The sequence below is a fragment of the Cupressus sempervirens genome, chromosome 3 (genome assembly GCF_028749045.1).
Source record: "Cupressus sempervirens isolate cs-2001-9-10 chromosome 3, ASM2874904v1, whole genome shotgun sequence".
NCBI lineage: Eukaryota > Viridiplantae > Streptophyta > Pinopsida > Cupressales > Cupressaceae > Cupressus > Cupressus sempervirens.
The window spans coordinates 83856329-83928417 of NC_143120.1; the positions used below are offsets into that span (position 1 = coordinate 83856329).

At 35.2% G+C, this 72089-nt stretch overlaps 1 protein-coding gene across 3 annotated transcripts; it reads left to right on the top strand.

The window, feature by feature from the left end:
• The first annotated feature begins 6765 nt into the window (after nucleotides 1–6765).
• Nucleotides 6766–53094, top strand: LOC149564892 (uncharacterized). 3 transcript variants are annotated; one of them, XM_089818436.1, is made up of 2 exons: nucleotides 6766–7512; nucleotides 52582–53094. In XM_089818436.1, the coding sequence occupies exons 1-2, from the start codon at nucleotides 6903–6905 to the stop codon at nucleotides 52608–52610; spliced, it is 639 nt and encodes a 212-aa protein (XP_089674562.1). In that variant the 5' UTR covers nucleotides 6766–6902; the 3' UTR covers nucleotides 52611–53094. The 3 variants fall into 3 exon arrangements, with proteins under 3 accessions (XP_089674562.1, XP_089674560.1, XP_089674561.1); XM_089818434.1 differs by lacking the exon at nucleotides 52582–53094 and adding an exon at nucleotides 51440–52204; XM_089818435.1 differs by lacking the exon at nucleotides 52582–53094 and adding an exon at nucleotides 45809–46156.
• Nucleotides 53095–72089: the final 18995 nt, after the last annotated feature.

A 72089-nucleotide genomic window follows, 5' to 3' on the forward strand; every position in this document is an offset into this window, starting at 1 on the left:
ATGGGAGTTTGATGTGGAGAATAGCTTTGCAAAGGATCAAAATTCTTCTTAGAGTCCTTATTCACAAAATATGACTTACTAATAGGTACCTTATGCACAACCAAGTCAGAATTAGTTAAATCCTTATAGAAATTATCAACTATTATAGGACTGTAATGAATAAAAGGAAACATTATTGGGGTTACATGGATTCATAACTATCACTATTCCCTTAAATAATAATGAACACTGTTGTATACACATAGCTGAAACTAAACAAAATTGTTGTTTCAAATGTTGTTATAGGGACACTAGCTAAATAGCCTAATATTTGCACAACAAAAAGTGGGTAAAGTAAGACAAACCTTTAATTGATGAGAAAAATAAGAAATCTAAGGAGGAGATGGCTTTAGTGCAACCAATTATATCACCAAGTACAAGATCAATCACATTACAAGACAAGAAAAAGATGAAAAAGAGTAGAAGAGATACTTAAGGTAATATTAGATGAAGCTATCATACTTTCAATCTATGAGCATACAAAATTGGATTTTGATGCTATGATAAATTATGGAGAATTGTGAAGGGGAAAGATGCAAAAGAGAAAGGTAGGAAGTGAAGTACAAACAAGTATTATAAGATGTGAAGGACATCTTATTACAAATTGTTCTAGATGCACCAGCCAATGACAAACCTCCAATGATTGATCAATTAAGTTTACTTGTAAAATAGGTAAATGCACCTGATGTTGATGTTAATGAAAATTTGATACAATTAGAAGAGAAAAGAATAGAGAAGAAGATTATGGAGAAACTAAATGAGTCCATTACTGCTCAACAAGTTGAACTTGGTGGTATTACAACCGAGCTAGAAAATATTCTTAAGGAGATAATCCACCTACTCCAATAGTTATGTGATGTACTACATTTGACACAATATATTTTAAATAAAGTTGAAAAATATTGATGAGGATTTAAAGAATAGTATTTTTAAGTTAATTGAGGTACCTTAGTTAATCTAGGTTGATTTAAGTAAAGACATGGACAAGATGAGAAGACAAAGTCTTGAATTTCAAGCACTCTTGATATGTTACTTGGAACTCATACAAAAGAATGTTAATAAGGTTAGATAACTTATTCTTACTCCTAAAATGTCTATTATTTAACATGTGATTGAACTTTGAATGGAGATACATCCACAACACTTGGCATTGGATGACCACTTGGTAAATATTAAGTCTATCTCTCTAATATTTGTAGACCACTATTTTGTTGGATAGAGTAATTTCAAACTACTAATTTCTTTAATGGAGTTCCTAATAAATCTCAAGGTTCTCATTTAGGTGACCAATTGCCAGGAGGTCCACGAATATTGCCTAATAAAGTCTATTGCCAATCAATATTGTATCAAAAATTCAAACTAATTAGTTATTGAATTAAACTTGATAAACAAATGATAGAGAAGGAAAACTTTAAACATGAACAAGATCATAAATCATATGACGATGACATATTGCAAATGCTTAACTTATGCTTAAACAATGATAAAGTTTATTGTTAATCAATATTCTATCAAATTTTTGAATAGATTAGGTATTGAATTTAATTTCATATGTACGCACATATCTAATTTAATGTCATACACGAACATATCTAATTTAATGTCATACATGAACAAACATATCATATCATATGTCGTATATGAACAAACATATCATATATTAACCAATAATGTCATGCATCAAATAAATGGCATACATCAAATATTGAATGTCATATACATCAAATGTGTATCGAATATGTCCACTGATGCCTATATATATACATGTCTAGATCAACTACATCTTTTCCTTCCCATGAGGGGAAGGAAACAAGTCTCTCGACATCCTTTGCCGTCGTGTGGAGGGAGATAGTGGAGATGATGGGGCCCTCTTGACACGCTCACTTGACCTCTTGTTGAGGTTCTTCTCCAGGTCCAACTGATACAAAGAAAGTAGATATGAATCAATATTTATTATACGTTGAAATCAAATATATGTACACACAAAATCAATTATTTTCTTTCCGCCAACAAATAGTCACTCTGTAAGTTCACCTCAAATGCTTGTGGACAGTCAGGCGTGACGAGACCCTACAACAATTCAATAAATATAATCACTTATAAATACACATATCACCAACAAAAATATTGTACCCAAGTAAATATCACCAAAGTCATCTTATACCCACCAATTCCAACCCAAGTTTTGATTGTGGGTCCAAGATATTTATAGCATGTGAAATTTGATCTAACAACTTATTTTTGGGTTTAGAGAGAAAATACATGTCATAAATGGTAAGATAAGGTCCAATAAATGAAAGGAATTATTTGATTGAAGTTGAAATAGAGAAGCACACTTATAAATAAGGGTAACCTTGAGTTTTTAAAGAAAATGAATCAATACAGGACTTAAATAATAATTTGAAGGTCCAATGAGTGTTTAAAGGAGAGTGTGAAATCAATGTAGGAACCCATAATGTATATTAAAATGGGGCTAAAAATAATACCAAATAAGTGTTCTTACTTTTTCAAATGATACATGTCCCCACTTTATTGGAAGCATGTGTCCACCTCATGCACACAATAAAGTAGAAGAAAAAAAGAGAAAGAGGTAAAGATTTTGGGAAAACTACAAGGAGATTAAATATCACCAAGCTGAAGGACAAAAGCTCCCAAACCAAGAATATTAACTATTACATTCATTTGCAAGGATACATAAAAGAACAACAAAATCCTAAAGCTTACTAAGATTCCAAGTCAACTAGTTGAAGAGACCTCACTCAAGAAAATGTCTCAATCTCAAGCATCGTGTTGTAAAAGCTATAGCAAAAGCTCAAGTGGTTAGTTGAGAAAAGAAAGAGCAAAAATAAAAGATAAGAAAATACTCAATGATTTATCCCACTAGCATAGCTATAAGAGTATGAAAAGAAGAGAGAAGGGCCATGAATCCAAAAGTCTAGTAAGTTATCTTATCCAAGTTTATTTTGTATGAGAGGAGGAGGAGGACGAGAATGAAAGAATGTAGAATTTTGTTATGCTAGTTCCATTCATCCCAAAGAAATAGTGAAGAAGAGTTGATGGTGTTGATTCCAAAAACTATAGTTTCTTTGAATCATAAGGATATGCCTAGTTCTATTATCAAGTTCAACATTTGACTTTGGCCTATGAATAATATTAATTTAAAACAAAGATTCTCCTGCACTTATGACTCTACTAGACCAAGGTGAGTATATATAATCACCAATTATATCTTCAAACTTGACTATTACTTATAGAAAACATATAACTTCCATCTTGTAGGTCCTACTCCTAGTTGCAATCAACTTGGAATACAACTAATCTTCTATTCCTATCTTTACTTTTAATTTCATTATCTCCTACTCTTAGTCCTCATACCTTTATTTGATTTTCCTACTTCTTCTCTACTTCTAACTTCAATATGTGCTCCTAGTTCTTCTTTATCTAATTCTTCTTTATCTAATTCTTTCACTACCACTTCTACCTTCACTCCTAGTTTTTGAATTAAAAGTAGCCAAAACTAGGGGGCTGACCCTTTAATAACAAACTAACCTACTATTAGCAGATAAACATTAAACAAAACTACCCCTTACCACTTAGTAAAATAAAAACAAGGTTTCGATCCATAATTAAAAGTGTATTAGTAGGCCTAACATACATACTGCTTGTGTAAAAACCATAAAAGCTACAATAATATATAAACAAATGTTAACATTAGAAAATTTGAGATTAACTATTATAAACAACAACTAAAATGAAGAAAATTCTTTCATACCTTCGTCAGTGGCTATGAGCTAGCCATAGCTGCGGCCACTCCACTATCAACAGACTGTCCTAGATGAGGAGGTGTGTCCGACATCATGAGCTGCATGTCATACAATACACGTTACATCTAACATGAAACATAAAATAAATATAATCAAATGAATTAAATTAACATGAAACAACTATACTTCTGTGAAGCTCGTATGATGCCTATGCTCCGAGTCTGTGGTAAAGGTTGAGGGTCCTGTGGAGAACTGATGCACATGCATAATTTTTTTTTGTCAATCCTTAATATGATTACATAATAAATATATGTATTAAAATAAAAATGATTAAATTGATACATACCTCAAGACTCGTGGAAGGGACAAAAAATGGGCTTGGAGGATCGTTGCTAGGCCCAGCAACACTCTGACCCTGAATTTTGAACAATGTCAATAGATGCTAATTAATTAATCATCCACTATACATATGAAATGTGATCAAATTAGTAAATTATAATTGTAATTTACCTGTGTGTCAATGCCAAACGTCTCGTTCAGGAACTGATTGGTGACAAGCCCATCATCTGCACCATCTCCAGCATGAGTGCCAAATGTGCATAGGGATCCGCATGAAGTGCACATGTGACCACGACACACAGAAGGCTCCCCCTCAACTAATGGGCTCGTGGAATGGATGAGGGTCTGTGTCAAAGCATTAATGGTCCCTAGAGTGCTAGCCTCAACATTTTCCTTCATAACTGAAGGAATAGTCACATGCTTGTGCTGTGGCTTGACCATAAGTGCCCTAACTACATTAGGGTCACGACGTGCTCTCGACCTCTCAAATGATGACCCCCCACCTCTACCCTGGGAGTCTAATATATCAAAATAATTGAGGATCTCCCCAACGACAAACTCACAATATAATTTCTTCAAAAAATACATGGGGACCTCGTGATTGTTGCAAGGAGGGGCATCAAAAACCATCTACCATCTATCCCAAAAATTATTTCTAATTGCATCGTGTATGCACCAATGGATGGGGAATCGTTTAGTACCCTCTCTAACAGAATTTTACTCACCGGGTTTTCTAAATAATGCACATATACTACCTTTTGGTATTTTGTGATGAACAAATGAGGGATTTAGGGCTTTGATATGTAAAATTTGGGGTTGGGTCGCCAAGGAAGGAAGTATGCGAAATGATATTGCAGACGTTCTGCGGAAGTATGAGCAGAAACAGAAAGCAAACAAGGAAGCTACGACTAAAAAACAGAAAAATTTTTACTTTTTTTTTTTTTTTTTTTGAACAGTCGACTTAGAAAAATTCACTCACAGACAGAATAATTGAAAAGAGTTATTGCAATAACAAGAGATATTAGAAGTGAGAGGAACCTGAAGGCCACGACAGAAAAAAAATTTGATGTAATTTCCACCCAGCGAGCCCAAGAGAGTGCTCTGATACCAGATGTGATGAACCTCCTTATAGCAATATCGTGAGAATGCTCGAAATAACAGAATACAAAGTGATAGCAGAACTCAGAATGAATCTACTGATCGCAGGCCACTTCGAGGGGGTAACCTCCTTTGAGCAAGCTCAATACAATAAATTCGTCCGTGCCCATCAAGGGCCTCAACCTATTCTTATATACTGAGTACGATCTAGAAAAGTAATACTACCTATGCATGTGGGATAATAAAATATACTCACGGGACGACTTACAAAGCATATGCGTCCAACAACACTACTCTAACAAAATAAACAGAAGGAACACACAGGTTCCTAACATATTTCTTTTTTTTTTAACATCTTCATATGACAATTTATTTGCATACAATCTTTTTTGTTCATCCCTCTTAACCCACCAAATATCTAACTGACCACTAACTGAGGCTATTTGGGTGTTAATGGATTCGAGGAATGATGCCAATTGAGCCCTCATTGGTTTGTCCGGATTCTTTCAACCGAGCAATGAGTCTTTCTAATTCAATTTTGCCTCTCACTATTTCATTTATTATATTTTCTTGTGTGCTTGGTGGAGGTCTTGCAATTGGTTCGGGTTGTGAAATTTGTTGTTCTTCTTGAGGAGGGTTTTGGTTTTGGGGTTCTTGAGGGTTTTGATGTTCTTGTGGATTTTCTGGTTGATTATGAACATTTCTTGATAAAAAATCAATTGAAATCCAAATAAATAAACAAATCTAAATAAAATTTGTAAAAACCCTACAAAAGAATATAAAAAACTTACAAAACAATATGAAAAATATATCAAACAATGCAAAGTTAGGTTTATATCACTTACGGTGTCGTCGTGGGTGCGCTTGTGGTCTTGGATTTCGTCGACGAGGAGGCATTTTGGCAAATGGTGGTGAAAATGTTAAGTCTTCAACTCGCATACGCGCTGCTCGCTATAGGAATAGAAGAAAATACTGATGAAAATGATGGGCTGCGGGTCTGCAACCCATCATATATACTTTTTATTTTTTAAATAGCGCATACGTGCTATAGCGCGTACGCGCTATTTAAAATAGGAAAAAAAGACCTACTTGTCACCTTTTTGGCACCACAACTTGGTGCATATGCTCTTATATGATGTAAGACTTGTTTATTATCTCTAATATACAATTTTTTTATTATATAAAATTGCCTTGCCCATTTTTTTCCTTCTAACCCTTGTACAAATTAGGACACTCTCAAACCTTTTGTTTTCCACCATTGTAGATTCCTCTTGTAACTTATCGCATGCTATAGAGCTAATTTTCCTAGGTAGTTAGCATAAATAATCTTCAGATAATTTGTTTGTACAAATTAAATGCCGCAACTTTGGAAGACACTATTTTTGCATTAACGGATATAAAGATTATTGTTAAATAACATTTTGGCACACGGAAAAGAAAGGATTTGGATTTGTATTTGTGGTTGAAATTAAACAGGAGTGTTGAAATGTGTAATTTCTCACTCAAATCAAATGTAAAAGCATAAAAAAGCAATAGAGGATTCTAGAAATTCGATTCCAACATAATTTACACCCGCGTGCTCGGGAGTATCAATATAGTTGGATTTCAGAGATCACCCCAGAGAATTTACGTGCCAAAAAATTTTCTGTTGAGAAAATCACAATGGGTATCTGCAGAGAGCTCGACATTGCGAACGGGACTTTGGTGATAGAGGAGCATGAAAATATGATAGACCCCCAAACAGGAAAAGGAGCGGCAGGTTGCTGGACATGGGACTGCTCTCTGGTCCTCGCCTATTATTTGACCACACCAGACTGGCCTCCTTCCTCATTCCATGCCAAATCTGTAATTGAATTAGGAGCAGGCACAGGCGTTCCAGGCCTTACGGCAGCTCTATTAGGATCCAACGTAATATTAACCGACCTTCCCGCACTCTTACCAGGCCTGCAAAACAATGTAGATAAAAACAACCTTCGAGACAAGGTTATAGTGAAAGAATTAATTTGGGGGGAAGATTACTCTTTTTCAGATTTAGGCCTATCACGACCAGCGGATTATGTTCTGATGTCTGACTTGCTGTATGATGTCAATTCTATGCTGGCGTTATGCAAAACTCTGAAGCAAATAAGTGATGGGCATACCCAGATCTTACTGGCATATGAACTTCGTTATGGAACTACCGAATGCTTTAAGGTTCTGAAGGAGAGGGGCTTCGGGTGGGCTAAGGTTGCTCAAAAGGATCTGGATCCCCAGTGGCGGAGCGAAGACATTGGTATTTTCAAAGTTTTTATACAAGATTGAACATTTTGAGTTTCTCATCTTCGTATGTGCATATGTAAATATCAGGACTGTTACTTTTACAAGGATGGATAGATCTTGGAGTTCGTTGATAATAGCAGCAGGATTAGTGAGTGGTCATCCTTAATTGTCAAAACGCGAGGACATTAAAAGCTTATGGTTTTTAACATATTTCTCAGAGTGCAAAGTGTATTGATATTTATTAGAATTATGAATTAAAGTTATACATGGTTTAGAAGATTTGATTACATGGAATTTTGGACGTGGTAATCAGCTTCTATTGTTTTCCTAAATTCATTTTGTCTGTAACGAATTTCAACTTTTTATTTGAAATTCTGATATTTTCTTATTTTGAAACATGGCTTCTTTGGCTAAATGAATGTACAGAGAGTGAAAAGGGGTTACCCCAAGTGGATTTCTCGATATTTGGACTATGGGGCCATAACGATAGTTTGTTTCTTTGTTTCTATCTCCGTTTTTATGCTTAAAAATGGATTAGTACAGACTATATTTAAAGTAATGCTTGTTTTCTGTATTTTCCTGATTAAGGTAGATATTCCCTTAATGGGCATTTGTGATTTTTGAAATGCTCGGCTGTGGTGACCTTATGGTTCTATATATATCTATCTAGAACAGATAACCTTAGATTACAAATGGGACTTCACTAATAGAGGAGCATCAAATAAAATAGATGCCGGTTGATTACATCTGTCTACTTGGTGTGGTTCCTGAGGCCTGATGACTCCCTTTCCCACATATTTGTAATAGAAGTATTATATATGAAACTTTATAAATGCAAATACCAGAGATGTTGAGATTGCAAATGAGACAGAGCTAATAGAGAAGCATGGAAACAAAACAAATACTCTTAGAAGCAAAGAAGCGGCAGGTTGGTGGAGTTGGGACCAAGCAATGGAGCAACAACAGGATGTTGTTCGCTGTAAGTATACATCGTAGCAAGCCAGCTATTGCTTACCATCAGATCACATGAAATAATGGGTTGTAATAACCCCAACCGGTTATAACCTCATCAAACACCAAATTCTTTTATAATTCAATCATTTGACATTTCCTCAAGCACTTTGCAAGCAAGCTCTGATACCACTGTAATAACCTGACTGGCTCTCAAACAATCTGTGCTGAAGAGTTGATATCTTTTTTTTGTTTTTGAGGTTTGCAATTTCGATACAACAATATAGCAGTAAACTAGAAGATTTTGCAACAATAATTTCAACTCAAATATTTAGAGTTTACATAGGGATTTTACAACAGAAAAATTTCAGATTTCAATTTCAACTTAGATATTGAGTATTTTCACAAAATACTAACAACCCAGTTGATAAAATATCCGCTATTATCTAAATAAAAAATACCCCAAAAAAATTAGAAGTTAGAATCCATGACCTTACATGTAAGACATGCCTTGAAACCCTTTGAAATGAAGTCTAGCAGCAGCAAAAGAATTCTCCAACAAACAAATGCAACTGCAAATATATAAAATGCTGCTCCCAAAGTGCAGATAGAAAATAACGCCTAGCAGCAAATATAAATAGGTGCTGAACCAACTCCAAATTAACCAACATCCAACTGCTTCTTAGGAACAGTAGTAATAGTATAAGAAGGTGCCAAATTCCAAATTCCCAACACCACAGTATCTTCCAACTACAATCTATACAGCAACGAAGATAAAGACCAATTCTCAGAAAACTAATTCACAATACATCAACTGTGAATTAAAATGAACTTCTCAAGAAAAAACCCTTAAACTTCAGCAAGGGCACATAAAAATCAGATTTCAGAAACATGACAAAGATGACAAAGCAAAATAAAATGATCAAATAATCAAATGCTTTTCTCATCAAATGTTCTCATACTTATAATCTCCAAATGGCACTAGTTTCCCAAAAGATCTCCACTTAAGAAGTTTAGTCTACACAACATTAAAATATAATAAAGTGCCATTAATGTAATTTATTAATTGCTTTTGGCTCCAGAAAATGACCTTTTCCACCATAACTTAAAATTCTGATACGCAAGGCCATTGTTTCTTATTTCCACGAGTTAATTTTTTTTATCCCGGTTCCAACGAGCTATGATATTGACGTGACCAACAAACAACACCAACAAAAATAACAACCTCAGTGTATTTCGATGAATAATGATAATAATTCACCCGTCTTGCGAAAACAACTGAAGAAGCATCAGAATCGAAATCTAACAACACCAAAGTGATTCTGACGATAAAAGACGATGAATGAACCTAACAGGGTGACTTACTCTAAATAAACGCTCCCTCCAAAATTCTTGGAGTCCAAATCGGAAGCCCAAAATAAAAACTGAGAGCATCACCCAACTCCTCTAACTCAATTGAGCCCATTGAGCCAACAGTTTGACTTACTATAATTAGTAAGTCCCTCAAATGGAGCTAAAACAATAGGCTGCTGAAAAGCCTGTAACCCCACAATTGAGGCCCTCAAATCCCATTGTCAGCTTACGAGGGTCGTGATGGTGAACTGACCAAATCAACTGCAGGAACCTAGTAAAAATGGGGACATTACATGGGTCTCACCATGCCATTTGCAAAGCCAGTTACTGGACATGACACATCTTTCTTTTTCCTTTTCCGGCTTTGACCATTGCATTTCACTAGAAAAAACAAAACAACTGAAACTGCCCATGATTTAAAATTTGAAAATTCTAACAAGAATAGATCTGATTTGCATAAAAAACAACACACTGAGATCATAAGTACATACAGAAATCCAACAGTCTTGTCTCCATGTCAAGCAGGTTCGTTGCTCAACTACCCTAGAATTTTTATTTTATTTGTCTCTCTCTGCTGCTTGTAGTTCTTTAGGCACAGTGCTTCTCTCTCCTTGGTATTCACAGCTTATAAAGGATAAACCACAGATTTTGAGATTTCAAATGGGATTGCTTCATAGGAAGAATATAGACAAAACAGTTAACAAGCAGCAGGTTGCTGGAGTGGGGATTGCTCTTGGGTTCTGTGTCCTATGTGATCTGTTACCTTTCTTCCTCAATAGAAAACTGTCATGGTACTAGGGACATGCTCAGGAGTTCCAGATTTCGTGCCTTATTAGAGCCGATGTTATGTTGACAGAGTCACATACCTTCGCTTACAATTGTCAGGCTTGCAGAACAACATAAACAAGAAACTTGCAGCTAAGATTAAAGTGATGTTGTTTCCAGCCTTTTCTGATCTGGAATTCTTGTGTCTGTCTGAGCGTATTTCAGCTTCTCGGCACACATAAATCTAGCTAGCTCTTGTTAAATGCTAGGCACCAGCGTATGAACCCATGAAGGGGCTTATTGCAATTCATAAAATAGCTAGCTCTTGTTAACCACTAGGCACCTGCATATAAACCCATGAAGGGGCTGCTTGGAACTCCCAAAGGAGCAGTGCTCCTGAGCAGCATGCAGGATTTGGGAGACCACCTATCTCTGTTTGATATCATGATAAAAAAGAATAATCCTTTTAACTTTATATTTGTTGATGAGAAACCATTAAAACATGTTCCAAAATGTACTAAAAGCACAAGACACAGCTAGAAACGCAGATACTGACCACTGGAATGGAAGCTTTATTACCACAAAGAAATACATTTTTGAAAGCCATCCTTGTCCACCTGGACAAAGCGGGCAGCTGAATCACCAATGTCATCTCCTATTTGTACTAATGAGTATGACTACTTTTTGAAATCTGCTATCAAACCCCTTTTATAGGTATATCTAAATCTCATGCAAATAGAGGGTGAATGTCTATGTAAGCATGTCAGCCACCTATTTTCATAATATTATAATAAGTTAGCCTAAGTTTGCTATCTCCTATTTTTACTTATCGATATGACTACTTTTTGAAATCTGCTATCAAACCCCTTGTATAGGTATATCTGATTCTCAAGCAAATTGAGGGTATATGTCTATATAAGCACGTCAGCCACCTATTTTCATAATATCATAATAAGTTAGCTTAAGTTTTCTTTCTCCTGTTTGTACTAATGGATATGACTACTTTCTGAAATCTGCTATTAAACCCCTTGTATAGGTATATCTGATTCTCATGCAAATAGAGGGTATATGTCCATGTAAGCACATCAGCCACCTATTTTCATAATTCTATAATGAGCTGTCCTGACTTCAATTATCTTTATGCTCAAAATATAGTTCTTTATGTGCATACTCATTTGCACATATTTCTTAAAATATATCACAACTCCCATTCTGATGTTGAGTAGCCCAAAGAATCAGAGATAATTGCAACATACATGGCTGCAACCGCATGTCAGCAGTGCGACACATTATACGATGCCAATTGTGTGCCTGCTTTGTGCAAAACTTTCTTACAAATCAGTGATGAGCATGCTCAAAATTAGCTGGCCTATGAGCTTCTGTGTAAACCGTTGAATGCTTAAATGATGTGGAGAATGGGTGCCCCAAGTGGGCTAAGGTTGGTTAGGACTATCTGGGTTTTCAAGGAAGCATGACACCGATATTTCAAAATTTGTGAACAAGAATGTGAGTTATTTGATTTTTTTTGTCTTTTTTGGTATATATTTAATAAGCTAAATTTTTATAGTTAAACATTAAAATGAATCCTTAAGTTTTTTATTACAAGACAAAAGCATGGTTGAGAAACAGTTAGAGGAGGCCTGAGCTGAGGTGACTCTGAGTCAAGCAGCATATGCAAAGTAGGAAGCTGAGGCTATGGAGGTTGCAATTATGTTGAAGGAAGCTGTAGAGATAAATTCAAAAGCACAAGCAGATTTGTAGATTCACGCTGAGCAAGTCTACTAGCTGCGAAAGATATTGGACTCTACAGGGACATCTTCTAAGCCTCCTCCTCTTCTTAGTGTTATGTAGCATTATCATCCCTATTTTGTTATGTTTAGTCCCAGACGTTTTGCATATTGTCGTTCGGAGACAATTTTCTTTTTGGGGGAGATGATGTTGTTGGGTAATTAGACAGTTTTGTGTAATCAAGGGATGTTTCGGATGCGACGGTTCGCCTCACACCCCCTCAGCTACAATATGTACTAGTTTTCGTCACAAGTAAAAGCATGTTATGTCATGTTATAGTGAGTTATGTTATTAGTATGAATCATTGGATGTAATCTGGTACTTGGTGATATATGAATATGAAGCATTCCTGAGTTCTCTATATTTTTTGTGTTCAATGCTTTACTCCTGCATTCATGCACTAAATTCCTATTAACCCCTAAGGGACAAACATAGTGCAGAGTTGCTATTTCTGGAAGCACATTGTTTTTAGTAAGTTGCTTGTTTGAACTCAAAATGTTTCGATTTCTTTTGTGAAGGTTCATTCTAAATATATCAGTCTGCTAGTAAAAGTTCATTGCAAGATCAAGTCTAGTTTTGATAGAATTTTGGTATTGGCAACAACGTACAAAAACTTTGAACTTAGTTTTGAAGGCTTTAGAGACTCCAAAAAGGGGTTAAGCCTCAACTGACTGGAGTGTTTGCAAGTCGAACACTATAGAGCAATTCATAGCCTTTTTAAAATTGGGTCATAATAACCAATCAGAGCAATTCGCAATGAGCTATGATCTCAAGTTTTCACACAACCTGAAATGGACGAAAATGAATTTCCTCCAAAATTGCTTTTGAGTTCCAAAGTTTTTTTGGGCCTACTCTAATATAATAAAATATAAATAATAATAACTTAGGTTTGGTTGACCTCAAAGTTTAGGGTCAAAATTTGTAGAACCTTCATGGGCTGTTAAAAGTTGCCTATATAAAAAAGAATTGTAGGGTTGTCTAGGACAGTTTTGGGGATGTGTATGGTGGCTCAAGCTTACAAAATATTGTAAGGAAAATGCCATAGGGCTTTGCATGTCATATTTCTGAATGTTGTAATTCCATTTTGTTGGAGATAACAAGAAGCCAATTTCTTGTTCTTGCAAATTGTTGTTATTTGTTTAATTTGTTGTGTGTGCTTATTTTAGTAAGGGGAGTACCCTTCATCACCTTTCTGGACCACAAAACACAAATCTTACCTCTGAAAAGGTCTTTATGCCTTATTGCCATATTGAGAAGACTTAGCAAAATGTCCTATTCTACCACAATTTCAGCACTTAAGAGATACCTTTGTATTCTTTGGTACCTTGCTTGAATCTTCTTTAGAGAAATGCTTCGCCTTCCTCCAACATCGTCCATGTCTTAGACTCAATATCATCAACACCTTTGAATGCAGTCTTCCTCTTTCTTTTTCAACGTCTGCAAATCCCAAATGCGGAGAGTGAACCAATGAGGTGATCAGTTGAATACTGACTTAGATTATTGCATTCCCTTATTGCATTATATTGGCATGAACTCCTTAGGTAGGGTTAATAAGATCATGAGTATGACATCTGTGTCTTCTAGATTTCTACTAACAACTTTGATTCCATCAACAACATTAGTAACTTTGTAAATGGAGCTTTCAACACTCTCATCTTCTGTCTTTCTTAGGACCTCCTACTTTTGTTTGAGATTCATCAGTCTTGCTTGTTTTGTCTTTAAATCTCCTTCATATACCAAGACCAACTAATGTCAGTTCTCTTTAACACCTTTCAAATCTTTGGTCTTCCAAAATGTTGTGCCACATAAACTACTAAAAATAATCTCTTGCTTCCACATTAGATTCCTTTTTGTCTTTCTTCTTCAGTTATTAAAGGTCTTCCTAAAGGAGGATAAAAACCGGTTTGAATAACCTCCTAAATACCATTCAGCAATGTTTTCGAATATGCTTCCATTGTGTACTTTTAATAGGGAAAATTAGGACCATCAAATACCAAAGCCTAGTAGTGTAAGTTTTGTGTCATCCTGAATCTACCTCAAGTAGTTGAGCTTCTTCAAGAGGAACCACAACTCTAATGCCAATTGTTGAACACCACTCCAGATGCTGGAGGGGGGAGGGTGTGCAGACCAGCATAACCAAAATCACACAGTAAACATCAAGCAAGTAATGAACAAAACTAGCAACATATGAAAATCCATATTTTATATGTGAAAACCCAAATTTGGAAAAAACATGGTGAGCACTTTGCCCACAAAGAACAATCACTGATGTATGTAGTCTAATTACAAAAGTTGATAGGAGTTCATTGCTCTGAACTTGTAACCCAAGGCTTGTTACCAAAGTAGCAAGATGCAACAAACTCGTTCACCAGAGACTCACTGTCTAGGGACAAGGTACAAACAACTCTTTACAAGGATAAAGAGAGATTCTCTTGATAATGCAACTACTTGCACAACACTGTCAACCTTAGCAGTATAATGTGACTACCTTTTCTTCTTTGCCATTATCACTAAACTTTGCACCTCTAATTGTACATCCTCATTGGTTCGTACACCATTCACTTGCTAGTATCAGTGGTTGAATCGCTAGCCCATCATTGTGGCCTTTGTGGGCTAATGTCTTGGTTTGAGGGTCCTCGGATTGAGTTGTTAACTGAGCAGTGGTGACATCACTTATCTTTAGTATTTTTTGGGATCAGGCCCCTGCCTTTGCTTAGTTACCACTTTTGACAGGGCACTTGAGTGTTTGGCTTTGGCAGTGAATATATATATTCAAATTTGACCTCTTGAAGAAATTAATAGGCTAATCTCATGCTTACTAGTTGTCAATTAAATTACACTTTATTAATAAAATGGCTCATTATAAAGTTTTAGTGGTACGAATTCTATTTAATGAATATTTGATGTGTTTTGAATGTGGGCGTCTGGCCTTGGAGGAAATAAAATTATAATTATGAATTCAATCTCCATTAAAATCATATACATTTTAAGGCAATGTGAAGAGGGAAGAAGAAGCTGATTGGTCGACTTGTAAGGGAGAAATATATAAGGCCAAAGATCCATACTTATGCATTTGATAATTGTCTTCGAATTGAGAAGTTTCTTGTGTGCAAGGTTTTCAAAATATGCAGCTTGAAAGAATGGAATTCTTCATGAGTTTTTGCAATCAAAGATGGTGAAAGACCCATCAATTTTTGCAATCATCTGTGGCTTCATCCAGAAGCCATGCCATGATTGTGATTAATTACATTGAAATTGGAAAAGATTGATATAGTTTTTATCAGCTATAGTGCAGGCTTTGAAGTTGAAAGCCAGTATACAATAAACAAAACTTTTAGATGAGAGTTTGTGACAATAATAAGGCAGTCATCCCTGGTTTTGCAGCCGCGTGAGCCTCTAGGCTTAATGCCAAACCTTCTACATTGAATGTTTGATAATTGAGAGTTGATCTTTAATTCCAGATATTGGGCCTTTAGAGTTTTCTTGCATTCTACAAAGATAGAGATAACCCTTGGCCAAATGATAGAGCTACATCTGCAATAAGGTTTTCATAAATTGTTGTTAATTTCATTTCTCAAATTTCAAAAGTTGCTATGTTGGCAAAATGGTTTGCACTCCCCTTGGGATTCATGACAAAGGACTAACCACCTCTTATGGATCATATAAGTCTAGTGGTTGTATCGGCATTGATAGGTTGATCTTTTGGTGCAACAAAAACCAATACTTATAACAAGTAGTAGTGGAGCTTAGGTACAAGTTCAAATCCCCTTGGGTAAGGCTAAGGGGGATTTTATTGGCAAAACCTTTAGCGCTCGCCTCGAGATTTGTGAAAAGGGACTAACCACTTCTTGTGGATTCCATAAGTCCAGTGGTTGTATCGAGCATTAACAAGGTGACCTTTTGATGCAATGGCAACCACTACTTCGAACATGCCGATGTATGCAAATACATTAGCTGTTGAATAAATTGGAGTACTTTTACATTGATTTGCAATAGATAGTTTTTTTTCATGCATAGTTTTTATATATTCAAAAAAAAAAAAATATGAAGTCTGAAAACTCAAAACAAAACTAATTTTGCAAAGGAAATTATTCAATCAATTGCCAGTAGCATAGAGGTAGAGCTGACAAGGTTCATATGATTCCTGCCATCCTGCAAGGTTGGGTATGATATGCAGCTGCAGAGATTTGCACCCCATAGGTATTATACATGTAAGTATATAAAACCACAATTTGAATAGGGACATGTACCACCATTGGACATTATGGTTGACAAGAGAGGTGGTAGTCCACCTAGGAATCCGGGTAACAATGAAGATAGGGAAGCCACGGACATTTTCAGAGGCTTGGCAGCTAGACAACAACAGATTAGTAATGTCCTACAACAGCTCACCATAACCATCCAATAGATATCACTATCCAAGAATCAGAATAATAATCAGGAGGAGCATGGTAGTGCCATTGGGTCATCTAGAGCACACAAAATGCCTACAAGGACTGATGACAGACCCACATTTTGAGACCAGATTCAGAGGAAGATAGCGTGAAGGAGGAAGAGGGGTTTGAAATGTCTACTCCTTGTAGGAAGTTTTCTCGTAAACCTTTTACTTTAGCTAGCTGCTGCTAGTGATAGTAAATCAGCTCCCAAGAAGATTGAGAATTTAGGACCAAAAAGACCATTCCTAGCCCCATTGGACTAGGAAACACTCAATGATCTCCGGGAGAAACATTGTTTTCATTGCAGGGGTCCTCATGATGAGAAACATGATTGTCCTTTAAGGCCAAAAGGGAAGAACATGCAGATGGAATGGTTTTTATGATGGAAAAAACTAGTCTGATATAGAGAAGCAGCTAGCTGCCCAATAAGATTCATGGGCTGAAAGTGAAGAAAGTGAAGGTAAGGAGGTGGGGTGAAACTAATTTCAAAAAAGTATACTTCTTTTAAATGAAGAAGTTCCTTTAGAATATGTGGCTTCTTGGTAGGTTAAAGAATGATCACCGTATTAGATATAGGTTTAACCCATAATTTTATAGATGCACGGTTGGTGGCAAAGCATGGGATCCAAACACAAGAATTTGAGGGTATAAGGGTGAAAATGGCTGATGAATATACTCTAAAGTGTGACAGGATGATTTCTGATCTTCCAATGCACTTGAACATCTGTGACTTCAAGGCAGATTTCTATGTTATTAATATGGGAGATAGAAATGTTGTCATCATTATGAGTTGGCTTCATGCCATTGGTGTACTCACACTTAACCTTTGAGACATGGGGATGAGGTTTAAGGTGGATGGTAGGATACATGTTCTAAAGGGTATCAGGGAGAGTAACTTGTGAGACATTACATTCAGACAGGTGGAGATGCTTTTTAGACAAATATGATTGAGTGGGCAACAGAGTGTACACTGATGCCTACACATGATGAGCAAGAAGAATCAGCTTATCATCCAGATTTACGAAGCTCAAAACTAAACATTCTAAAGTGTTTAGTGACATTCCACCTGGTAGGCCTTGAAATAGAGGTGTAGAGCACATCATTGAGTTGGGGGGAGGATTTAAGCCCGTCACGACCACTACTTATTGACATCCCAAGCGTCTGAAAGATGAAATTGAAAAGACTATTAGGTGATTTGTTGGCTATGGGACACATTAGGACGAGTAAGTCACCTTTTGCTTCATTAGTTGTTTTAGTCAAGTAAGATGGTATGCTCGGGATGTCTATTGACTACTAGATTTCACATAAGAGAACAATTAAGAATAGGTATCCCATCCGTTGTATTGATGAGCTTATAGATGAGCTTCATGGAGCTTTCTTTTTCTTCAAAATTGATTTGGAGACATGTTACCATTAAATTATAGTTAGAGAGTGGGATATTGAGAAGACCACTTTTAGGTGTCATTGTGGACACTTTGAATTTTTAGTTATGCCATTTGACCCAAGCAATGCACCAACTACATTTCAGTCCACTATGAACAATGTCTTCCAATCTCTGTTGAGGAGATACATCTTCGTGTTCTCTGATAACATACTGGTGTACAGTAAAACTTGGGAGACACTTGGCTTATATAAATATTGTCTTGGTAAACTTGACAGGGAGTACTTGAATGCCACGGAGTTCAAATGTGCAGTGGGCATGACTGAGTTGCTGTATTTGGGTCACATTACTAGTGCAGAGGGTGTGCGCATGGACCCTAGAATGATTTGTGCTATTATAAAGTGGCCTATTTAGAATTTGACATACCTCAAAGGAATTTTGGGATTGCATACCTTCTATCTGTTGGTTCCGAAATCCACAGATTGAAATCCTACGAGCCTTGCCAACTCAATGCTGCGATTACAACTAGTTATGGCCAACTTGCTAGGACTGGTCAATCTGATCCAAGTCTTCTGCACTTTTGGCTCTGTAGGACCAAGGCATGTAAGCTTATTCCTAAGATAACTCCTCTGGCCTTGGCTTTTATAGCAGACAATCTGATCACAAATGCCACCAAATTCTCTTCCAAATGGCAAGAAATTAAGAAGACCTTTAGTGTGCACAACTTAAATAATATGTATGAATACTTGTAATTACTTGAAAGTAGAAATGCTTGTAAATAAGAATGTTTATAAATTATGATAGTGAGTGAATCAATTCTTTACAAGGAAAGTATACAAAGTAATTGTTATTTCCAAGCTATGAATCAAGTGATTACAATATGAAGCATTCAAAAACTCAATGCCTTACTTATATGGGCAGCAGAGTCAATATCATGAAAGTTACTTATGTACAACTTTATAGGACAGTATGCTTTAATACCATCAACAATCTAATTATCAAAATGTAAACGATCAGTTGTACATGCAATTCCAAATTAATCCAAATTGAGTTTTAACTTCTGCAGAGGGAAGATCAACCAGAGCAAGATAGGGAAACAATTAAATATTTCTCTGATATCTCTGTTAATCAAACTTGAAATGCTGCAATTAATCTACTTTACAATCGAATATTTAAAATTAGTGACTAAAAAGAAAGAAACTTATCTGTGTATTGCCTCCTTGCCTCATAAAAGCACAAAACATCAGGTCTTTATTTTTCATACAAAGATTGGAACAGCAACTCAGTTGCCTGTAATTGTATTTCTGCCACTATCTTCTTTCTCAAAACTGTTCGCTGCTCCTTTTATATTAAAAATGATAATGCTGTTGTCAAAGTATGCTCCTACAAAATCATTGCTGTGTCTTCTTTTGTTTGTCATTTGCATCTTATATTTATATAGGAGTGAAAAGGTGCCTCCAAAAGCAGTGTCGCTCCACAAAAACAACTAATCCTACGCAGTTATTTACTAATACCAAATTAGTTGTATATTGTTTTGGGTATGGAATGTAGTTGCCATGCCTTCAAAAAAGCTGTTACAACTTCAATTTTAATTGATTCCCAATTTCATTATTTGCTCAATGTGTGAATGCACTGGAAATCCCATGCTCCATATCTGTACAGGCCCTTCCTCTCCCATGCATGTTCATTAAACCTGCAACAAATTTAGAACATAATTAGATATTAATTGCCGAACAAGACTTGAATTGATGATTGATAACAAATGACGTGAACTCCTTGTGGTTTTTCCCAGATGAAGATCAGACTACCATGAACTTCCGAATATTTTGCCTCCATCAGTGGACATGATAGAACACAGTTTTATCGCCATGTGCACAGGGAACCATGTAAAAATTGGGTGTTGAATATTCTTATTGCTGTGGATGTGAAAATGGTCTTCGTGCCTTGCTTTTAGACATTCAAGTTTCGAGTGTATCATAACATAACTTTTCCAGAATGTTGTTTGTCATGACTTTAGAACAATGTCTCGTTTTTGTCTTCTTTTCAATCAACTGGCACAACATCCTTTCCATCTCGTTCTTCTAGCAGTGTTCATATTTACTCATTGAATAGACAACATCAAACTATCATAACAAAAGACGCTTTCCTTTATTCTGCCTTTTGAATGCCGGATTCAATGTCGCAATCGTTTTTGCAATATATTGAATTTGCTCCAAGGTCACCTTATCACACCCCCTCCAATAGGCAATTAGTATTAAAGTGGCAGACATCTATCTGAGCAAAGCTTATCCAAAAACAACTTGGCTTCCATATGTTACTCTTTTCCTTGAGCGACTTGTTCTAAATTTGCAAGTTGAAGATCAAAGAAAATAGGAATAATAATTTTGCCTGATTGGAACATAAATGATATCTCTGTGGTAAATGGCTTCAGATTAGCATCTCTTTCAGAATGAGAAATGAGTGTATAGCAAGGCGGCTTCTTCAATGCGATGGATGATTCAAAACATAGAAGTAGATGGCAATACAACCTTATCTTTTGTGTATGCAATTTCTGTCGTACAAGGAGCCGAGGAAAGGAAATCTCTGAATTGTTTAGGATTAATATGAGGCGCCAATCCAAGTGGCTTTTTCTGATGCCTTCTAGTGTTCTAGTATTAACTTTTTAAAACTCAAATGAAATCACATATCTGGCTTAAACATCTTTTGCAAAACAGTATTCTTCATAAAGATCAAGCCATTCAAATAGTTGATCGTATGCTCCTTATTTAACTGTACATATTATTTTAGCCACAATTTATAATCATTAGACCCAAGTCCGAGTCTTTGCCTGATTCTTTTTGTACATCATTTGCATCCAATAGAAAATAAAGATCCTCACAAGACCTTCAAATTCTATTTCTTTCATCGCAGGAAATATCAGGCTTTCTTTTCTGAATACACAGCCCTTATAATAATCAGAAAAATGATATAGGAGTTTACGCCGATTTTTATCTGCGGTATAAAATAAACAAATTGAACGACTTAAATGCTGAAATAAAACAATCATAATATTTGGCTGATGCAGAATCGTGCTGAAAATATAATATTAATTATATACAGTGATTGTTTAATCTCATCCTAGTTGTAATATGTTAATGATCTAAAAATAAAACTTATATCAAAATTGGGTGAACAAAAATTCACAAAAAGAGGCCCTAATCTATAACATTAGGGCTCTATCACTATCATCGATTTATTAGTGGTTTCTCACAGCATGCTACAACACTTACATATTTGACACAGAAGGGGGATTTTGTGTGGACTCCTTAGGTACACAGAAGTTCTAATAGTTGATAATGACATGCCCAGTTTTAGTTGTATTAGATATTACCAGGCCTCTTCAGCTTTACGCCTATGGTGAAGGCATTGATGTTGTGCTTATGTACGATTGTCATCCAGTGCAGAAAGCTCAGAGGCCTAAGAGGATTTATAATGTTTAGTTTTTGCTCAGGGGCCCTTAGAGCAGAAAGCTCAAGGGCCCTAAGAGGATTTCCATGTTATTTTTGCTCTCTTCTTTAACATCTTAGCAATTGATTTGATAATCTGTGCAAAGTTGAAGGCAAACCTTCTGACAAAGTTGATTTGACCAAAGAAGGACAGGATGGCCTTTATTGTCTTGGGTATTTGAATATTATCGATTGTTGCTACTCTCTGTGGATCAATTTTCACGCCTTCCTTTGATACAATGTGGCCCAATAGTCTCCCTTCTAGAAATCCAAAATGATTTGTTTTTTGGATTAAGTGATATTCCATACTCAAGGGCCCTTAGAAAGATTTTTTCTAAGCATCCACAATGGTCTTCCACTGTCTTGGAATAAATGGTAAGGTCATCTTGATAAACAACCAAAATAAAATCTATTAAAGCTTCAAATGCTACATCCATCGCTCTCTGAAAAGTAGTCCCTGATTTTGTCAAGCCAAACAGCGTCCTGGCATAAACATAAGTGCCCCATGGAGAAGTGAATGTTGTCTTATACTGCTCTGATTCTCTAATCTTGACCTGATTGTATAATGAAAAACCATACATCGTGGATAATAATTCATTTCCAGTTACCTTTTACAATAAAGTTTCCATCTTGGGTAAGGCATAACTATCCTTTAGAGATGACACATTAAAGTTTCTTAAGTCCACACATAATCTGATGTCACCATTTTTCTTTCTAACTGAGGCAAGGTTTGACACCCAAGTTTAATGCCTAATAGACTTGATAACACCTACATCTCTCAGCTTTACTAATTCTTCCTTCATCTTAGGAACCAAATTTGCATTAATAAGCCTTTGCCTTTGCCTAAAAGGTTTTGCATCTGGTTTTAAAGGTATCTCATGTTGAAATAAATCTTCTCTATAAGCCTTTAACTGATCATAACTCCAAATTTTTTCTTAATATTCAAATCAAATCAGATCTTATTTTTGGGGATAACTTCTTGTAACATACAAATTAAATTTAAAACAATATTTAACTAACAACTAATCTTATTCACATGACAATGATTTCCATTAACTAATTATAACTAGAAAGAAATAACTGCTACATAATCTATTTGCATTTTTAAAACGACGAATGTAAAGGAAATAAATAAATGATTACATTGCTATCATCTAAATCAATCTAACATATTCATTTGAAAATAAAGTAGCAACTATTAGTTTAAACATCTAATTTATTCATGCGTATGTTTCTAAACTATCTATTTATGCTTCCATGATTTCAAAAGTAAAAGTGTAAAAGAACATACAGAAATGATGGAGAATTCCCTTTATCTTGTTGTCCAAGCCTCGACATTGGTGAGAGGAGAAGCATTAACATAGGCTTAACCTCTCAACTGCGGACCATACTTATCCACACACATCCTAACTTAATAGAACGGCCCTCCATACCTCGGGATTGGGCTTGGGATGTTTTTAAGTCCAGCCATCCGAGTTATCCAGTGGTTTGAGTGTCCCATTAGTTATTCCTAAATAACTGAAGCTTCTGGACAAACAAAAAGATCTCATGATCGGCACATCTGCCTACTTCTACCCTAGCCAAGGATTTCAAAGTTGGGTTTGTAAACCCGATCTTCACCACTCAACTTGACAACGGTTTTCATCATTAGGACATGCATGAGCTATTATATGTGTTTGTTACTTAGTTATCTGATCTCAATCTTTATTTTTGCAGGTTATCTTCACCTCATCACCATTTATGGCTTCCATGCCGATGAATCCTAGGTGCATGAGAGATTATATCCACTATATCTTGATTTACACCTCTTCACCTTTGATGGTGTTCTTGCCGGTGAATTTCCTCGGTGTTTGATCATAATGACATCATTCACACTTCTACTAAATAAATGAAAATAAATGCAATATTATTGACAGGATCTTTATATCATGGATTTTATTACAGTTTTCCATCCACCATATAACTAAGACAGTCTCATGATTATTGATAATAAGCAAGTGACATGATATTGGCTTCTTGTAAAGCTCCGACTAAGGAAACTATGTCCTAATATATTCAGCCCAGTATTCTAATCCGACAATAGAATTAACATTAACAAGAATAGATGAACAATAACAAAACTCGGACTTGGTGTAACATCGAGTAAAGAGGAAAAAGAGACACAACAGGCAATAACAAAGTGAACTTAGTGTGACCTGTAGCAAGGTAATCCTCCCTCCCGCGGCCGGATTAAATGAACTTCCATGGCTTCCTTGATCTAGACTGGTTGATGGATGATGAAGAGAAATAAAGGATTCAATTCAGAATGGTATGATGTGAATTTTGATGTTGAGCTGAGACTAACTCGGTTTGCTTAACTTCGGCTAGATGTAAGAAAAGAGATAACGTAGTATGAAGAACGATTGTCCTAGATACGATCCATGATATGCTATTAATTGGCCAGCCTTGGCTCTTCGGCTACCTTCGGTTATCAAGAAGGCCATTCGAATGCATCCAAATTCGAAATATAGGAGAAAGAAATAAAGAGGGAAAAAGAATAAGGAGTTGAAGAGTTTTAATTTTTATTTAATTATTATTATGCTTTCTTACATATGTTCATGTGTATAGATTGGTGAAATGACATCATTAGATTATAAAGTTATAATTTATTGGTGTCACTTCATTTTTTTATATATATGTTCATATTTTAAGGGTGTATAGTAATGATTATAAAGAGATTCCAATAATAAATCTTTAAAGGTATGAATTTTATATTTTTAATTTAGATTATTTAAGTTTTTATTATATAATTTTCCTAATAGCTCATGCGGTCCCATAATGCAATATGTTGTGAAGTCTTTGTATCCTTTCCAAGGTAGTCTTAGGTCATACTTGTCGATCCTGATGATTGGACCAATCAACCATCCTCTTCCGATGATCCCGTTTAGCAATGGTTCCCCTCTCTTCAATTTTCTTCCTGCAATCACCCAAACAAAACATTCTCGCCAAGATATTAATTCAAAGATATATTGATTGTTAATTCCAATCAAACAATTGTTGATCATCTAATGACAGTTATAGGTTGCTTGATTATTTTCATCAACGCCTATAATAACTAACTCATTTCACATGATCATGAATGAAATAACTCGTTATCAGTTGGTACAACGTATATAATTAACTGACTCACTTCACATGATTAGGAAAGAAATAATTGATACAACGTATATAATTAACTAACTCACTTCACATGATCAGGAAATAAATAAATTGATACAACGTCTATAATTAACTAACTTGTTTCACATGATCAAGAAAGAAATAATTCGTTAAATCAACGGCTATGATCAATTAAAAAACTTAGGGCAAAATTTGGGATGTAACATGCCAACCCCCTTAGATTTTTCATCGTCTTCCATGAACATAATAACAAAACTTAAATAATACTTAGTCAGTTTATACTGGAAGAAAAAGAGATATTCAGTTTTCAGTTTTTAGAGAAAAGATAGGGGTATTTTTGAAAAATGTCATGATAATCCTTTTAGGTGGCATTATCCTCAGCATACTGGTCCCACTAAACCTTTCACTGAGTCATTTCCCGATTTTGTAAGCGTAGCTTACGTACCTCGAGTATTCTGAGTGGTCTTACCTCTACCACCCTTGGTTCTCATACTTGCAATAATTTCCAGTCAATCATATGTTTATGGTGGGTAATATACTTTTTAAGATATGACACATGGAAGACGTCATGCATCTTGGCAAGGGCTAGTGGTAAAGCAATCCTATAAGCTACTAGGTTCACAACTTCTAGAACTTCAAAGGGTCCCACATATCTCGAGGATAGCTTAGCATTTTTTACCAAACTTGGTAGTACTTTATAGAGGTTTAACCCTTAGTAATACATTGTCCCCTACTGAGAATTCTCTAGGTGTTCTTTTGGCATCAGCATAACTCTTCTATCTGTCATTTGCTTCCTTTAACCTTTGACGAATCTGGATTACTTGTTCCTCCATCTCTTGAAGCATTTCAGTCCCAACAATGATTCTATCTTCCAACTGATTCCAACTCACTGGAGTTCTGCATTTACGACCATACAAGGCCTCAAAAGGTGCCATTCTAATGGTGGACTAATAACAGTTGTTATAGGCAAATTCTACCAGGGGTAAGTATGTTTCCCATTGGTACTGTCGGTCCATATAGTATACTCTTAGGAGATCTTCTAATATTTGATTTACTCATTTTGTCTAACCATCTATCTCAGGATGATAGGCTGAACTAATGTTTAACTTGGTACTCAAGGTTGTAAATAATGTTTGTCAGAATCTGGAAGTTATCCTAGCATCCCTATCTGAAATAATTTTCTCCGGAATTCCATGCAACTTGAAAATCTCTTTTATGAACTCATGGGCAATCTCGAGTGCTCTATTAGTTAAATTTCCTGGTATAAAATGAGCAACCTTTGTCAATCTGTCAACCACGACCAAAATAGTGTTGTGTTGATTCCGTGTCATAGGCAACCCTTGTACACGATCCATGGATATAACCTGCCATTTCCACTCGTGTACTTCATTTGGGTGTAACAGGCCTGCTAGGTACCGATGTTCTGCTTTTACTCTCTGGCATTCCAAACATCTTGTGACAAACTCAATTATCTTCCTTTTCATCCCCTTCCAGAAATATAGAGGTTTTATATCAGATAACATTTTTGTTACTCGCGAATGTCCTGAATATGGGGCTAAATGAAATTCACCTAAAATTAGTCTTTAGAGTTCAGGGTCGTTGGGCACATAGAATTTGTGGTGATATCTTAATAATCCATCCTCTTCTAAGCTAAGCTCTGAATACTTAGGATCTTGTGGATCTTTGATAAGAGCTAAGTTGATTTCTGTATAAAACACATCATGCTCCAAGTGTCGTAAAATCTGGTCCCTTAACCTAAAGTTTACAGTAGTTATCGCCGAGATGTGTCTTCTCCGGCTTAGGGCATCTGCCACCTTGTTTTCCTTACCTTTAGTATAACTTATGTCAAACTCATAATCTGCTAAGAATTCCAACCACCTCCTCTATCTAGCGTTAAGATTTGGTTGGGTGAAAATATACTTCAAACTATGATGATCAGATCTAAGCTCATAAGGTTTTCCAATTAAGTAATGTTTCCACATTTGTAAGGCATGCACAATTGCTGCTAATTCAAGATCATGGGGTGCACAATTTTGTTCATATTTTTTTAGTTTCCTAGATTCATAAGCAATAACTTGTTCATCCTGCATTAACACACTCCCTAATCCTTCTCCGGATGCATCTGTTATAACTACAAACTGCTTTTGTGGATCAGGAACCCTTAGAATAGGTGCTGTAGTCAATTTTTCTTTCAAAAACTCGAAGGCTGATTGACACTTCTCTGTCCAGATAAATTTCTTTCCCTTCCTCTGAAGTGAAGTGATCGGATCGGCTATCTTTGAAATTTTTTTGACAAACTTTTTATAAAACCCTACTAACGCCATAAAACTCTTAACTTCGGATACATTCCTAGGTATGGGCCATTCCTTAATTGCTTTTATCTTCGACGGATCTACTGCTATACCCTGAACTGATATAATGTGCCCTAGATTCTGAATTTCCTTTTGGTAAAAAGCACACTTAGATAATTTCCCATATAGTTTGTGTTCTCTTAATCTTTGCAGAACTATTTCTAAGTGCCTCTGATGTTCTTCCTCGTTCTTAGAATATATTAAGATGTCATCTATAAAGACCAATACAAACTTGTCCAGACAATCCTGAAATATGTTGTTCATTAAATTCATGAAAGCTGCTGGAGCATTGGTTAATTCGAAAGCCAACACTGTAAACTCATAATGTCCATACCTAGTTCTAAATGCGTTTTATGTATATCCTCATCCTTTATTCAAAGCTGATGGTATCTTGACCTTAAGTCAATTTTTGAAAATACTGTTGCACCCTTTCATTTGATCAAAAAGATCATCGATCCTCGGCAATGGGTATCGGTTTTTTATGGTGACCTTATTGAGCATCCTGTAATCTATGCATTATCTCATGGTTCCATCCTTCTTCACAAATAGCACTGGGGCTCCCCATGGTGAGACACTAGGCCGGATCAACTTCTTATCTAGAATATCTTGAAGTTGGATCTGTAATTCCATTAATTCTGTGGTTGTCATTCGATATGGGTTCCGCTCTTGGTATCAAGTCTATGGTGAAATCAAATGCTCGGAAAGGGGGTAGTCCAAGAAGTTCTTCAGGAAACACGTTTTGATAATTCTTCAAATAAGGATATTTTTCTTCGAAGGACTCTTAACTTTTTATTGATTTCCCCATTTTCATAAATGTAGTCATCTCCATAAGTGGTGGTTTTAGGTTCCCTTGTGTCTTCAATCCTAACTGCAAAAATCTCACAACCCTTTCTCCCATATCTTTAAAGTTGCATTGCAGAAATTTGTTTTGATCTAATTTCATGCTTAATCCCTGATTTCCTTTTTGGTCTACCTTGATCATCCACACAATTTACAGTTTTGGCAAGACAATCTACTTTGGTCTTATGTTTATTGAGCCAATTAATTCCTATGATAATGTCGTATGACCCAAGGGGTGCTACATATAAGTTCAGTTCCATTGAAAAATTCGAGAAGTCAATTGGAGCTTCAAATAGGCATTGCTCTACCTTAGCCCTTGACTGGTTCGCATACTCAATTGTCCATGGTCTTGCCATAAAACTAGATCTTTTCGGAAACCTACTTAGCTGTCTAGGTGATATAAAACATTCATATGCTCCAGTATCAATTAATATGGATACAGAGTTTTTGTAGATCTTACCTGGAGTTTCATTGGGGCCTATTTGTTGTTTTGCCTGCCTATTATCCAAAGCTGCATGAATCCTCTGCTGAAAGACTTGCTGTTGTTGCAGCAAAGGTGGTCATTGTGGCTGGCTGACGTTGGGTTTACTGGGGCACCAGTTTACATAATGATCTCCTCCACAGTTAAAACATCCTCCTGGTGGTCCTTTCTTTTCATAATTCGTGTTGTTTTGCTTTTAACATCCTTAGCTCCATTGCCCTTTAACTCTGGTTTGTTATATTTGTAGTCCTTATATTACTTTTTCAAAGGCCCAAAATCAACACCATCTGAATTCCAGGTTATCTTCCTCTTGTTGTCTCAGATGGAATCATCCTTTTTGATCTTGTGTTCTTTCCGAATAGCCTTTTCTAGGGCCTCTTCCATGGTTTGGGGAGTGAGAACATCAATAGCTCCTATCCTGTTGTTCAATCCCATGATGAATTTCCTCACCTTCAAATTGGTGTCCTGCTGATGTGGTGGCACGTATTTTAGCAATCTAGTAAACTTCTCCCAGTACTTATGTACTGACATGTCTCCTTGTTTTAAGTTTTGGAATTCTAAAAGCTTCTGATCATAAATGGTTTGCAGTAGCCAATGTTTCCGGAATATATTCACAAATTTCTCCCAGGTGATCTCAGTGGTTCTAGTGTTCTGTTCAATCTTGGTGTTTACCCACCAGGTTGTAGCTTCTTCGGTAAAATGATATACTCCCCAAACCGCCTTTTGAGGTTTCAGAAAAATTCCTAATCTCAAAATACTATTCCATCTTAGTTAACCAAGCTTCTGCTTCCTCCTTGGACTCAGAACTGGAAAACTTAGGTGGTTTTATTTTCTTAATGTCTGCTGATAAATCAGCCACTATCTCTTTCTTCTTTTGTTTCTCCGATTGCTTGGGAGAGGGAGTTTTGTTATGCTAAGAGACTTCTGTCTCCGCTCTAGGAGGTGTTGAGGTTTGAATTTCTTCGCGGTTCTGCCCTATCTGGGCTGCCATTTCACTCATTCTTTTTTCCATGGTTTCTAGCTTTAGTTGTGTTTCCTGCAAGATCTGGAGTAGCAATTCATTTGAAGATTGAGGGTTCTCACGTATTATGTCTTTGTTAATTTACAATTGTGTCAATTATGTGGAAAAAGAAGAGATCTTTTACAAAAAGAAAAGTCTTACAAACACATGATTTTCAAATAATTTAATTTATTATTTCGTTGCTTCACTTAGAGAAACCTTATTTACAAAATTTCCTCTATCAAGGATGTTTACATCAACATAACATTTAATCTTGCTTTGCAACACTTAATTTTGGTTCAATTTGGTACATATCCCGTACCATCTAGGATCTGTAAAACTGTAAGAGAGGATTGCTTTGCTGAGTGTTTCAGCTTTGAATCAGCTTGTTTCTATATGTTGCTTTGCTAGTAGGAGTCCACTTGACTCTTTCTTTCTTCATCCGCTGAATTGTCTGATTCAGAGTTTCATTATCTCAAGGTATAGAACAACAGGTGTAGTCATATTTAGTCATGTTTTTAATGAGATAGGAAAAGATGAGGTGTCGAGTCTTTTTGTAGGGGTGTTTTACGTACTTGCATCCTGTAGTCAGTGCATAGTTCAGGTTTCAAGAAGCTAGTGTGCCCTAGGTTCAATGTCGAACCCAACGCTTTGATACCATATATAACATACAAATTATCCTAACCAATTGAAAACAATATTTAACTAACAATTTATCCCATTCACATGACAATGATTTCCATTAACTAATTATACTTAGAAAGAACTAACTGCTACTTAGTCTATTTGCATTTTTAAAACAACGAATGTAAAGGAAATAAATAAATGATTACATTGCTATCATCTAAATCAATCTAACATATTCATCTGAAAGTAAAGTAGCAACTATCAGTTTAAACATCTAATTTATTCATGCATATGTTTCTAAACTATCTATTTATGCTTCCATGATTTCAAAGGTAAAAGTGTAAAAGAACATACAAAAATGATGGAGAATTCCCTTTGTCTTGTTGTCCAAGCCTCGGCATTGGTGAGAGGAGAAGCATTGACATAGGCTTAACCTCCCAACTACGGAGCATACTTATCCACACACATCCTAACTTAATAGAACGACCCTCCCTACCTCGGGATTGGGCTTGGGATGTTTTTAAGTCTAGCCATCCGAATTATCCGGTGGTTTGAGTGTCCCATTAGTTATTCCTAACTAACTGAAGCTTTTGGACAAACAAAAAGATCTCATGATCAACACATTTGCCTACTTCTACCCTGACCAAGGATTTCAAAGTTGGGTTCATAAACCCGATCTTCACCACTTGACAACAATTTTTCATCATTAGGACATGCATGAGCTATAACATGTGTTTGTTACCTAGTTATCTGATCTCAATCTTTATTTTTGCAGTTTATCTTCACCTCATCGCCATTTATGGCTTCCATGCCGGTGAATCCTAGGTGCATGAGAGATTATATCCACTCTATCTTGATTTACACCTCTTCACCTTTGATGGCGTTCTTGTCGGTGAATTTTCTCGATTTTTGATCATAATGATATCATTCACACTTCTACTAAATAGATGAAAAGAAATGCAATATTATTGACAGGATCCTTATCTCATGGATTTTATTACAGTTTTCCATCCACCATATAACTAAGACAGTCTCATGATTATTGAAAATAAGCAAGCGATATGATATCGGCTTCTTGTAAAGCTCTAACTAAGGAAACTATGTCCTAATACATTTAGCCCAATATTCTGATCCGACAACAGAAATAACATTAACAAGAATAGATGAACAATAACAAAACTCAGACTTGGTGTAACATTGAGTAAAGAGGAAAAAGAGACGGAGCAGGCAATAACAAAGTGAACTTAGCGTGATCTGTAGCAAGGTAATCCTCCCTCCCGCGGCCAGATTAAATGAACTTCCATGGCTTCCTTGATCTAGACTGGTTGATGGATGATGAAGAGAAATAAAGGATTCAATTCAGAATGGTATGATGTGAATTTTGATGTTGAGCTGAGACTAACTCGGTTTGCTTAACTTCGGCTAGATGTAAGAAAAGAGATAACGCAGTATGAAGAACGATTGTCCTAGATATGATCCATGATATGCTATTAATTGGCCGGCCTTGGCTCTTCGGTTACCTTCAGTTATCAAGAAGGCCATTCGAATGCATCCAAATTCGAAATATAGGAGAAAGAAATAAAGAGGGAAAAAGAATAAGGAGTTGAAGAGTTTTAATCTTTATTTAATTATTATTATGCGTTCTTACATATGTTCATGTGTATAGATTGGTGAAATGACATCATTAGATTATAAAGTTATAATTTATTGGTGTCACTTCATTTTTTTATATATATGTTCATATTTTAAGGGTTTATAGTAATGATCAAATAAGAGATTTCAATAATAAATCTTTAAAGGTATGAATTTTATATTTTTAATTTAGATTATTTAAGTTTTTATTATATTATTTTCCTAATAGCTCATGCGGTCCCATAATGCAATATGTTATCAAGTCTTTGTATCCTTTCCAAGGTAGTCTTAGGTCATACCTGTTGATCCTAATGATTGGACCAATCGACCATCCCCTTCCAATGATCCCGTTTAGCAATGCTTCCCCTCTCTTCAGTGTTCTTCTTGCAATCACCCAAGCAAAACATTCTCGCCAAGACACTAATTCAAAGATATATTGATTGTTAATTCCAATCAAACAATTGTCGATCATCTAATAATAGTTATAGGTTGCTTGATTATTTTCATCAATGTCTATAATAACTAACTCATTTCACATGATCATGAATGAAATAAATCATTATCAGTTGGTACAACTTATATTAATTTTCTCAACATTGCCTTGTATTGAAGCAGATTTTCCAGCCTTCAATTGAAGCTCTCTTGCTCATCAAAAATCCTTTCTAATACCACCAAGCCTTTTGGTATCTTATTCATTTTGAGCTGAACCATCTCTTTACCAAACAAGACTTTTTACCATCTTTGACTTCCACATACCCATTCTAGTATATATTTTGATCCTCATAATTTTCTTCACATGCTAGGAATCTGAGGAGATCCCTGTCATCCTCAAACACCTTCCAGTTCTGCACATTATCAGGTATTGATGGTCCGTTCTTCATCTCTACCTGCACAATCTCATCAAGTGGAATATCAATATGCCTAATAGCTAAGTTAGCCATGAGGTCAACAAGAAAATTACTTGATCTATCTACTCACTTAATAGAAAATGCATCATAAGATTCAATAAAATTCAATACATTATTCTTTTATTGTTTTAACCTTGGATTCCTAGTTGTGAATTTATTTCTGCTGAGACAATTGAATCAGAATTTCCTAATGCAGAAAGTTTCATAATCCTATACACTTTTGTCATATTCAATCCAATGTTTAATGCTTCATATTCTGAAATATTATTAGTAGATTCAAAATTCAGTAAAAAGGAATATTTGAAAGTGTTACCAGATGGTGATACAAAGATAACCCCAGCCTCTTTACCGCCTTTGCTACATGCCCCATCAAAATACATCTGCTATATGTCTTCATGATTTTCCTGCACATGTACTTCAATAGGATCAATAATCTTTAAGGCCAGTTTAGGAATACTTACCTATAAGTTGTCCATATTGGACTGCCAAAAGCTAAATCTTGGAATTGAAATCTTCAACCAAGGAGGAAGGCCTTGGCTCTCGCTCAATTCTGATCTCTTTTCCACCAACTGGTATAGTCGCATGAGATAAGTCAAGTTGGACATGTCCTCCAACTAGGTTTGACCATGTCTTGACAACAACATGCCTTAATTTGTAGGGATTTCTGCAACAGTTATATCAGTTCTACATGAAATTTGAGGATATGTAGGAAATCTAAATTCAACATCTCTCATAATACCAACCATAGGAATTGGTCTATTATCTATTGCATAATATTTTCCATAAGGTGTATCAACTTTTAAACCAATTTATTTCTTTACATCAGTAGACATAATATTAACTGTTGCTCTAGAATCAATCATGTAATTCCTAACTCACTATTTGTTAATCAACAAAGTAAAATAAAAAGGATCAACTTGATAAGGATTTTTATTCAATGTAGTCCCTAAGTATATAATAGGAGGTTTATCATTATCCTTTTTATTACCTTCATGTTCTAAATCTTCTATACTAGACAAAATCTTCACAGTCTCCTTCCTGTAATCGGGGAATTTGATTATTTCCATTACTAGAACAAAAATCTTTACTTGAGATAATGCATGATTCATAAAAGAATGATAGTCAGAAACTTGCTTACCAGGATTCCGCTTGTTTGATGGCTTGGTTAATTTTGGAGGCTGAAAAGCATCTACCTATTTACCTTGAACTTGGTTATTAGCTCTCCTTGATTTATCTTCTCTATGGAACCTTGGCAAATATACTAGCAGGATCACTCTAATCTACATTCATAGTTGTCTTCCTTCACTAACATGTTTGCTTGGCCTGCTCAACAACTGCAATAGTATAAGTTCTCTTTTCTTCATTGGTCAACCTTCTTAGAGTAGGCACTTCTTAGTTTGACAATACTTGTTGCACATGATGTTGCCCATCCATCCTTCTTGAGTACGAATCTGAAATATGCTCCTCATCTGAATAATCTTCATGACACAAGGAGGTGGATGGAGAGTCCTACAACATGTAGAATAAACTCAACTTCTAACTTTCCACCCTTGCTTAGAGTTACACATGGAAGCTATACATTTGATAAATGAAACCACAGAGAACACAAGGCCAGATGCAACATATTTTAGATGTAATTATTTCACTTCACATATAGAAAAACCACAACATACCTAATTGTGAGGCCTTTCAAGTTGTGGCCTTAAACAAAACAAGAAATATACAAAATTAGAGCCCAAGCTCGCATCTTCCTATCCAGTATGCTACAACTTCTTCTTAATCTCTCTTATCTTCTCTTCTAAAATCTGTTTTCCTACATCTTAACAAGCTTCTTTTATAGCTAGCTAAGCCACAAGTCGGCTAGTCAAGCATTAATTACAATTTAGGACCATACTTGGAAGAGTAAACAAAAACCCATGCAAACAGTCATATAAAACCACATGCACTTGAAGGTAGGTCTATACGTGTGTTATGAGTCGGCTCCTAATTGCTCAAGATGCCATATAAGCAATTAGGACCATGCCAATTGGATCAATACATTATGCAATGTGGAAGCAATTGGGAAAAAGGACCGCAAAGATCAACACAAAACTCGAGAAATATCCAACATAAGAATTCGTGCACTTAGGACAAGGATCTAGGATAGGTCCTTGACATGATGACAACTGTGCATAACCTGAAAACAAAAGCAATGACGACTACTTCACAAACAATAGACTAGTACAAAAAAATTGGAAATATCGTTAGTTGATGCAACATTGCTCAAAGGCCTAAGATGCTCCTGCATCAGACACCTGGGTTTAATAAAGAATCGATGTCTACATCAAGCATGATTGACATTTTGACCTGAATCATAGAGATCTAGTTTAGATTGCGTAATCCATGAATTGTCCTCAATTGGTTTGTCTTTCCACTGAACTAGGTATTCCAAGCAATCTTTTCCTCTTGTACTCTTACTTATTTGACTATTCAAGATCCTCTCAACACTATCTGTTTTCTTCTTGGGGTAATCCAAGCTACCTTTTAGTTTTTCATCTGATTCAAAATACTCAAAGATATCTGCAATGTTGATTATAGGCAAGATATTCACATTTTTTGATAATTCAACTTCAAAGGCATTTCACTTTCAAACTTCCTTAGAATCTTACAAGGACCAAATTTCTTCATATTCAACTTATTGTAGGTACCAATTGGAAATTTGTTTTTCTTCAAGTGAATCATTACCTTATAACCAACCTCAAAAGATTTAGGCCCCTTCTTATCTGCTCTCTATTTGTACCCAGATTACTGTTTTCCAGGTTCCTTTTAACTTTCTCATGCAAGGTTTCATGAAAATTTCAAATCCTTCAGTTTCAATACTTCTCTTTGTCTCAAGGTTTAGGTTCCTCAACTCAGTAGTTCCTTTAGGACTCGTTCTAGTAACCATCTCAAAATGTGTCTTCTTAGTGCTTCTATTCACATAATTATTGTATGCGAACTTTGTTTGTGCCAAAATCAAATCCCAATTAGTAGGTTTGTCTCTAACCAAACATCTCAACAAGTTACCCAGACTTCTGTTCACAACTTTAGTTTGTCCATCTGTTTGTGGTTGAAAATTAGAACTAAACTTCAACTCTGTATTTAGCTTCCTCCAAACTGTCCTCCAGAAGTAACTAGTGAATCTAGTATCTTTGTCTGAAACAATAGTTTTAGGCAATCCATGCAATATTGCCACTTAAAGAATAACTCAGCTACATGTAAAGCATCAAGTGTCTTCTTACAAGGTATGAAATGAGCCATTTTCCAAAATCTCTCAACTACCACTAAAATAGAATCATCCCCTCTTCGAGTTATAGGGAAACCAAGAACAAAATCTATATTAATATATTCCCAAGGCTTATCAAGTACATGCAATGGCGAATACAATCCCAAATTCTGACTAGTTCCTTTTGCTGTTTGACATATTTTGCAACTTACCATTTTCTGCGCATCTTTATATATGTGCGGCCAAAAGTATCTGTTTGCAATAAACTTTGTTGTTTTATCAATCCCAAAGTGTCCAACAAGTCCACCACTATGCTTTTCTTTTATGATGTTCTCATAAATCCTCTAGGTATGCACAATTGAATTCCCTTAAACAACATGTCTTCTTGAATGAAATAATTAGTCCACTTGTCCCTCATCATCTGTACTTTACAAGCTTTCCAAGGTTTTGCAAAATCAGGATCAGTTTCATACAAATACTTAAAATCAGTAACCCAAATACCTCAATCCTCATTTGTGTTAGCAAATTCCTTCTTCGGCTCAAAGCATCAACAACTTTGTTTGATTGTCCACTCTTGTGTTTTAAAGAAAAGGAAAAGTTCTGCAAAAATTCAACCCACTTCATATGTCTCTGATTCAACTTATCTTGACTTCCTAAATACTACAAAGCTTTATGGTTAGTATACAACACAAAATCCATAGGCATTAGATAGTGTCTCCATTTCTTCAAAGTTTGAATAATAGCATAGAATTCTTGATCATAAATTGAATATTTTCTATTAGCATCATTTAACTTCTCACTGAAGAAAGCTATAGGTAAACAACTCCAATAACACTTCCACTAGCCTCACATTCAACTTGAATTTTTTTACTAAAATCAGGCAAAGCTAGGGTAGGCAATTATGCAATCTTTTATTTCAATGTTATAAAACTCTTCTGTGCTCCATGTGTCAATTTGAAATTTATTTTATCTCCTCTCATAGTTTTAGTCATAGCATTACAAATAGAACTGAAATTTCTGACGAACTTTCTATAAAAACTTGCCAATCCATGAAATGATCTTACCTCTCCAACATTCTTAGGTGTCGGCCAATCAAGAATAAATTTCACCTTCTCAGGATCCATCTTAAAACCATCAACTGAAATAACAAAACCATGACACACAATCTTTTCCTTCATAAATGAACATTTCTTCAAGTTAATCAGCAATTTCTCCTCTTTCAATCTCTTCAATACTTGTCTAACATGCTAAAGATGTTCTTCCTTAGTCTTATTGAATATTAAAATGTCATCTAGATACACAATCAAAAATTTACCCAAGAATCTTTTGAAAACCTCATTCATCAATCTCATAAAAGTACTAGGTGCATTAGGTAAACCAAAAGGCATAACAACCACTCATACAAACCTTCATTAGTCTTAAAAGCAGTTTTCCATTCATCACCTTCTCTAATTTTGATCTAATGATAGCCACTTTTCAAATCAATCTTGGTAAAATACTTTGCTCCATTCAAACTATCGATTATGTCACCCATCCTTGGCAAAGGGAATTTATATTACATTGTTATCTTATTTATGGCTCTAGAATTAGTGCACATTCTCCATTCCCCATTCTTCTTAGGTGCTAACACAACAGGTATTGCACAATGACTCAAACTTTCTCTAATCAGACCCTTCGCAAGCAATTCTTGCACTTGTCTATTCAATTCAGCCTCTTCATCAGGTGTTAATCTATGCGGAGCTTTATTAGGCAAACTAGCTTCGAGTATCAAATCCATACAATAACTTATACTTCTCACAAGTGGTAAACCATTAGGTACATTATCAGAAATCATGTCTTGAAACTTTGCTAACAAGGATTCAATCTTAGATGCATGCTCTAACTCATCTTGTTTCTCGATTTTTCTAGGAATCAAAGCAAAGCAAACATTCTGTTTTTTCATATCTCTAGCAAATTGATTACTTTCAACCAAGCATACACTGACTATGGTACAATGATTCTCCTTAGGTTTCTCTACCAAGGGAAACAATATTCGTTTCCTTCCATCTACCCAAATAGTATACTGATTCAATCTACCATCATGCAAGATCTGTCTATCATATTGCCAAGTCTTTCCAAAAGAATATGACAACAATCCATTGGCATAATATCACACAAGACTTCATCATTATAATTCCCAATTTTGAATTTAACAAGGCATTGTTCACTTACAAGTAACATATGCTCCGCCTGGATTTAAGCAACATGATAGGGCTTAGGATATCTCAATCTCTGCAACTGCAACTTGTTAACTAGCTCCTCAGATGCCAAATTGTTAGAACTTCCACTATCAATGATTACCTTGCAACATTTTCCAGCTACCTTACATCTTGTTTTGAACAAACTTATTCTAAAAATAGGTTTTCCATCAATCTCCTCATTCCACAAGATTCTTTTGAGCATCAAATTCTCACCATTTTCAGGTTCATTAGGTGTTTCAACAACTTCTTCACAAGGCAAAGAGCTTCTGCTATTACCCCCAATCTTCTTTCCAGTGTTAGTACATTCAAAGGCCCTGTGTCCTTTACATTTATAACAAGTACCTTTAAACCAAGATCTTTCTTCCCTTTTTCCACCATTATTATTCCTAGTGTAACCAATATAGCTGCCTCTAATGTAGTTATCTCTTTTACCAGCAGGTTCTTCCTTCCATTCTGATTTTTTTTAATCTTGCATTGCACTGTTAGGTTTGCTACCTTCTCCATATGTTCTACCTCTGCTTATCTGATCATGTTTCTTTGCCAATCTTTCTTCGACCTTCAAAACGTATTGATATGCTTCTTCCACACTGTCCATTTTAACATAGCTGATCTAACCTTGAATTGATGTCGTCAAACCATTTAGGTACCTTGGCACCTTCTCAACTTCATCATCTACATATCCAGATTTGATATCCAATTTGTAGAATTCCTCAGTATAACTTTCTCTTCATCTTCCCAATCATCTTTGCCCATGTCTTGATCTTTTCTTTTCCTCTCTTCTGTCTCTTAGTTTGCAAATGATCCCACCAAAGTGAAATATGCCCCTTCAACTCGGTGACTGCTATTTTAACCTTCTTATTATCAAGAGTACCTTCATACTCAAAGTATTTGTGCATCTCAGCAATCCAATCCAGCACAACATTAGTTTCAAGTCTCCCATCATAGTAAGCAACTTCAACATCAGGTCTAGCATTCACCCTAGACAAAACTCTCAAGAGCCTTTCCTCATTTTGTTCAACCTCAGGTTCAGGATTAGGATTTGGTGCTGCCTCTTCATCATTACTAACATCTTTAAGATGTATGCCTCTTCTTTGTGTTGTTTCCACAGCTTCAAGTCTCGCTGCAATTTGCCTTAGTATGTCCCTAATAGCATTATCTACATTTCCTTTGCCACAAACCATATCAACAATAGTTCTTGCAAGATCATAGTCTTCTGCAAGTTATAGGTCAGATTTCAGATCTGCCTCTCTACAACGAAATTTAATAAGGTTCTCCACGATCCAAGCCACAAGAAAGAACTCACTCTGATACCATCTAATGCAAGGAGGTGGATGGAGAGTCCTACATGTAGAATAAACTCAATTTGCAACCTTCCACCCCTGCTTAGAGTTACAAATAGGATAAATGAAACCATAGAGAACACAAGGCTAGATGCAACATATTTTAGGTGTGATTATTTCACTTTACATATAGAATAACTACGACATGCTCGACTGTGAGGCCTTTTGGGTTGCGGCTTTAAACAAAACAATAAATATACAAAATTAGAGCCTAAATTCGCATCTTCCTATCCAGTATGCTATTGCTTCTTCTTAATCCCTCTTATCTTATCTTCTGAAGTCTTCTTTCCTATATCTAACCAAGCTTCTTTTATAGCTAGCTAAGCCACAAGTTGGCTAGTCAAGCATTAATTACAATTCAGGACTATACTTGGAAGAGTAAACAAAAACCCACGCAACTGGTCATATAAAACCATGCGCACTTAAAGGTAGGTGCACACGTGTGTTAGGAGTTGGCTCCTAACTGCACAAGATGCCACATAAGCAATCAGAACTATGCCAGTCAGATCAATATGCTACGCAAGTGGAAACAACAGGAAAACAAGACCGCAAATATCTAACATAAGAATTTGCCTGTAATAACCCCTATCCGGCTATATCCTTAACAAACATCAATTTGCTTTTGCTAATCAACAGTTTTATATTTTGTCACACATTTGGCAGGCAAATTATTATCACTCAATAAATAATGCTTTAAAGTCACAGTCAATTGCTCACAATTTTAATTGATTTAGTCTTTATCAACTTGGACAAATGAACACCACTAAACAATTCAAAAGTAATTTTATAATTGATGGCAATGCTACGAATATCCAATTTAAAAATTGACTTCTGGAAATTTGCAAGCATGCAATAATGAACTTGGAAATTGACTTTTAACAGATTAAATATGGATCACAACTCTCAATAAATAATCCAATTTACTCGCAGGTTCAAAAAACATGCTTCTTGCTTATAATCACAGGTGCTCTAAAACCTGATCACTACCCCACAATAATTGATTGCAACCTTCCACAAAGTTTGAAATTGCTGCCAAATATAGGGACAGCCACAATACATTCCTCTTATAACCATGCCAGACAGTAGACAATAACGGTGTTCCAAATTACAAATTCTCTAGTAGACAATAATGACATTCCAAATTACAAATTCTCCAGCCACACTGCAATTCCCAGGTACAGTACATAACAGTCAGGAAATACTATAATTTAATTAAGACAATTCTCATAATTAATTCACAATACCTTAGCTGTGAATACCAAGCACTTCTTAATTCCAAACTCTTATACTTGAGCAAGGGCAAAGAAATTGGTAAACTCAGAAACTCTTCGCAGGCAACAAAAGAAAATAATCAATCAGATGCTTCACTCATCAAATGGGCTTATATTTATAATCTCCAAATGGCACAAAGTATCCCAAATGAACTTCACTTAAGAAGCTTCCCACACACAACATTAAAACATAATAAAGTGCCATTATAAACTAATTTATTAATTGCTTTTGGCTCCGAAAATGAGCTTTTCCACCATAACTTCAAATTTTGACACGTAAGGCTACTGTTTCTTGTTCCCATGATTTTAAACTTTTCATGTTGGTTCCGACGAGCTATTATACTGAGGTGACCAACCAACAACACCAACAAAAATAACAACCTCGGCGTATTTAGATGAATAATAATAATAATTCACCCATTTTGCGAAAAACAATTGAAGAAGCATCGAAATCAAAATCTGACAACACCAAAGCGATCCTGATGATGAAAGACGATGAATGAACCTAACAGGGTGACTCATTATAAATAGACACTCCCTTCAAGATTCTTGGAGCCCAAAATAAATACTGAAAGCATCCTCCAACTCCTTTGACTCAATTGAGTTCATCGAGACCAACATATTGACTTACTATAAATAGTAAGTCCCTCAAATGGAGCCAAAACACACCATAGGCTGCTGGAAAGCCTATAATCATACAATTGAGACCCTCAAATCCTACTGTGAACTCATGAGGGTTGCAATGGTGAATTGACCTGGCCAACTATAGGAACCTGCTAAAAATGGGGACATTACATTGTGCACTTAGGAAAAGGATCTAGGAGAGGTCCGTGACATGATTACAGTTATGCATAACCTGAAAACAAAAGCAACATCAACTACTTCACAAACAACGGACTGGAACAAAAAAACTATAAATATTTTTGGTTGATGCAAGATTGCTCAAAGACCCAAGATGCTCTTGCATCACTTCATCATCTCTACCCCAAAAAGGTTCAGATGACAAAGTATTTATGGTATGTTGATCTTTTGTCTCTTGATTTTCCTCTTCTAGAATTGATTGTGCAACAACACAATGGTCAGCTGCATGAGGTAATCTGCGGGCTTTACAGCATGGCCCATTTTCAACCATGTAGTTCACTTTTTTCAAAGGATCAGGAGTATCCTTGGTGTAATTAGGCTTCTCTAGTTTCCCATCTTTCCAATTAGTATGATAGGGCATATCCTACAATTTCAGTGTAACATTTCTTTGAAATGGTGGCCTTTCATTTCTACTTTACTTCATTTTCATATCTTTTAACATATCCATAATCTCCTTTAGTTCATCCTTCTTTAGGGCTCTAGGATTATAAAGTTTTACATCATCCCTTTTGCTCACCTTGCCAGCTGCCTTTCTATCATTCTCTATTGTCATAGCAATCTTGAAAGCTAGTTGTAAAGAACTAGGTCTATGAGATCTTATCTCATAATGTGTTTTGTTGTCAAATACACTAAGATAAAAGTCAATTAAGAATGAATCAACCGGTCTAATTTCTTTTGGGATTCTCTTCAATACCTTATTGAATCGCTTGTTGAATTCTACGGCTGATTCGTTCATGTTCTTTTTGATACTTATTATTCATGTGAAGCAAATGAAGTGTCATTGTGATCTTCAAACTGTTCTATAAATTGATCAGCAAAATCACACCATTCGGTTATAGACCTATTAGGAAGACTTCTAAACCATTTAGCAGCATCTTGTGTTAAAGATTGAACAAAAAGTTTCATGAAAATATCTTCATGATCCTCATTCAACTCTTTAATTGTACTATTAAGGTTGATTACATTTTGCTCTGCAGATTCAGTCCCATTACCAGAGAATTTTAGAATAACAGCCCTTAATTCATTAGAAATTGGATTTGGGTATCCTCTTATCCCATTAAAATCCAATTGTCTATATAATTTCAGTAATCATAGGCTGCCTTGTGATATGATTTCTTGCTCCTTGATTATGCATTCCATAGCCTTGGTTATGATGAGTAATATTCCCCGCGCCTCTGTAAACTTGATTTCCACCATATGGATGCCCTGGGTTTGGATTGCGAGAAAAACTACCATTTTGTGGAATACCTCCATTATGCTCTCCTTAATTTCCAGTATTTCGGTTATTACCATGACATCTTTAAAAGCTATCATTCTGATTTGCTCCTCCATTCCTATTATCTGCATGGTTGAATAGAGGATTCATATGACTAGTGGAAAAGAGTGGATCTAGATTTTTCTTGTGAGAAGGATTATACTTAGGTATTTTATTTGCGCCCTCTTGATTAGATTCTCTTCCTTCTTCTCTCCATTTATCTTTCCTTTTTTCTCCGTTATTTTTCTTTCTTTGTGGAGATACAATTTAATCCTTTGATATTCCCATCTTCTCAAGGATATAATCAAGTATTCTTTTAAGTATCTTTGCCATTTTATCTTCTTGGTTTGAAACATCAGCCATCTTCTTAAAGATTGCATTCCATTGTTGTAATTCTTCATCCTCTTCCTCTTCTAACCAGGTTATTTCACATTGAGGTTCATGCTCGGCATAGGGATTTGGAAAAACGGATTAAAGTTCTCATCTTCCTTTGCAGGACTGTAATGATTTGAGTTAGTTCCTACTTTGTAATTATTCTGTCTGTTAGTCCTTTCATGGAAGTTTCTATATCCTGAATAAATCATGTTTGGTTCCTTAGTTTTGTTCTTTCGTTGCTTCCTGCTGAAGTCTAATTGTGTGAAATTATCTTGTTCCTTATTAACCAATCTTCTTCCCCACATTTACTTCAGGAAAAAAATTCTATGTCCTTTCTTTCTTTTTATGCAAATTAATTGATCATTCATGAAAGACTATATTTATCATAGAGTCGCCACCCTCTTTAAGGGAAAAGAAAATAAATATCTTCAGTTCTTCCTCAGCAGGGTACAAATCACAAAAATTCTGATTTGAAACAAAATTGTTGAAGGTATATATAACCTGAAACAAAATCAGAACTTTAAGAAAGATCAGGATCTCTTCTATATCAGATTTAAATGCTTCGAAAAATATCAAAACTTCAAAAAAAAAAAAAATTGAATTGTAAAAATGCTTCAATAAACAAATGAATACTAACTTCTATGTGTTGGATTAAAATATCAGTACTCTTCAAAATTCAACTTATATCAATTATTAAGATACTTCAATCAGCAAGTAAATGTTAAGCTCTCTCTACTGGTCTGAACTCAGAAACTTCTTAAGGTTTATATTGTAACTCTTCCCCAGTAGAGTCGCCAATCTGTTGGTTCCCAAAACCACAGATTGAAATCCTATGAGCCTTGCCAACTCAATGCTGGGATTCCAACTGGTTATGGCCAAATTGATAGGACTGATTAATCTGGTCCAAGTCATCTGCATTTCTGGCTCCGCAGGGCCAAGGCAGGTACGCCTATTCCTGAGACAGCTCCTCTAGGCTGTCTTTTTATAGCAAACAATCTTATCACAAATACAACCAAACACTCTTCCAAATGGCAAGAAATTAAGAAGACCTTTAGTGTGCACAACTTGAATAATATGTAAGAACACTTATAATTGCTTGAAAGTAGGAATGCTTGTAAGTAAGAATGTTTATAAATTATGACAGTAAGTGAATCAATTCTTTGAAAAGAAATTATAGAAAGTTATTGTCAACGTCCAAGCTATGAATCAGATGATTACAATATTGCCTTATTTATATGGGCAATAGAGTCAATATCATCAAAGTTGTGTACAGCTTTATAGGACAGTAAGTTTTAATACCACCAACAATCTAATTATCAAAATGTAAAGGATCATTGTATATGCAATTCCAAGTTAGTCCAGATTGAGTTTTAACTTCTGCAGAGGGAAGACCAACCAGACAATGATAAGGAAACAATTAAATATTTCTTTATATCTCTGTTAATCAAACTTGAAATACTGCAATTAATCTACTTTACAATCAAATATTTAAGATTATTCACAGATTATTTTAGTGACTATAAAAGACAAACTTATCTGTGTATTGCTTCCTTGCCTTATAAAAGCACAAAGCATCAGGTCTTTATTTTTCATACAAAGATTGGAACATCAATTCAATTGCCTGTAATTGTATTTCTGCTTCTATCTCCTTTCTCAAAACTGTTCGCCGCTCCTTTTATATTAAAAATGATAATGCTGCTGTCAAAGTATGTCCTTACAAAATCATTGCTGTGTGTTCTTTTGTTTATCATTTGCATCTTATATTTATATAGGAACAAAAAGGTTCCTTCAAAAATAGTGTCACTCCATAAAAACAACTAATCCTATGCCGTTATTTACTGATACTAAATTAGTTGTATATCGTTTCAGGCATGGAATGTAGTTTCGCAGCCGTGCCTCAAACCAAGTTGTTACAACTTCAATTTTAATTGATGCCCAATTTCATTATTCGCTCAATGTGTGAATGAATCCCACACTTCATATCTGGACATGCCTTTCCTCTCCCATGCATGTTCATTAAACCTGCAACAAATTCAGAGCATTATTAGATGTTAATTGCCGAACAAGACTTGAATTGACGATTGATAACAGATGATGTGAACTCCTTGTGTTTCTCCCAGATGAAGATCAGACTACCATGAACTCCTAAATATTTTGCCTTAATCTTCGGACAAAAGTTGATTTTGGATGCTAGAGAGGTGATTTATTTTGGTTAAAAAATTAAAATTGCATTGCAAAATCAAAAATAGATAAAATTGCAAAATTTTGCATTAAATTGGTTAAAATTGTCTTGAAGATTTTAAAAATATTTTAAAAAAAAATTGTAAATTAAAATTGAAAAATCATTTTTAGCTTGTTAAATCCGATTTTAAATGATATTTTAACTACCAAGATGTTATTAAATGGAAATTTTAACATCTCCAAGGCTTTCTGAATTTTATTTTGCAATTTTTGGTCCTAACCAGCAATTAAATATGCAAATTTCACTATAGGCAAAATTAATTTTGGCTTGGCATTTAAATTGGGACCATTAATGAAATGCTAATTTAATTGTCTTCTCCTATAGGTGCTCCTCGGCCAACTTGGAGGAGTAAAAGGAAAGTGGTATAAGAGGGCTCCTCCCTCTCACATTTCTTCATTCCATCACAGCCTTCTCTTTTTTGGTGACTTTTTTTTGGAGCAACTTTCTTCTCTTGCTTGGCAATTTTCTAAGGAAGGGCAGTTCTATGTTTTGGCGATTTTTGGAGGGCAGATTTGAGCCTTGGCAATGATGGAGCAGACCAAAATATTTTCTTGGTTGGCGATTTTTTCACAAAAGAAGGCAATTTTCTGCCCTATCCGATTTTCCTTGAGGAGCAGATTTTTATGTGTTTGGCATTCTCTTTCCTCTAAATTGAGCGAATTTCAAACCTTAGCAAGTTTGTTGGGGCAAATCTAAGTGCTTTCTTCTTGTTTGGCAATTTTTGAGGAATCTGATTTTCTTGCTAGAGCTGCAATTTCAATTTTAGATCTAGGCAAGTTTATTTGGTAGAGGATACATAATTGAAGATCTGATTTTTGGGCAAGTGTGGGCGGTTTCAATAAGATTGAAATTCTGATTTTTTTGCAAGGAGGCTTGAATTTTTTCAAAGTTTGATCCGAACTTCAAAAGGAGTCTCAACTATTGGTAAAGGCAAAATCAATGTAAAATTCAATGCATTTTAGAGCTAAAGGCTGGTTTAAAAGCGGATTTTACTCCTTCTTGCTTGATTTTGTTTCCCTTATGTTCTTCTTGCATTCATCATCCACCACTTCATCATTCCATCTATAGGTTGAAGTTTGGAGAGATAAGTGTAGAATCCATGATAGGACATTTAGTGAGACAGAAATAAGCTAGACCACCCTAGGAATGAAGCTAGGAGATATAAGTGTAATTCATCCTAAGGTAACGAAGAAGACAAAATAAGTGGTAATCCCACCCCTAGGTTGAAGATTAGAGATTGATAAGTGTAGTGATAGGACTTAGCAAGGCAGAAATAAGTTAGAATCCATTGATAGAAAGAAGGTTGGAGATCGATAAGGGTAGTCCATATCACTTAGAACGAAGGGGCAGAAATAAGTGTTTAGGATGGTAGATGTTAATGCAAGCAAGAACCCCAAGGGAACAAATACTAAAAAAGACAAGGAAGATATGATGCCTAAGACCACTTTTTTCTCGAAAGTGAGGTGAATAAGTGATACCAATATCGGTATAGTGAACATGATACAACTCAAAGACAGACTAAAGGAAGAACAATCCCCCATGGCAAAGAAGATTTATAAAAGCAAAATTGTACACGCGGTGGCCTTCCCTCCTACCTTACCTTATCCAAAATTGGTCATGGAATGTGCATCCAAGTTTAATTTGGTTAGTAAATCCATCATTTTTTATGAAGGGAAGAGAGTGTTGGCCAACATTGGTAGACAAGTGATCGAAGAAGCATTTAACATCTCTCAATACAAAAGCATGACAGTAGTAATGATGGAACAAGCGGCCAAGTCATTTCAGGATAACCATAAGGCTTATTTCATTCATCTAAAGCAGGATTGGCTACATGAGGGCAGGAAAGGAGTCATTAGGTCATCAAGGCTTACCGTGTCAGACTTCAAATCAGAATATGGCGATCTCATTGTGCTTCTCACTTAGATCATGGGCTTAGCTCAAGGTATGCAATTCAAAAACTAGATGTATTATTTTATTGATAAAATTTAAAATGGAAAGAGAATATTTGATTGGGCTAGGATTATAAGCGAAAATTTAGAGTTACAACTTAGGACAGTGCAAAATAAAAACAATTCTATATGGGGTCCTACCTCTTTTATTTGATTTAGAGGTGGTGAAAATTGAAAAGTGAATCTCAAAGAAGAGTGAATTTCAAGGAAGAGCAAATTTGGAGGAAGTGATTTAAAAATATTTGAGGCTAGGCAAGGCTTGGCTATTCATGCAAACCAAATTCGAATAAGAAGGTTAGAAAAGACCAGGAAGGTTAAGGAAGGCAAGGACAATGAAGGAGGAAAGAAATACGAAAGGTTGAAAAAGGTAAAGTTCAATTTCAAGGTGGTGGCCAAAAGCAAGACTCTCAAATTGCAAGGAGGTTCATGTCTGGGCAAGCCACCAAGGCCAAGGCAGGATTACAACCAAGTGCATGGAGACCTCTCCCTTTCAAAGTCAAGACATCAGGTACAAGCAAGTTCAAGTGGTGATGAGAAAGTTTCTAAGGATGAGCTCAAGCATCCAAGGCTTCACCTCATCTCAAAGATAAAATAATATTATAAGATAAGGTTGATGAGGTGGCAATTTCCTATGCATGCAATCAAATCATGCCAAGTGCCCTGTGTTCTCATTGGCTAACAAATTACTATAATTTTCTCATTGGCCCACAAAGTTGGTACCCTCATGTAATTGGTCGAATGATGGCAACCCTAATTAGGGTTTCTAGGGTCCAATCTGAATCGTTGATTTTGCCTCTTTATCTCTAGCGTTGGTTGTAAATTTTGGCCTCTATATAATGCCATTCACTCTCATTTGTAAGGGGTCGGAGAAGATTGTTGCTAAGATAATGCCAAAATCACTTTTCTTTATCATTGTTGTGACTTGCATGGTGATGAAGAACATTTGGTACTACTGCATGGTTTCTACTTCCAATAGTTAGAATTAGATTTGCTTTGAAGCTGTAAAAGTAGATTTCATTTCAAGAAGTTGTTAAGTAAGATTAAGAGTAGATGGATAGTTGCATGGTAGTATTAGTGGATGTTTGATAAGAATCAATAACTAGGCCACTAGCATCCTAGCAGCTTGTTAGGAAACCTTGTGTGGTAAACTAGTCATTTTCCCTTGAATCATTGCATCTATGGAGGTTGAGCCGTTGGTTAACTTTCATTAGATTCGATTCTCGTCCATTTGCTAATCTTCCCATTCATAGGAGTAGGAGTAGAATAGCAAGTAGTTCAGTAGTTGGACTTCATTCTAAGAAAGTTAGGAAGGTAAAAGTCATTAAAGCATTATCACCCCTATTGTCGCAACCATCAACATCATCTGGCACTCATACCATCATCATCACCACCATCACACGAAAAGTTCAAGTTGTCCTTGAATAAATAGCGTAAAGCTGCCTACGTGATTACCAAAAAATCACATCAATATATTGAGTTAGTATCCACAAGTGTAAGGAACATTGGAGTTTTGCTTATGTCTTCATAAGTATTAATTTTTCAAGAGAGGAATTGAGGATTGATATTCCATATCAAGTGTTCAATTGCTATATGTTATGTAGTGGTACAAAACGGACATCAACAACCGTTTCATCATTAGGACACATCAAAAGCTAAAATTTCAAATTTTCAGACATTTCTCTTTATTCCTTCTTGACAATTAAAAAAATCAAGATTCTAAGCTAGTACCATAAAACTGCTACCTGATATCAACATTCTAAACTATTATTATAACGATACTATCATTTAGCAAGATCATTACCATTGTGATGGTAACTACCAACTTCTTTGTCATAACAAATTGTTGCTTACCATCAAAAGAACTAGTGACAATCTTGATGAACTCTTTCTTTAATGATTGTTTAGCAAATCTGGTTATGTGCTGGAAAACATTTAACATAATTGTAAACTAAATGTGGCTGTTATTGATTACACATTTGCATCATTAGGATACAGCTCTACTACATTGCAAATTTTCTTTGTTAGGACCATGGTTGAAAAATCTCCAAAAACTCTAGACTTGTAACAAAAACTCCAAGCAATTTTTTCTATATTGTGAGTAACGGCAAACGACCCCAAGTTAGGATTACAAACTCTTCCAAATTTATGATATTTTACTAATTTTGCTTACAGTTTAAAAACCACAATCTTCATTGGTGGTGAATATTTTAAAGGCCTTAAACTTAGGCTTGGCAACAGTGGCCTGCTCAACAGCCCCACTCTGTGTCACGATAAGAGGTGCTGCATGTGCCCCCTGTTAGAGGAGTTGCTCCAAAACCAACAGAAGGTGTGCTGCCCCTTGACCCCACTAGGGGCGTTGCATTAAGAACCCCATGAGAGGAACTAGCCCTCAACCTCATTAGAGGGCTCACTCCCAAATCCCTACTAGTTATTGGAATTTATCAAACGAAAAACTTGATTACAATTAGGGGTTGATGAAGAATTTGGATATAACTATTGAGTGTGCCTACTTAGTATTGCACAACTTGCCAAAAATCTCTTTAGATGAAGCAACTATTATGTATGACATGGCTGGTGGAAGGGACATTATAACTCATTTAGAGTTGAACTTGTTTTTCGTCTATAGCGTGTGGTAAATTCTAATTTTGAATCATATATGATGGAAAATATTTTAATATGCTCAACAAATTTAATAATGTATGTTTTTGAAGAATATCTTTAAATATTTATGTATATAAAATGCTGAGTTTTTCCAAGTCCCATGTTATTAAAAGTTTTGGGCCTGCCGAATTATCGTCGAGTTCAAGTTTTTCAACAATGGGTAGGACTCACAAATAAGATTTAGTTCCAGGCTTTCATAGATTCCTTTGCTCCATCTTCAGAAAAAGATAACTTCTAAACTAGCACTATAACGATGGTACCAACTATCTAAATTAGTGCAATGATGATATTACAGACCATTTTCTTTAATTATTATCAATTCTCATTCTAACTTTCCATAGGCCAAGCTTCCATTGTCAAATGGGGTTATTCATTATCTTTTAAACAAGAAAAGAGGTAGTCTGCTTTCTTTGTGAATAAACATCCAGTAAAAATCTCCGAAATCGCACTGACAAGAAATTCTGTAGCTATGAAATTATTTACACTCCTTTCATAAAGAAATAGTAGAATCTCCAATTGTCTGTGTCTCTATGTTGGATTTCATTTGTTTTTAAATTAGACCTAGAACCACAAAATTTATGAAACGGACAACGTGAATTTTTTTAAACTTCAACAATCATTTGAGACACATTGGTATGCCCCTTATGAAGGATATAATCTTGAATCTCAACTGTCATCCTTAACATCCTGACAACGATTAATACTTCAGCTACAAAAGATCCTTGAGGAAGAGTATTGCATTAGATGAATGAGGTAGGGAGAATATTTTCTCCAACATGTCTTGGTGTGTCTCCGTCTCTATCCATCATCTATTAACATGTTCAAATTATTTGAGTTGTGTACTATTAATGTGGAGAATAGATCCCCATTCATTGAGGCATTGGATAACTCTGAGCCTACACACACATTTTTAAAGCAAAATAGATGCTATACATACATAGACGACTAATATATTACAATAAAAGTTCCAAATTATAGTTGCAACTTGTGACTACAATATGAGCAATAAAAGCAAAGTTTTGTAACACTATTTTGATGTATTTGTGCATAACAGTGTTTGCCTTATCTGCAATTATTTTACTTCTAACTTTCTTGTATATGCTCAACCAAACCAAAATACACAATTACCCTTGGCATCTATCGAAATTTTAACTTTGCAGAAAGTGACAACTGAAGTGTCCGATAGCATTAACCAGAAAATCTTTCAACAAAGACATCTTTACACTATATAGTTCAAGAAGCACATCCACTCAATATGATATCTGTTATAATATTATCATGTATAGTGTGTTGGAAATTTATGTTTTGTTGTCTATTGTCATTGATGTCAAACATTGCGTTCCAGAGTTGTTTGTGGTTGATCAAACACTGGTCCGGAAGTCTGCTATACTTGGAGAAGAAAGTTTGTGTACCAAACCTAAAAGGCAGTGGAAGACAAGAGTGTGGAAGACAGATATGCATCTCATGATCATGTGAAGATGATGTTTATCAGTGCATCGGTGTTGTATCTAAGGACTAAAAGCCTCTGTGGTGTGGACGTCTGTGTTTCAGTGGCAGTTGTAGATAGTAGTTTTACAATTGCTGATAGCAGTTCTGCATTCGTGCTCTTCGGAAGGTTTCTGCTCCATAAATCAGGGTCTAAAGTGTGTTGATACTTATGCAGCTGAATTCACACTTTGGTTTTGGTTGTGGCATTCTTTGGTGATTCGTAAATCATTCATGGTGATGCAGAAACTATATCACCTTGTGTCGCAATTCTTCTCACTGTTTTTCTGGTCCAGAAATGTATTGTGACAACTTCTGGCGTGGACTATTAGTATGTGCTAGTGTTCTTGACATGGCATGTGGAGCTATGAATTTAGTTGGCAAGTTAAGTGATTCATTAGCTAGTGTGTTTCTACAGTCGGAGATGGTGACATTGTTCCGGTAATTGTGGATTCGGCACAGGGCTATGTATAGCGTGTTCGTGCTCTCTCTTTCTCTCTCGGAGTGGATAATGCTTCTTGATTTAGGTCCAGGTTATGTATTTAATTATTATCTATTATTTGGATGGGTTCATGCTGTATGTGACCTATGTATTTTATGTTTATCTCTTATCTGGTTGGATTCATTCTTTGTTTTGGTCTAAATTCTTCTAGCATGGGACCTTATTGCATTTTATTGTTCCCTTAGCCAGCTTACAACTTGAATTCTAATATCCATTTGACATGGTCAACCTTCTTGTAATCTTGTAAGAACCATGCTAGTTCTACCCTTATGCTACTGGCAATTGATTGAATGATTTCATTTGAAAATTTTAATTTTGTTTTGAGTTTTGAGATTTTAAACTTTTTTGGGTTTTTGAACATATAAAAACAATCCATGAAAATAAACTATCTATTGCAAATTGATGCTAATTCATTCTACATATAATGTATATGCATGTATTTGCAATTATTGAAAATCGAGAAATGAAATTAACAACAATTTATGAAAACCTGATTGCAGAGGCAGCTTTATCATTTGGCCAAGAATGATCACAAACTCTGCACAATGCAATAATACTATAAGGCACCAATATCTGGAATTAAAGATCAACTCCCAATTACCATACGTTCAATGCAAAAGGTTTGGGGTCAAGCCTGGAGGCTCATGCAGATGCAAAACTAGGGATGGCTGCCTTAGTAATGTCAGAGACTCTCATCCAGAAGCTGCATTTATTATATGCTGTCTATCAACTTCAAAGCCAGCATTATAGCTCATGAAAATTAATTCAAACTTCTCCAATTTCAATGCAATTAATCACAATCATGGCTCCTGGATGAAGCCATAGATGATTGCAAAATTCAATGGGTCTTTCACCATCTATGATTGCAAAAACTCATGAAGAATTCTATTCTTCCAAGCTGCGAATTCTGAAAACCTTGCACACAAGAAAATTCTTAGTTCAAAGACAACTATCAAATGTATTAGTATGGATCATTTTTTTAAGATCTGGCCTTATATATTTCTGCCATACAAGTCAACCAAGAAGCTGCTTCTTCACTTGTCACATCGCTTAAAAAGTAAAATTCTTTTGATAGAGATTGAATTCATAATTAAGACTTAATTCCCTCCAAGACTAGGCACCCACATTCAAAACACATTATATATTCATTAAATGACAAAGTTAATAAGAAACTATTATAAGTATTATTAATTTAGTGGAACTTAATTAATAACTAATAAGCATCAGATTAGCCTATTAAATTCCTCCAAGAGGTCAACTCTGAATTTAGATATTCACTATCAAAGCCAAACACCTAAGTACCCTACAAAAAATGGTAACTAGGCAAAATTGACTTATTATAAACATTAAGCCCCTCAAATGAGCCAAACACTAAATGCAAAGGTAGGGGCCTGATCCAAAGTAACACTTAAGAAAAGTGATGTCTCCACTGCTCATGTAGTAGCTCAATCCAAGGACCCTCAAATCAAGACATTAGCCAATGAGGGTTGCAATAATGGGCTAACTCAACCACTAATACTAGCTAAAATGGGGACATTACAATCCGCCCTCCCCAAGATTGCCTGTCCTCAACCAATCGAAAAGTTGGATGCTGCAAGACATCCTCTAACACCCAAGTAGCATCATCCATTGGCAAATCCCCAATTGCACCAGATATTCCTCAAATTCCCTAATGACCTATCTCCGAAGATGTCTCTCTTTGGAATCAAGATCGGCCTCAACTACTAACTCCATCTTCCCCTCGTTGTAAAAACCCCTAGCCGGCTACAAACTTAACTAACACCTAATTCTCGTTCAGATGTTCTATCAAACACTTAGAATGCATCAGACTCCCCTTGATTTCCAATATAATGACAGGTGTTTGTAGTAATAGTGATTGAATAAATGTGCAAACTAAACAATGCCAGCATAGACAATATATTCCAACTTGTTCAAATATAGACTTCACATATGATATCAGAAATAATGAACATTTCCAATTATTAAATACCTATTGGAGAGAGTGCAATGTTGGTATTCACATATAAATTTGAACCTGATAGTGATTGTAGTAATTAAAGAGATCAATGCTAGACCCCTAGAACACAATCTCAGCACTTCCAAGACAAGGATGATTTGCCAGCAGCTGTCGTCTATTATATATGAGTCCAACTGCCTCTCACGACTTGGTCTGATCTCCCATGCAACCAATCTTGAAGCCGCAGTCCAGTCTAGTGTCACACTAGCATACACACAACCGTCCTATCTCAGACTGATCGATCTGCTATTAAATGCCCCCAATTCGATGCTACAACAACCAAAATTTAAGCTGCGACCCTTAGAAATATCAAATGCTGCCTCCAATGTCCATGCGTTTTTCACAGATTGAGATCACAGGTGTCACAGGTATATCCACCTAGCCTGGTATTAATTGGAAATGCAGTTTGAATATTCAATGCCTCCAATGAAAGCAAAACAGTAGTCCCTCAAGCAATTCGAATTCACAATTGTTGTCACTCAATATGAAGGAAGAACTCTTTTAATTTCTCTACAATTCAGCCAATAATACTTCTCTGCCACACAATAACTCCCAACCATAGACAATTACAGTAAGGGAGAATAAATGAATAGCCAGAATATATTGAAATCACTATACATCAGCAGTGACTTTAGACAATCTTCAGAACTCAGAAACCCTTATACAACAACAAGACACAAACTTCAGAACTTAGGAGAAAGCCACAAAGGCACAATAAGCAAATATATAATCAAGCGTTCCTTTCCCAATGAAATGAGCTCTCATTTATAAGCTTTCATTGGAAAAAGTTTCAATTAAAACGCCACTTTAGAAAATGTGGATGTTTCTCAAAAGAACTCAACACTATAAACTTTCCAACTTACTTTTTAGAAATATCTCTAAGAGTCATTATTATAATTATGCAACTTAATGAATAATAAATAAATAAGAGCTCATGTAATTATTACCCTGATCAACTGCAGGTGACAACTAATTGCCAAGCCACCCACTGCACTACCAAGAATAACAACTACTAAAAATAGACTTACTAAAAATAGCAAATTTGTAACTGAGACTTAAAATAGACTTACTAAAAATAGTAAATACATAACTGAGACCCCCAAAATGCCTTGTCAGCTCACAAGGGTCGCTATGATGAGGTAACTCTATCCACCGCATAGACTAGCCAAACAACGGGGACATTACAGTCCTCCCTCCCTAAGATTGTTTGTCCCCAAGCAATCCCAAAGTGAAATGAACACACAATCTACCTGGATCCCAAAGGTAGAACTGTGTACCATCCCTACTGTGTACAAGCAACTTCTGTAGCACCAACACCCAAATGACGGACATCAACATTAGAATCCTCTGAAAACTAACTTGAGGTGTTGATGAAGGCAACAACCCATCGAACCTCAATGCAACTAAAATACCAACTTTGTCCACACCTGAGTTCCCATCAAACTAATAATCACACCCAATTGCACTGTGAAGATGGTAACAACCACATGTACCTGAATCACTCACACCAACTCCAATGTAACATCTAGATTTCCTGAGCCTAAATTAACATCTAACATACTCAAAGAATATAGTTATTATTTCATTTCATAGGAAGACAGTTATATCATTCATGTTCATGTGAATAAGATTTACTGTTAAAGTCAGCCAGACAAAATTTCTTAACTAAAAACTTAAAATACCATCAAATGAAATTACTACAGAAATTGAAAACCACATACCTCGGAAAACTGAGATCAAAATCAAACTAGGGATGCTTCTGCAACCACCCAAGTTAGTCCACAAATACACTATAACAATTACACATGACGACTATCATCTAAAAATCGCTCTATCAAATTCAAATGATGATCACAATTAAATACCACTATATTTAAAATTAGGGCATCACATACCACTATCAATTAGGGCATCATTTACCATCGATTCATTTAAGGCTTCTAATACCGCTATCTCTCTTAGGGCTTACGCTACCATAGATTCAATTAGGGCTTCCGATACCACTGATTCAAATAGGGCTTTCAATACCATGGATTCAATTAGGGCTTCCATCACCACAGATTCAATTAGGGCTTTCGATACCACTGTATCATTTAGGGTTCCAGTCATCTCTCAATCAATTAGGGCTTCAGATTCCTTTCCTTCCGATTACTTAACTGTGACAATATCTCAAGATTAGAAATATGCTTATATTCGATATTCATATAAATGAAAAGCAATCCATGATTCTCTCTTATATCTAGGCGTAAAATAACAATAACAATGAAATAACTCAATTCAATCTTACCTCCTTGTAATAAAAATGATAATACCTGTTTCTATTAAACAATTGACTACATAGCTTATCTATGTCTGACGCACGACTGACATCTTGGGGAGAGGTGAAACATTGCTAGAGGCTTAACCACCCAACCTCGAACCACAACTTATACCCACACGATCTCTAACAAGAAAGCCCCTCTCTACCCGAAATAGACAGGAGACATCTTGCCATTCACTAGGCTTCCTGGTAATTAATTCACAATATGACTTGGCGGCAAGAGAATACATTGAATGGAGACATGCATGCGCTATTAAATAATTCATATTTAAATGATAAACATTGATATGTTATAACTGATTATTGTTTCATGTTATTGCAGATTCTTTTCTCTCACCTCATCACCCTTTTCCTTGGTTACACAACCAGGTGAGTCCCAGGTGTCCGAAATTCTCAGAACAATCGGTTTTGTCAATTATACAAAAGGATTACATGCATCCGACATTTCATAATTTGTGATTACATGATTATATTCTTAAGAGCTTTTCAAAATTGATTGTTTATTTCTAACATCTAGTGACCTATGACAAAAAACATTTACTTATTATTATTATTATTATTATTACTATTTTTAGAAGAGAAAATGCTGACACCCAAAAACCTTATACTCAGACAAATATCAAGAAGGAAAATCTAAACAACAATCGAAATATTTCCAGCTCAATCATACCCAAGACTTAATGAATTCAACCATGCAGTAGTTGTTGATTACAGAATATAGAAAAATAGAAGAAAACCTGGAACTTTATTCTAGACTCCCTTCAAGCCACTGTCACAAGATAAGCATTCAAATAATAATCGTTTTCTTTAATCGAAGCTATGATTAGAGCAGTCCTACTACATATGAAGAGACAACAGTTACTATCACTGCTTGGTGATACACTTTCCAAGAAACCATAACAAAGATTAATAGCACACTTTATTAATCATGAGCCACAATTTCTCTTCCACATAGGATTCTTGGGCCAGATCATACGACCAAGTCATTACATACTCCAATACAAAATTCTAGTGAGTACAACGGCTCAGTCAGATCCAGGAACATGATATCATATGCAGTAATTATATCATAATATCAACACAACATTATGTATTATTGTGAGAACATTAAATAATAATCAAAGACAAGAATCATACAAATTCATATTGTGTTCAGAAACTTTCTTTATGGATTACTACTCAACTGGATGTGAAGGTATTAAGAAGAAGTTCTCTATAATCTTCAAGGTTTATTCAACAAGTTTAAGAAACATGAGCTTAAACATAAGAGGAAGTCTGATACTATCCGACTACTATAGATTTTTAATTAAAACTTAGAAAAATAAACTCTTAACTTGCTAAGTATTTGATATAATATTGAAGGATTTGAACTTTGTCTGGTTCTCTCTTGTAGCGTTGAGATGTAACTTGCAAATGTATGAACCCAGATCTTTAGCCAAACTCTACCCTGAACCAAGAAACAATAAAGGAAAAACGCAGTAAAAAGAACTTTAAAAGTAGTCACCATGTTATTATTGAATACTAATATATATCTCTCCCCCCACGGCTACAGTTACAAAGAAGATCCGTGTCTTCTTGGCTATCGTCGATTACCAAAAAGATAAAAGCCATTCGAATTCCTAAGCATTAAATCAGTTAAAACAAAAAGAAGGAAAAAGGTTGGAAGATTATAAGACCATTCGAATTGCCGAATATTAAATTGGAAGAATAGAGTTGAAAGGTTGTAATTCGAAAATTATAATAATTCAAATATTATTATAATTCGAATATTATTGAAATCTTATATGTACTTATAAACATCACTTTATTAAATTATTAAATTTTAATGATGCCAAATCATTTTTATATTTCAATGCACATATATAAATAATTATTAAAAATAATATGACGAAAGATAAATTAAAATCTTTTGAGATATGTTTTATATTTTAACTCAATTATTTTATTAATTTATTTAAATAACTCATGCGGTTCCACAGACGTATCCTGTTTCAAGTCGCCAGGGGTCCTCAACCCATTTTCTCAGTGATGGTGACACTCCTACCTGATTCTTTTCTGACAATGCTTCCACCCCATTGACATGCTCCTTGGAAGGAAATTCTCCACCATTAAATTATATTATCATTTAAATAATCACAACTGTTAACCATCTTCTTAATTTCATAAATTTGTGATTAACGATCAACGGACATGTCATCTTCACGTGAAATCATAACAACAAAATATCTTACCATTTCGCTAGATTATAACAAATTAAATTGTTAGCTGACTTCATGCGAACCTCAACAGCTATTTTTCAAGTTAGGTCAAAAATTCGGATGTAACATACCATTCCCCTTGTGGTTCATCGTCATTGATGAACTTGAAATTGAAATGAACATTATAAAGGAGTATTTTAAAATTGTAATGTAACGTACCATTCCCCTTGTGGTTCATTATCCTCAATGATCTCTGCAAATTAGACACTAAAAGAATATTCCAAATACAATATATATATATATATATATATATATGATATCATCTCTTTTCTCAATTGGGTCATAATCAAAATCATAATCGAAACTCAAGATCCATTCTTTAAAGTTGCCAGAAAGATACTTGCATGGTAACATAAAATTAAATACATACTCACCTAAGTTTACTTTACTGTAATGGTGGTCATCTTAGCATCGGTTGAGTTGATTCTATTTCATGTTCCTATCATACTCATGTAAGCACTCACCCTATCATTAGTTTGATTGATACCTTCATTTAAGAGAATTTTCAAGGTTTAATGACTGAAAGTAAGATAAGCATTCAAAATTGAAATTCTTCAACTAGCAAGTTCTTGGTCTTGATTTAAATCACTTATACATACCATTTGGCATAAGGCACTTATTAATGGGTAGATCGTCTTGGTAAATTTACAAATCACCTAAAAAAGATTATTAGATCCATGTTTTTCCATTTATGTAACCTTGGCCTCTTTGCCCATCTTATCACATTAGCATTTTATAAAAATCATTTCATGATAGAATATACATTTCATCTCCAAAGCAATATACAACAGCTCAATATGTAGAGTCTACAATGCATGTGTATTATACATGTATAATAGTGTGTCAAAGGGTAAAACATGATATACTATGCAAGATCATCAAATCAAGATCATAAGCATCAAAAACAATTCATAAAATTCTCATGAGTATTCTCATCATTCATCTATATTATTCAAAAGTTTATCTTTTCCATTTCTGTGATTTAGGCTTCCATGCCCATCTCGTCAAAGTTTACATCTGTAAACAAACATTGATAGTTCCAATTATGCAAGTGTATTTACTCCTTACTGGAGCACATAATGATCTTGTCGTTTAACCAACATCAGAAAGGATCATGGTTCACAGTTTTGTTTTCATTCAGTTCAAGTTCAAATAGATAACAATTTATTTATGTATTAATTGCATAAAGAATTATTTAGCCATCATGATGGATTTTGATAACTTTTTATCAAGATTAAATAAATTGTTCTGGATTGCACAAGCCTCGGCATCAAGACCCATTTTAATCTTCTCATTCTCAACAAAGAATGGCCCTCCCTCTAGAGATAAGGCATATGTATCATTTTGGTCCTGCCATATGAGTATTTAGGTGGGTTGAAGTCCCAACAGTTATTCACCAAAATAACTAAAGTGTCTGGACAATCAACAAAGATCACTTGTTAGGCAAATCAGCCTAATTCCACCCTGGCCAAGGATTTCAAAATTTGGGTTGACAAACCCAATCTCCGCCACTTGACTTGCCAATCCTTTTTATCTTCTTAATCAGGTTTCTTCTTTATGATATTATAGTTTATACATTTATATCATGTCAGCCTCCCTGACTATTTTGAAAGATTTTCCAGTGTGTTTTTCCAGCTTTGATTGCAATATCTAGCTATGCAAAAATAAATCTTTTTCAACATTGCCTTTTCAGTTTTTCAAAAATAGTGTTGGACCCAAGGTTTCAGTGTTGAACCCAAGGCTCTGATACCATATGTAACATTTGGATTCCTCGGGTGTAAATTAACATCTAACATACTCAAAGAATATAGTTATTACTTCGTTTCATAGGAAGACAGTTATATCATTCATGTTCATGTGAATAAGATTTACTGTTAAAGTCAGTCAAACAAATTTTCTTAACTAAAAACTTGAAATACCATCAAATGAAATTACTACAAAAATTGAAAACCATATACCTCACAAAACTAAGATCGAAATCAACCTAGGAATGCTTCTACAACCACCTGGGTTAGTCCACAAATACACTATAACAATTACACATGACGACTATCATCTAAAAACCACTATATCAAATTCAAATGATGATCACAATTAAATGCCACTATATTTAAAATTAGGGCATCACATACCACTGTATCAATTAGGGCATCATTTACCATCAATTCATTTAAGGCTTCTGATACCGCTATCTCACTTAGGGTTTCCACTACCACAGATTGGATTAGGGCTTCTGATACCACTAATTCAAATATGGTTTCCAATACCATAGATTCAATTAGGGCTTTCATTACCACAGATTCAATTAGGGCTTCTGATACCACTATATCATTTAGGGTTCCAGTCATCTCTCAATCAATTAGGGCTTGAGATTCCTTTCCTTCTGATTACTTAACAGTGACAATATCTCAAGATTAGAAATATGCTTATATTTGATATTCATATAAATGAAAAGCAATCCATGATTCTCTCTCTTATATCTAGGTGTAAAATAATAGTAACAATGAAATAACTCAATTCAATCTTACCTCCTTGTAATAAAAATGATAATATTTGTTTCCGTTAAACAATTGACTAATAGCTTATCTCTGTTTGATGCACAATTGATATCTTGGGGAGAGATGAAACATTGCCAGGGGCTTAACCACCCAACCTCGGACCACAACTTATCCCCACACGATCTCTAACGAGAAAGGCCCTCCCTACCTAGAATAGACATGGGACATCTTGCCATTCACTAGGCTTCCTGGTAATTAACTCACTATACGACTTGGTAACAGGAGAATACATTGAATGGAAACATGCACGAGCTATTAAATAATTCATATTAAAATGATAAACATTCATATGTTATTATTGTTTCATGTTATTGCAGATTTCGTTCTCTCACCTCATCACCGTTTTCCTTGGTTACACAACCAGATGAGTCCCAAGTGTCTGGAATCCTCAAAACAATAGGTTCTGTCAATTATACAAAAGGATTACATGCATCCGCCATTTCACAATCTATGATTACATGATTATGTTCTTAAGAGCTTTTCAAAATTGACTGTTTATTTCTAACATCTAGTAACCTATAACAGAAAATGTTTACTTTTAAAAAAAATTATTATTATTACTATTTTTAGAAGAGAAAATGTTGACACCCAACAACCTTATACTTAGACAAATATCAAGAAGGAAAATCTAAACAACAATCAAAATACTTTCGGCTCAATCAAACTAAAGACTTAATGAATTCGACCATGTAGTAGTTGTTGATTACAAAATATAGAAAAATAGAAGAAAACCTTCACCCTCGTGCAATGAGCTTTATTCTAGACTCCCTTCAAGCCACTGTCACAAGATAAGCATTCAAACAATAATCATTTTCTTTAATCAAAGCAATGATAAGAGCAAGTCCTGCTACATATGAAGAGACACCAATTACTATCACTGTGGTGACACAATTTCCAAGAAACCATAACAAAGATTAACAACACACTTTATTAAGCATAAGCCACAATTTCTCTTCCACATAGGATTCCTGGACCAGATAATACGACCAAGTCATTACATACTCCAATACAAAATTCTAGTGAGTACAACGGCTTAGTCAAATCCAAGAACATGATATCATATGCAGTAATTATATCATAATATCAACACAACATTATGTATTATTGCAAAAACATTAAATAATAATCAAAGACGAGAATCATACAAATTCATATTGTATTCAGAAACTTTCTTTATGGATTACTACTCAATTGGATGTGAAGGTATTAAGAAGTTCTCTATAATCTTCAAGGTTTATTCAGCAAGTTTAAGAAACATGAGCTTAAACACAAGAGGAAGTCTGATACTATCCAACTGCTATAGATTTGCAATTAAAACTTAGAAAAACAAACTCTTAACCTACTAAGTATTTGATATAACATTGAAGGATTTGAACTCTGTTTGGTTCTCTCTTATAGCGTTGAGATGTAACTTGCAAACATATGAACCCAAATCTTTAGCCGGACTCTAACCTGAACTAGGAACTAATAAACGAAAAACACAGTAAAAAGAATTTTAAAAGCAGTCGCCATGTTATTATTGAATACTAATATATATCTCTCCCCCCATGGCTACAATTACAAAGAAAAGCCATGTCTTCTTGGCTATTGCTGATTACCAAAAAGATAAAAGCCATTCAAATTCCCAAGCATTAAATCGATTAAAAAAAAAAAGAAAGAAAAAGATTGGAAGATTATAAGACCATTCGAATTGCTGAATATTAAATTGATTTATCTTGCCAAGTGTTATCGTTTAAAAGTAAAGAATATTAAATTGGAAGAATAAAGTTGAAAGGTTGTAATTCGAAAATTATAACAATTCAAATATTGTTATAATTTGAATATTATTAAAATCTTATATGTACTTATAAACATCACTTTATTAAATTGTTAAATTTTAATGATGCCAAATCATTTTTATATTTAAATGCCCGTATATAAATAATTATTAAAAATAATATGACGAAAGATAAATTAAAATCCTTTGAGATATGTTTTATATTTTAACTCAATTATTTTATTAATTTATTTAAATATCTCATGCAGTTCCACAAATGTATCCTGTTTCAAGTCGCCAGGTCCTCAACCCATTTGCTTAGTGATGGTGACAATCCTTCCCTGATTCTTTTCTGACAATGCTTCCACCCCACTGACATGCTCCCTGTAAGGAAATTCTCCACTGTTAAATTATATTATCATTTAAATAATCACAATCGTTAACCATCTTCTTAATTTCATGAATTCGTGATTAACAATCAACGGACATGTCATCTTCAATTGAAATCATAACGACTATCTTACCATTTCGCCATATTATAACAAATTAAACTGCCAGCTGAATTCATGTGAACCTCAACAACTATTTTTCAAGTTAGGTCAAAAATTTGGGATGTAACATCCAACCTCTGCCAAAATGTCCAAGGTGTGGAGATATTGCAAGCAGTTGTCAATCCCATCTACAAAAGATGGTGCTAACCCATCCCATAATGGATGGTATGAAATTGAAGCCAACCCACACCGATGTGAAACCAATACCTGAGGGTCAAAAGAAAAATGATGAGCACTCCTCAGTGTAATGTCGATAAAAACTCTCAATCTTTGTCAAGGACTCATCATCATCAAACTGAGAATCAGAAGATGGCTCCAATCTCTAACTTTGAACTATTGGTTGGGTAGGATCCTGGGCAACCCTCTCAACAAACCCAATTAACTCAAAATCCCTGTGGGAAAGCATAGCAGACAGAGTTTCTACAATCTTTCCCACCAATCTCTAAATAACATGAGAGCCTCAAATGAGAGTACCCTCAGACACTCTGCATGGATTCTCCCTCACATCCGAACTCTAATGAATACTCCATGAAGGACTCTGTGTAGTAAAAATTATATGTGGAAGCATCCACATGCTCCCCTGCGACCCACAGTTGATCCCTTTGAAAATGTGGCACTATCGATTGTCCAATGCTATCTGCTGTATGAGATGAAGAAATAGATTCACTTCTAGCAGAAGGAAACAAATCAGCATGAGAGCCCAAGTCCCCTAATACTTTCATCTCATCTATACCTACTATACCCATATCCTAGATAGATGTGTCAGCCACATCATCACATCCACCATCTCCATCTATAGAAGCAAACCCACCACTAACCACAATATGCAACTGAACTGAATCTGAGGCTGGTGTGGTCTAAAAATGCTCCAACTCCATGGTCACCTCATCCAATCGTGACTGTGACTCTTAAAGAGCCTATTGAGTACACTGAAGAGAGTCCACATTCACCTCAAGCTCTTGGGTGAGCTCCATCGCTTCCTCCTCTTTCTCTAACAATGTCTCATAATAGGTACTACCGCACTCTAGAAGGTAATCCCAATCAACAACCAGTTGCGAGTAATTATGCTTCAAGATCTTTACAACCTCTCAAAGTGCATGAACCTCTGCTAGAGAAAGAGTACTATCACCGCTCATCAGACATAGGAGAACCCCAACCAAATGTAGCTAGCATTTGACAGACAACATCATGATGTCCAAGAGCTGAAGAAATGTCACTATCACTCACCTTCAGCTAACTGGTCACATGATGCCTCTGTAACCTTGACTCCTATGCAATCTCTCTATCTCACTAACTGCACTATGATAGGAAACTGAATCAGAACTGCCCAACAAAAGATCACTCATACATGCACCATCATCCTCACACAACTTCTCATCTAAAGAAATGGAATCCCTCGCAATATCAATCTCCTCGCATGTCTCAGCTTCCACCTCAAATGTAAGATCATGTAAACATCAATCCTGGGACTCATCAAAAACCTCCTCGAAGTCATCACCAAATAACTGATAAGGGATATCATACCTAGTGTAGCTCATAGCATCATTAAATTTGTCCATACCATCTGCATCCACATCTCCCGACTTCATTGTAACACCTATATCACCAACATCATAGCTAGGTGACTCCATACATGCCTCTGTCCCACCTAGGGAAGCAACTGCCTCCTATACAGGAGCAACAATATAGTAGCTAACATATAAGTCACCAATAACAACTCCCTCCTCCAGTGAGTCTGAAAAGTCAATGACAACTACATCATCAACTACCTCTAAACTAACTATAGTGACTACTTTGGGAGCCTCAACTTGCTAAAGCTCAGTGTTGCTATCCATCACCAACACATCCACATGTCCCTGTGAAACGAGTCCATCAATATTGTGGATAGGACTAGCAGCTGTCGTACTAAATATAGGTACATCAACATCACAAACACCTATCGGGGAAAACTCAAGTTTCCTTCCCTGCAACATCAATCTCAACATTCTAAAGGCAGAAACCATATACCTCACTACCCTTTCAACTGTCACTGGATCTAACAAGCTCTCCACCAACCTTTGGTGATGAAGCTTAAGTTTCTCCATACTCTCCTACAAGGTATTTATTTTTTTGCTAACTTCCTCATTACTCCACTGACTTCTAGAACTATCAATCTTATGTCTGTCCATAGCTTGGAGAAATTAAAGTGGTTGTCACTCTAGTAATCAAATCTAAGAAATCGTCAAATCATCACTGAACAAAAATAAAAACTAAGCCCAATTCCTATAGGCTAGCAAGAAACTGCTCTGATACCACTGTAAAAACCCCTAGTCAGCTGCAAACTTAACTAACACCTAATTCTCGTTCAGATGTTCTATCAAACACTTAGAATGCATCAAACTCCCCCTGGTTTCCAATATAATGACAGGTGTTTGTAGTAATGGTGATTGAGTAAATGTCCAAACTAAATAATGCCAACATAGACAATATATTCCAACTTGTTCAAATATGAACTTCACATATGATATCAAAAATAATGAATAACATTTCCAATTATTAAATATCTATTGGAGAGAGTGCAATATTGGTATTCACATATAAATTTGAACCTGGTAGTGATTGTAGTAATTAAAGAGATCAACATTGGACCCATAACATAATCTCAGCGCTTCTAAGACAAGGATGATCTCCCAACAGCTGTCATCTATTATATACGAGTCCAACTACCTCTCACGACTTGGACTGATCTCCCATGCAGCCAATCTTGAATCAACAATCCAATCTAGTGTCATGCTAGCATACACACGGTCGTCCTATCTCAGACTAATCGATATGTTATCTAAATGCCCCCAATTTGATGCTACAACAACAAGAATTTAAGTTGTGACCCTTAGAAATGTCAAATGCTGATTCCAATGTCCTTGCATTTTTTAGAGATTGAGATCGCATGTGTCATAGGTATATCTACCCAGCCTGGTATTGATTGGAAATGTAGTTTGAATATTCAATGCCTCCAATGAAAGAAAAACAACAATCCCTTGAGAAATTTGAATTCACAATTGCTGTCACTCAGTATGACGGAAGAACTTTAATTTTCTCTAAAATTTAGCCAGTAATACTTCTCTACCACACAATAACTCCAAGCCACAGAAAATTACAGTAAGGGAGAATAAATGAATAGCTAGAATATATTGAAATCACTATACATCAACAGTGACTTTAGACAATCTTCAAAACTCAAAACCTTTATACAATAGCAAGGGCACAAACATCAAAACTCAAGAGAAAGCCACAAAGGCACAAATAAGAAAATATATAATCAAGCGTGTCTTTCTCGATGAAATGAGCTCTCATTTATAAGCTTTCGTTGGCAAAAGTTTCCATAAAACTCCACTTCAGAAAACATGGAAGTTTCCCAAAAGAACTCAACACTAGAAGCTTTCCAAGTTGTTTTTTAGAAGTCATTATAATAACAATATAAACATTATTATTATAATGCAACTCAATGAATAATAAATTAATAAGAGCTCATGCAATTATTAGCCTGGTCAACCATAGGTGAAGACCATCTGCCAAGCCACCCACTACATTTCCAAGAACAACAACTACTAAAACTAGACTTACTAAAACTAGTAAATCCATAATTGAGACCCCCAAAATGCCCTGTCAACTCACGAGGGTCACTATGATGAGCTAACTCTATCCACCACATAGACTGGCCAAAAATGGGGACATTACACTCATCATCCAAGGGTAGGGATGTAGAAGAGGCAACTATATCTCGTCCTAAAGCCTTCTTGAGTTGCAATACATGAAAGACATTGTGCACTTTATTGTTTGTCGATAGATCAAGCTCATAAGCCGTCATCACCTACCTACTAGACAATCCTAGAGGGATCATAATAGTGTGGCTTGAGCTTCTTGGCTCCACTATTTTGAAGAGGGGATTGCCTATAGGATTGCAGTATTAGATAAACTATATCCCTTGTCTCAAATGACCACCCAACTCTCCTCTAATTAGCATACTATTTCTATTGATTTTGTGCCCTCTATATATTATCTCGTAAAGCCTTTATGATATCCTAATTTTCCTATAAAATATTACCAACATTGAGCACTCTACTATCACTAAGCAAAAAATCTAGGAAGCTAGGTGCGTCATAACCATATAATGCTTTGAATAGTGTCACTTGAATGGTCATACAGTGAGTCAAATTTAAACAATACTCACATAAAAGAATCTATTTCGCCCAAGCTCATTGTTTCCTTAAAACATAGTTCTGAAGGTAAACTTCCACCCCTTTATTAACTACCTTTGTCTGCCTGTTTGTTTGAGGGTGTTAGCCCATACTCAAAGTCAACTTGATTCCCACATAATCTAAAGAGAACCTATCAAAAATGGCTCATGAACCAATTTCTTTTTTCACTCACAATGGTCTAAGGCAAGCCATGAAATTTGAATCTTGTGGATCCCTGATTAGAGCTAGGTTGATTTTTGCATACAATTCATCATGTTCTAAGTGCTGTAAAATCTGATCCCTTAACCTAAAGTTTATAGTAGCTATTACAGAGATGTGCCTTCTCCGACTTAGGTCATTTGCCACCTTGTTTTCCTCGCCTTTAATATAACTTATGTTGAACTCGTAATCTGCTAAAAATTTCAGCCACCTCCTTTGTCTATCATTTAGATTTGGTTGGTTGAAGATAGATTTCAAACCATGATGATCGGATCTAAATTCAAAAGGTTTTTTGATTAAGTAATGTCTCCACATTTGCAAGGCATGTATAATAGCTGCTAGTTCAAGATCATGGGGTGCGTAATTTTATTCATAGTTTTTCAGTTTTCGAGATTCATAAGCAATAACATGTTCATCTTGCATTAACACACCTCCTAATCCTTCTCCAGATGCATCTGTTATCACTACGAACTACTTTTGTGGATCAGGTATCTTTAATATTGGTGTTGTAGTTAGTTTTTCTTTCAAAAACTCAAAGGCTGATTGACATTTTTCTATCCAGATAAATTTCTTTCCTTTTCTCTGAAACAATGTGATTGGATAAGCTATCCTTGAGAAATTTCTGACAAATTTTCTATAGAATCTTGCTAATCCCATAAAGCTTCTAACTTCTAATACATTTCTAGGTATAGGTCATTCCTTAATTGCTTTTATTTTTGATTGATCTATGACTATGCCTTGAGCTGATATAATGTGCCCTAAATACTGAATTTCCTTTTGATAAAAAGAGCACTTAGATAATTTTCCATACAGTTTATGTTCTCTTAATCTTTGCAAAACTATTTCTAAATGCCTTTGATGTTCTTCCTCGTTCTTAGAATAAATTAAAATATCATCTATAAAGACCAATACAAACTTATCCAGGCAGTCTGGAAATATGTTGTTCATTAAGTTTATAAATGTTGTTGGGGCATTGGTTAATCCAAATGGTAATATTGTAAACTCGTAATGTCCATACCTAGTTCTGAATGCAGTTTTATGTGTATCTTCATCCTTAATACAAAACTGATGGTAACTTGACCTTAAATCAATTTTTGAAAACACTGTCGCACCCTTCATTTGATCAAAGAGATCATCTATTCTAGGTAGTGGGTACCAGTTTTTGATGCTAACTTTATTGAGCATTTTGTAATCTATGCATAATCTCATGGTTCATCCTTCTTCCTCACAAACAAAACTGGGGCTCCCCATGGTGTTGCAGTGGGCCAGATCAGTTTCTTATCTAATATGTCCTCAAGTTGGATCTGTAATTCTATTAATTTCATCATTTTCATCTTATATGGTGCCCAAGATATGGGCTTTGCTCCAAGTATCAAATCTATGGTGAAATTAAATGCTCAAGAAGGGGCAAGTCTAGGGAGTTCTTCAGGAAACACATCTTGATAATTCTTTAAGTAGGAATATTTTTCCTCGAAAGATTCCTTTAACTTTTCTTTGATTTCCCCATCCTCATAAATATAGTTGTCTCCATAAGTGGTGGTTTTAGGTTCTCTTGTGTCCTCAATTATGACTGCAAAAATCTCACAGCCCTTTCTTCCATATCTTTTAAGTTGCATTGCAGAAATCTGTTTTGATTTAATTTCATTTTTAATCCTTATAATGCTTGTTGGTCTTCCTCGATCATCAACACAGATTACAGTTTGGGAAAGACAATATACTTTGGCCTTTTGTTCACTGAGCCAATTGATTCCTATGATAATGTCGTAAGACCCAAGAGGTGCTACATAAAAATTCAATTATGTTAAAAATTTTGGAAAGTCAACTTGAGCTTCAAATAGGCACTGCTCTACCTTAGCCCTTGACTGGTTTGCATATTCAACTGCCCATGGTTTTGCCATAAAGCTAGATCTTTTTGGAAACCTACTTAACAGTCTAGGTGATATAAAACATTCAAAAGCTCCAGTATCAATTAAAATGGAGATAGGGTTTACATAGATCTTACCCGAAGTTTCAATAGGGTCTATCTGCTATTCTACTTGCCTATTATCTAGGGCTACATGAATCCTTTGTTGAAAGACTTGTTGTTGTTGTGGAAGAAATAGTCATTGTAGCTGATTGGTGTTGGATATATTGGGACACTTACCAGCATAATGATTTCCTCCACAGGTGAAGCATCCTGGAAGTGGTCCTTTCTTTACATTATTCTTGTTATTCTTATTTGCATTGAAATTACCTTTATCATCCTTAACCCCATTTCCCTTTGACTTTGGTTTGTTGTACTTAAATTGTCTTTTCTAGGGTCCAAAATCAGCACCCTCTAAATTCCAAGTTGGTTTTCTCTTATTGTCTCAGATGGAGTCATCCTTCCTGATTTTGTGTTCTTGCTGAATAGCCTTCTCTAGAGCTTCCTCCATGGTTCAGGAAGTGAGAAGATCAATAGCTCCACCTATTCTATTGTTCAAACCCATAATGAACTTTCTCACTTTCAGATTGGTATCCTGCTGATATAGTGGTACATACTTTAACCGTCAAGTGAACTTCTCCCAGTACTTATTTACTGATAGGTCCCCTTGCTTTAAGTTTTGGAAGTCTAAAAGTTTCTAATCATAAAAGGTTTGAGGTAGCCAACAGTTGCTAAAGATGTTAACAAAGTTTTCCCAAGTGATCTCAGTGGTTTTTATGTTCTACACAACTTTGGCTTTTCCCCACCAGGTTGTAGCTTCTCCGGTCAAATGATATATTCCCCAAAATGCTTATGAGGTTTCAGAGAAATTCCTAATCTCAAAATATTGTTTCATTTCAATTAACCAAGCTTTTGCTTCCTCCTTAGACTCAGAATTAGAAAACTTGGGTCGTTTGATTTTCTTTATATCTGCTGATAGATCAACCACTATTTCTTGTTTATTTTGTTTTTTTGATTAGTTGGCTGAGGAGGTTTTCTTGTTATGCTTAGAGACGTCTGAATCTGCTCTAGGAGGAGGTAAGGATTGAGTTTCCTCGCAGTTTTGCCCCATTTGGGTTGCCATTTCATTCATTCTTCTTGTTATGCTTTCCAACTTCAGTTGCATTTCTTGCAAGATTTGAAGTAACAAGTCATTAGAAAATTGAGTTTTCTCATGAATTATGCCTTGATCTACAACGTTCTCATTGCTGTTCATTTTTATGTTTCCTATTTTTATTTGTTAATTTACAAATTTGTGTCAATTAAGTATTTTTTTAAAATTAATTTTTCACAAAAAGAGAAAAAAAAAAGTCTTGCAAATGCATGAAACACATGAATTAATAACTTTGTTGCTTCACATAGAGCAACCTTATTTACAAACAAATTCCTTGATTAAGGATGTTTACATCTAAATATTTTATTCTTGCTTTACAACACTTAATTTTGGTTCAGATTGGTACATATCTTGCACCATCTAGAATCTGTGGAACTACAAAAGAGGATTGCTCTGTCGAGCATTCCAATTTTGAATCAACTTGTTCCTATATGTTGCCTTACTAGCAAGAGTCCATTTGACTCTTTCTTTCTTCATCCGTTGTATTGCTTGGTTCAAAGTTTCGTTATCTTGGGACATGGAGCAGCAGGTGTAGTCGTATTTTGGCATTTTTTTGATTAAATAAGGGAAAATAAGATGTTGAGTCTTCTTGCGGGGAGTTTTACATACTTGCATCCTCTGCAATCAATCTAGAACTTTTAGGTTTTCATAGAAGGTAGTGTGCCCTAGGTTTAGTGTCGAACTCAACACTTTAATACCATATGTAACAAATGAATTTTCATTACCAATTTAAAGCTCTTAATGATCTAATTTTTATAAGTAACTGATTCCATTTCACATGACAATAAGTTCTAGTAATCGAATTCAACTAAGATAATAGTAATTGTTCCTAATCTAACTATATTTCATGTTCAATTGATATAATGAGAACATATATATATATATATATATATATATATATATATATATATATATATATATATATATATATATATATATATATATATATATATATATATATATATATATATATATTTCTAATTGATAACATATCCAACTGAAAAATTAAAGTAATGACTAACATTCTTAACTAAATTATATCAACTGAAATAAAAA

Bases quoted from the DNA above. Each gene is read 5' to 3' on its own strand.
- LOC149564892 (XM_089818434.1), top strand. From the start codon at position 6,903: ATGGGTATCTGCAGAGAGCTCGACATTGCGAACGGGACTTTGGTGATA. The intron at 7,513-51,439 runs GTATTTTCAAAG...ATTGCGTTCCAG, and splicing joins GTGGCGGAGCGAAGACATTG to AGTTGTTTGTGGTTGATCAA.